This window comes from Dama dama, chromosome 17 (assembly GCF_033118175.1).
Source record: "Dama dama isolate Ldn47 chromosome 17, ASM3311817v1, whole genome shotgun sequence".
NCBI lineage: Eukaryota > Metazoa > Chordata > Mammalia > Artiodactyla > Cervidae > Dama > Dama dama.
This window is the reverse complement of record NC_083697.1, coordinates 52726255-52798343: the sequence shown is the minus strand read 5'-3', so window position 1 is coordinate 52798343 and position 72089 is coordinate 52726255. Positions and strand designations below refer to the sequence as shown.

At 36.7% G+C, this 72089-nt stretch overlaps 1 long non-coding RNA gene across 1 annotated transcript; it reads left to right on the top strand.

The window, feature by feature from the left end:
* The first annotated feature begins 25609 nt into the window (after window positions 1-25609).
* LOC133071924 (uncharacterized) lies at window positions 25610-64245 on the top strand. Its single transcript, XR_009696559.1, has 3 exons — window positions 25610-25695; window positions 55822-56015; window positions 64032-64245. It is a non-coding gene; the product is annotated as an uncharacterized LOC133071924 (long non-coding RNA).
* Window positions 64246-72089: the final 7844 nt, after the last annotated feature.

Below are 72089 nucleotides of genomic sequence, written 5' to 3'. Positions count from 1 at the left end.
TGCCTAGATACTTGATTTATGCATATAAAGAAAAAGAGGCCTTTTAGAGCAGAATTACAGCAAAAATTGATACTGTGCAAAGTTGCACTCAAATGCTGACAATGACATTGCATATCAATTTGAGATATGAATATACAATAAATCCTGATTAACAAATAAAGTAATTTAAATAATTGCATTAATATGATAAGTAATATACAATAATTACACCATGGCTGGCATGTATAATGTTGTTAGGCAAAGTTTAAGTGCCCAATAGATTAAAAACCAAAATATATAGAAAAGTTAACTAGAAAATGAGCAAGATGACACAGGAAGAAGACCCTGAGTTCACCTCCTCCCACAGGCACACCAAAATTACAACTATTTACACAGCAACTATTGATGAAAAATGTGGAAAACTACAGAAAAGATCATGTACAACTAAGATATAAAGAAGGAACTGGCCACTGAAAAGAACTAAATAATGCCATTTGCAGCAACATGAATGGACCTAGCGATTGTCCCAATGAGTGAAGTAAATCAGACAGAGGAGAAATATCACATGACATCCCTTTTATGGGGAATCTAAAAAAAAAAAAAAAGATACAAATGAACTTACAAAACAAAGAGACTCACAGAATTAAGAGAATGAACTTCTGGTTGCCAGAGGAAACAAGCTGGGGAAGGGATAGCTAGGAAGTTTGGGATGGCCATGTGCACACTGCTATGTTTAAAATGGATAACCAGCAAGGACCTATTGTACGGCACATGGAACTTTGCTCAATGTCATGTGGCGGCCTGGACGGGAGGCAAGTTTTGGGGGAGAATGGATACATGTATATGTGTGACTGAGTCTCTTTGCTGTTCACCTAAAACCATCACATTGTTGACTGGCTATACCTCAATACAGAAGAAAAAGTTTAAACCACAGCAGCAACAAAAACATATGCACACAAAAGAAACATGGGAAATCCTTTGCCCACAGTGACAATGAGCAAACGACAGAACCAAGACTGAAATCCAGATCTAGTGCACTTTATCTCTTCTTAAATTAAAAGACATGAAAATGTGTATGAATTAACCTGAGACCTTATAAACAGATCTGGCCAAAAGAAAAAAACAAAAAAAGGAACCAAAGATAGGACAAGTAGGAGGTTAGAGACGCAGTATAGTCGAGACCTATACTACTAGTGGGTGACTCACGAATGAGAGGATAATTATAACTGTGAAGGTTCTCCCCAGGGAGCTGGTGGCCTGAGCCCCACACTGGGTTTCCCATCCCCAGTGTGATGTACAGCCAGTAAATATTAACTCTGCTATATGTTATTTATGAATGTTATTAAAAGAGTAAATCCTGAGTCCTCATCCCAAGAAAACGATTTTCTGTTTCTTTAATTTTGTGAAGGACTGAGGCTGAAGCTGAAACTCCAATACTTTGGCCATCTCATGCGAAGAGTTGACTCATTGGAAAAGACCCTGATGCCGGGAGGGATTGGGGGCAGGAGGAGAAGGGGATGACAGAGGATGAGATGGCTGGATGGCATCACCGACTCAATGGGCATGAGTTTGAGTAAACTCCCAGTGTTGGTGATGGACAGGGAGGCCTGGCGTGCTGCGATTCATGGGGTCGCAGAGTTGGACACGACTGAGCGACTGAACTGAACTGGATTTTGTATCAGTATGAGAAACTTGGGCTTCCCAGGTGGCGCTAGTGGTGAAGAACCTGCTCGCCAATACAAGAGACATAAGAGACGCCGGTTCCATCCCAGGGTTGGGAAGTTCCCCTGGAGGAGAGCATGGCAACCCACTCCAGTATTCTTGCCTGGAGAATTCCACGGAAAAAGGAGCCTGGCAGATTATGGTCCATGGGGGTCACAAAGAGTTGGACACAAGTGAAGTGACGGCACTCAAGCATGAGAAACTTACTGTGATAATCATTTTGTGATATACATAAGACAAATCATTATACTACACACCTTAACTTCATACAGTCCTTTATGTAAATTATATCTCAATAAAACTGGAAGAATAAAAAATATATTTTTGCATTTCTAAAAAAAATTAGCTAGAGAAAATGAAAGTTATAAAAAAAACTCTCTATAGATACTCAAGAACAGAATTAAAAGATATAATTTTATTCTTAGAATTTAGGAATATATATACATACAAATTCTCAGTGCAAAAGATTCTTTAATATTTAGTAGAATGAGTTCAGAATCATGGTTTTGTCAATTGGTGATATCATTTTGGAAATAATATGAACCATAAGTATATTCATATTTTTGACATGATAATTTCAGCCATAAATAAATATAAAAAGCACACTAGTAGATACCAAAGTAGATATAAATGTGGATATGGAATATCTATTTATATAAAAGACTATTTCAAATAGATTGCCTGTGGCATTTTAGGAATATAGACAGAAAAAGGAGAATATGTTGATAAGAGGAAATGCAGAAAATAAAATCTAAAACATTGCTATTTTTACAACTATTTAAGTATTAATAAGAAGACAGCTAGATGGAAAAATTATAAAAAGAGTTGTTCCATTTGACACTTTGATTTTACTTTTCAATTTACTTTTCTTAATGTTTTAATGATCATAGTATGGAGAAACAGGAAACTGAGTTTGCCCTTACTTTCTGTATGACCTTTGATTATGTTTCTTAACTTCTCTGAATTTTGGGTTACACATTTGCAAATTGCAGATAATTAAGTTTTATTAAGGATTACTTGAAATCCTAGTGGTAAGTCTCCTGGACTACAGTTCTGCCACTTCATGAATAATCAGGAAGTATTTTACATGCATTCTTCTTTTGATCCCACTGTGTTTGCTTATTATTTATTTATGCTCACTTATTTATGTTCATATTAAAAAGCAGAGACATTACTTTGCCAACAAAGGTCCATCTGGTCAAGGCTATGGTTTTTCCAGTGGTCATGTATGGATGTGAGAGTTGGACTGTGAAGAAAGCTGAGCGCCGAAAAGACTCTTGAGAGTCTCTTGGACTGCAAGAAGATCCAGCCAGTCCATCCTGAAGGAGATCAGTCCTGGGTGTTCATTGGAAGGACTGATGCTGAAGCTGAAACTCCAATACTTTGGCCACCTCATGCAAAGAGTTGACTCATTGGAAAAGACTCTAATGCTGGGAGGGACTGGGGGCAGGAGGAGAAGGGGACGACAGAGGATGAGATGGCTGGATGGCATCACCGACTCGATGGGCATGAGCTTGAGTAAACTCCAGGAGTTTGTGATGGACAGGGAGGCCTGGCATGCTGCGACTCATGGGGTCGCAAAGAGTTGGCCAAGACTGAGCAACTGAACTGAACTGAACTGAACTAAATGTTCTCTTATCTAGAATGTGAAGAAAATAGACTGGATTTGATGCGCTCCAAAGTGTCTCTCCATCTATGGTTACAGGTTTTATTTCAGTATTTTTTCTAATATGTAGAACATAATGTCCTTAAAAAGCAGGGTGTTTGTGTTTTCTCTAGGATCTCTATAGTATTAAAAAATAATCTCTCAACTGTATTCCAAGGGGACTGTGAGATTTTTCTTCATAAAGTGCCAGAAATAGAAGTGATTGAAAATCCAGCTCTACTATTTGAGAAAAGAAAGAAGCACTGGTGATTTAAATAGTTATTCATAATAAATACCATCCTCTCAAAATAACATTGAGATAATTAAATCACAAAACAGTAAAAATAATTTCATTCATATAATAAGATAAATCAAAGAATGAGTTTATTTATTCATTTAAACAACTTCTGTAAGTCAAACACCAAGCTCATGATAAAATCAAAGATTTTCCTGAATTCAAAAGTAATGTTGTACATTTATAGCTTCTCAAGTGCAAATAGACTTCTGGCTTCTGAATGTCTTCACACTCTCTGCCATTCCTGCAAAGTTGTGTTCTCTCTTGCATGCACCAGTAGTAAATGGCCAGTTTAATGGGTGAAAGCAACAGCTCTGTTAGGAGAAAGGGTTCTCCCTGCCAAGCCACAGTGCTGGTTGATGATCTCTAAGAGAATGCAATTGTGAGATTATCATTCCTATGAAGGTGAGTGCATTTCTTATTACGGATCACTTTTGAATAGTGAAATGCTAATATCACACTTTTATTCTGGTTCATCTTGTAAAAGGTGTGATGACTATCCATTTAAAGTTAATTTTGGCTATTTTTCTTTGCACTTATTTCTCCCCTCAGCCTCGGGAAACTATATATATTCCATCGGTTAATAAATTTGCAGATGACATAAATTTCCCCATGACCTAACTGCATCACATTTTTAACAATATATAAATGCTGTGAAAATATATGCAAATAAAAATGAAAATTGTCAATATTTATAAGTTTTAATACAGATTGTACTGTGAGATCTTCAGAAGAACATACCCCATAAGACTCTGTTCATCCACACAAAAGATTATGTTGAAGTTATAACTTAATTGACAATTATTTTGGTAAATTATGTGCCCCATTTCTTCTTCCATACCAGCCATCTTAGAATCCCTGTGTATTAATTTTCTAGGCCTGACATAGCAAAGTACCACAAATTGAGTGACATAAAAAGACAGAAGTTGATTTTCTCACACGTCTGGAGGCTAGAAGTGAGAAATCAAGGTGTCAGCAGGGTTCATTCTTTCTGAAAGATCTTAGTGAGAGAGTCAACTCCTAGGCAGATTGATAAGAAGCCCAGGGTCCCCAAGGAGAAGAAAGGGGTCTGGGGCTCTCAAAGTGGAGATAGGGGTCTGGAATTCTCAAGGAAGAAGAAAGGACAAATTTTTTTTTTGGTCTACATTCCTTAGTCTTAGTCACATACAACGTTTTTGTTTTTTGTTTTTTTTTTCTTTAAACCTTGAACTGATGATTACCCAGCTCAGTTTAAACTCTGTACTAGGGATTACACAACAACAATGTATCCTGCTTGAGGGCAGTTTCTCCTTCCTGAAAACCTTCTGACTAATCCTGATATCTTGGAATGTATATTATGGGAATGGGTCTGGTAGGATCTTTCTATTGTTAAATTCAAAACTTGTTATCCTAAAATGTAAATTGTGGGAGTGGGTCTGGTAAAATTTTCACAAACTTGAGACTTTCTTTTGATTTACTGTAGTAAATAATGCATCACTTCAATGTCTGCCTCTGTGGCCTTCTCCCTTTGAGTCTTACACCTTCTTCCTCCTGTGTGTTTCTATGTATTCACATAGCAACTTCCTCTTTTATAAGGACACCAGCCCTGGTGGCTCAGATGGTAAAGAATCCACCTGCAATGTGGGAGACCTGGGTTCGATCCCTGGGTTGGGAAGATCACCTGGAGGAAGCCATGGCAACCCACCCCAGTACTCTCGCCTGGAGAATCCCCATGGACAGAAGAGCCTGGGGGGCTACTGTCCGTAGGGTCATGAAGAGTCGGACATGCCTGAGCGACTAAGCACAGCACAGCCATATTGGATCAGGGGCCCATTCCCACTCTAGTACTCTTGCCTGGAAAATTCCATGGATAGAGGAGCCTGGTAGGCTACAGTCCAAGGGGGTCCCAAAGAGTCGGACACAACTAAGCAACTTCACTTTCTTCTCTACAACTGTATTAACTACATATCAAATGAACTTATTTCCAATTAAGGTCAGACTCTCATGTTCTGGTGGTCAGACTTTAAAGTATATTGGCGGAGGCACAATTCAGCCACTAACTCTCTGCTTATAATGCCACTAACACCATTTTAAGAGTGCTAAGTCATTTCAGTTGTGTCAGACTCTTTGTGACCCCATGGACTCTAGCCTGACAGGCTCCTCTGTGCATGGGATTCTGCAGACAAGAATACTGAAGTGGGTTGTCATTTCCTTCTCCAGGGAATCTTCCCCACCCAGGAATCAAACCCGTATCTCCAAAGTCTCCTGCATTGGCAGGCAGATTCTTTACCATGAAAGCCCCCTAGGAAACTCAGTTAAGAAACCTCCCTAAATGGCTCCTCTGAACAATGAACTAGCAGATCTCTCTTCTCACTTTAATCTCAAACCACACAGTATTACCTGTCATGTGACTGCCATTCTGAAGACTTCAAAGTCACAATATTATTATTGCTTTGTGGCATTTATTACATGCTGCTGCTACTGCTAAGTCGCTTCAGTTGTGTCCAACTGTGCGACCCCATAGATGGCAGCCCATCAGGCTCCTCCATCCCTGGGATTCTCCAAGCAAGAACACTGGAGTGGGTATTTATTACATAGAAAACATTTAAAACTATTGGGTCTATTCTAATAGGCCCAAGCACCATATTATCTCACATATTGATTTTATTTCCCATGTGATCAAAGACATTGCATACAAACAAAGAAAGACTCCTAATATTTTACAAAATCATCCATCACACATCAGACTGACATCTTCTCAAATGACTAAGGGAGGCTATGAAGGTCTAATCCCTGACTAATGCCCCTATTTTAAAAATCCCCTGTAGACATCCATTAGCAAATATTTTGAGAGAAACAAGCCAGAGGAGACAGCTCTATCAGTGTCAAAGGGACTGCTTTTAAAAGTGACCTTGCCTATTGAATATCCAGCATGGTAAGAGAGTAGCATTTTTATACACACATAGACTCATTCACTTGCATACACGTCCTCTGGAAAATGCTGTGCAGAAAAGAAAGCTCGAGAGAATGATAACACGTCTGTTAGCAGAAATGAAACTTGTTAAAATGCGACCTAGGACAACCTTCAATCAAATCAGTAGAGCAAAATCCTCTGTGAGCCAACAGAAAGCATAGCGCCAACATCTACAAGACATCACCTGGTTATATACCTCTGTGTGTATTCTTTATAATCCATGCTTAGAATTCTGTACATTTACAAACTTCCAACTTGATTAAGAGCTGAAAAATCTAGAATGATAGTGTAAAGCATACTGATTGCCCCCTCCCCCAAAATTGATTTCATTAAAAGATAAGAATTATGTTGACAGTTAAGTAAAAAAAAAAATCACTTCATATTGTTTCAAAATCAAATGATTTTACCAACTTAATCCTTTTAGTGTACGAATTTTTCATGAAGTTAAACTATGTTTTCCCAGTAGTCATGTATGGATGTGAGAGTTGAACTATAAAGAAAGTTGAGCACTGAAGAATTGATTCTTTTGAACTATGGTGTTGGAGAAGACTCTCGAGAGTCGCTTGGACTGCAAGGACATCCAACCAGTCCATTCTAAGGGAAATCAGTCCTGAATATTCATCGGAAGGACCAATGCCAAAGCTGAAACTCCAATACTTTGGCCACCTGATGTGAAGAACTGACTCCTTGGAAAAGACCCTGATGTTGGGAAAGATTGAAAGTGGGAGGAGAAGGGGACGACAGAGGATGAGATGGTTGGATGAAATCACCAACTCGATGGACATGAGTTTGAGTAAACTCTGGGAGTTGGTGATGGACAGGGAGGCCTGGCGTGCTGCGATTCATGGGGTCACAAAGAGTCGGACAGGACTGAGTGACTGAACTGAACTGAACTGAACTAAAATTATATTTAAGAAAGTAATTATGTAAATCCTACATTAATTTGCTGTCTGTGCTTAGACAATTTCATTCTGCCCATATAAGGCTTGGATGAACTATTTGTAATCAGGCTAATATGGAATAATTGCCTTTTCACATTTTCAATGGATCAAAAGATCAGTATGATCCAGTAATGAAATGCATGTAGCCTTCACATTAGTTCATATAATCCATGCACATTTATGTTTACTAGCCTTGCCAACAATTCAGTTCAACCATTTTTGAACAGGGGTATATTCATATATACCCAGTGCCTTCTATCTATATCTATTTAGTTAGTAGTTATTATGTACATAATAGTGAAAGCTATTTATTTGCCAGGATATTCTCACTTTCAATGGAGCAGCTTCACATCTCCTTTGATTTGTGGCAATTTCAAGAAAGATTGTGTTGGGGGTGAAAAAAGCATCAAACTTCAAAAGAATTTTAAAAGTTTTTATAGATCTTCCTAATTTTTAGCTTAATAGAAAAATGCTGGATTCTTTTATCTGATCAGCATTTAATATAGAACAAAATGTTGTCTTGGTTGAAGTGCATTAAAAAAAATGAAGATTGACATAGATAAATACTTTGAAAATAAAGGAACAGTTACACAGAATTTTTAATAATTGTGAATATTCTTTTTTGATACTGTACCAAGATTGTACAACAATATTTTCTTAAAGTTACTTGCAGTGTAAAACCTGAAGCCATGTTTTAAAAAGTTTCATACTATGTGACATTAAAATCCATTGATTTATCTTCAGCTTAAAATGGATATCTTACCCATGCATGAATTTATAACATCACTCATTTGTCACTGACATATAGATTTTCTAAAAGAAGACATTTTATTACACAATGCAAAAATTATTCATGTCATCATTAACCTCACCAGAAAAGTCTCTACATGTTGGGAAATTGTCAAGCTCAGATAGTTAAATACAGCTTTCAAAATTACAATTCTTGCTTCAAATTTTGAATTTTTATCAATGGCAACTGTGAGATTATATATATATATATTATATATGAATCATATATTCATATATAATATATATATATATATATGAATCTCTACTCCTGATTCCTGATACAGGTTTCCTAAAATCATAGAAAATAGAATGTTAGCAGAATCATTCATTCTAACATTTAATTTTTGACCTTAGTTCCAGGAATAGAGCTACAAAAACCCTTGTCATTTCCTAACTGATAAGAGTACTAGAAGCATTTTTTTTTTCCTACATTTAATCTTTAACCCAGGTTCCTGACACAGGGCTCCTAAGTCCGTTGGAATTTCCTGAGTGGTAGGAGAGTCTTTTGTTCTGACAAGGTGACTCTTGAGTGGTCACCAGAAAGACCAAGCCAGGATTAGAACCTTGGATGTGTTAGCTCCACTCCTCACACCCCAGAAACAGAGGAAGGGCTGGAAATAGAGTTAGTAATTGATCATGAGTACATGATAATGCCTCCATAAAATTCTTAGCAGTGTGGGGTTTGGAGAGTTTCCAGATTGGTAAACGCATGTGTGTACCTACCAAGAGGGTGATGCCCCCTAAATCCATAGGGACAGAAACTCCAGGAGTCAAGACGTTCCCAGCGTTTGACCATTGTATCTCATCATTTAGCTATTCTTTTATATCCTTTATTATGTAATAAGCTGTTAAACATATTTCCCTGAGTTCTGACACAGAATGTGTCAGAACTGAATCCAAGGGAGATGGTGTCATGGGAACCTCTCAAGTTGGACAGAAGTTATTAGTAACCTGGGGACCCACCCTTTGCTATTGGTATCTGGGGGTGGGGGCATTCTTGTGAGACTGAGCCCTCAACCTGTGAAATCTTTTGTTAATACCAGATAGTGTCAAAATTGAGTTAAATTATAAGGCCCCCAGGTGGAGTGACAGAAAGCTGTTCAGTGTGGTTTAAAAACCCACATATCTGGTATCAGAGGTGCTGTGAATGTGGGAAAGTGTGAGAGTCAAGGGGAAACACAGGGAAACTGAGTTTTCCCTTCTCAGCAATGAATATTGTTAGTCTTTTCTTCAAAGTAACAGGCTCATTGTGTTTGTTTACAACATTGGGGTTTGGGGTAGGATACCCTCAAATTTGCCACAAAGGCAAACTGATTATTTAGAATTAGAGCTCCATAAGAAATAACCAATGCATGAGGAATACTCATTCATCTCTCCATTTCCCTGAAAACAGGAAATAAGTCTTTCATGTAAAAGGTACAGTCCCTGCATCTGGAGATAGAAAGACACTCATGTAGACAGAGATGAGGAATTTGTGACAAGAAGATATGTAAACACACCTTGGCACTTAGTTAATTTACTACCCCAATTCTAAACACTGTTTGGATTCTTCACTAATTGTGTATCCCAAACCTGAGTTCTTTTGTCCTGTCAGCTACTCACAAATTTATTATTTCTTTGTCTAAAACATACGGGCTTTCCTGGTGGCTCAGATGGCAAAGAATCTGCCTTCAATGCAGGAGACCCAGGTTCATTCCCCAAGTCGGGGAGATTCCCTGGAGAAGGGAAAGTTTACCCACTTCAATATTCGTGTTTTTTTTTTTTAATAAAATATAAATTTATTTATTTTAATTGGAGGCTAATTACAATATTGTAGTGGTTTTGCCATACGCTGACATGAATCCGCCACAGGTGTATATGTATTCCCCATCCTGAACCCCCCTCACACCTCCCTCCCCATCCCATCCCTCTGGGTCATCCCAGTGCACCAGACCCAAGCACCCTGTTTCATGCATCGAACCTGGACTGGTGATTCATTTCACATATGGTAATATACATGTTTCAGTGCCATTCTCCCAAATCATCCCACCCTAGCCCTCTCCCACAGAGCCCAAAAGTATATGTTCTATACATACGTGTCTCTTTTGCTGTCTTGCATATAGGGTTATCATTACTATCTTTCTAAATTTCATATATATGCATTAGTATGCTGTATTGGTGCTTTGTTTTGTTTTTTCCTGGCTTACTTCACTCTGTATAATAGGCTCCAGTTTCATCTACCTCATTAGAACTGATTCATATGTATTCTTTTTAATAGCTGAGGAATATTCCATTGTGTGTATGTAATATTTTTTCTTGGAGAATCCATGGACAGATGAGCCTAACCATGGGATTGCGAAGAGTCAGACACAACTAAGCAACTTTCACTTTCACTTTGTCTGAAACATGTAAAAGTCATCTGCTTGGGCTACTTCTTCATCCTCATTTCTATGAGACCTCTATGTGCAAAAATTAAAATTTACTGTTTCACCTGTTAATCTGTTTTGTGATAATTTTATTATTAGTCCAGCCACAAGAACTCAAGAGGGGTAGAAGGGGAAAATTTTCTCCTCCCCAACAATGAGATAATACTTGCCAAATGCACAAAGCGAAATAGTCATGTTTTGTCCATCTGCTGTGTTTTCCAAAATGACATTCCTTGAAAAATGTGGCTAGTATGGCTTATATTACAATCACATAGTAATTTTCATTGAACAAACAATGCACTTGGTCAACAGCATAAATGCTTAATATGTACTTCCCACTTCATCACACAGAACGCCCTCAGTTCAGTTCAGTCACTCAGTCCTGTCTGACTCTTTGCAACCTCGTGGGCTGCGGCATGCCAGGCTTCCCTGTCCATAACCAACTCCTGGAGTTTACTCAAACTCCATTGAGTCCGTTGAGTCAGTGATGCTATCCAAGCATCTCATCCTCTGTCATCCCCTTCTCCTCCCACTTTCAATCTTTCCCAGCATCAGGGGCTTTTCCAAGGAGTCAGTTCTGTGAATCAAGTGGCCAAAGTATTGGAGTTTTGGCTTCAGCATCAGTCCTTCCAATGAATATTCAGGCCTGATTTCCTTTAGGGTGGACTAGTTGGATCTCCTTGCAGTCCAAGAGACTCTCAAGAGTCTTCTCCAACACCACAGTTCAAAGCATCAATTCTTTGGCACTCAGCTTTCTTTATACTCCAACTCTCATATCCATACATGACTACTGCAAAAACCATAGCCTTGACTAGATGGACATTTGTTGGCAAAGTAATGTCTCTGCTTTTTAATATGCTGTCTAGGTTGGTCATAGTTTTTCTTCCAAGGAGCAAACATCTTTTAATTTCATGGCTGCAGTCACCATCTGCAAAAAAAAAAAAAAAAAATAAGTCTGTCGCTGTATCTTTTGTTTCCCCTTTTATTTGCCATGAAGTGATGGGACCAGATGCCATGATCTTAGTTTTCTGAATGTTGAGCTTTATACCAGCTTTTTAACTCTCTTCTTTCACGTTCTTCAAGAGGCTCTTCAGTTCTTCTTTGCTTTCTGCCATAAGGGTGATGTCATCTGCATATCTGAGGTTATTGATATTTCTCCCAGCAATCTTGATTCCAGCTTGTGCTTCCTTCAGCCCAGCATTTCTCGTGATGTACTCTGCATATAAGTTAAATAACTAGAGTGACAATATACAGCCTTGACATACTCCTTTCCTGATTTGGAACCAGTATGGTGTTCCATGTTCAGTTCTAACTATTGCTTTTGGATCTGCATACAAGGTTTCTCAAGAGGCAGGTCAGGTTGTCTGATATTGCCATCTCTTTAAGAATTTTCCACAGTTTGTTGTGATCCATACAGTCAAAGGCTTTGGCATAGTTAATAAAGCAGAAATAGAAGTTTTTCTGGAACTCTCTTGCTTTTTCAATGACCCAGTGGATGTTTGCAATTTGATCTCTGGTTCCTCTGCCTTTTCTAAATCCAGCTTGAATGTCTGGAAGTTCACAGTTCACATATTTTTGAAGCCTGGCTTGGAGTATTTTGAGCATTACTTTACTAGTGTGTGAGATGAGTGCAATTGTGCAATAGTTTGAGCATTCTTTGGGATTGCCTTTCTTTGATACTGGAATGAAAACTGACCTTTTCCAGTCCTGTGGCCACTGCTGACTTTTCCAAATTTGCTGGCATATTGAGTGCAGCACTTTCACAGCATTGTCTTTTAGGATTTGAAATAGCTCAACTGGAATTCTATCACCTCACTAGCTTTGTTCATAGTGATGCTTTGAACCTTAGGGGTTGAAGTTTTATAAAACATCTTTTATTGCTTCATAAAGAAAATTCTTAAGTGAAACCAGTGTCAGTGTTTGTGCATGTATGTGTGTGAATGTGTGGGTTTCTGTTTGTTCTTTGCCTGCCAGGATGCATTTTTTGGAAGAATATAGCAGTAAATAGAATAGTGACTACTAGTGGAGTTTAGTGCCACTGCTTTAGCATGTGCTAAGGAAACAAGTCTTATCTACTAATTGCTTGTGTACAAGCAAATATCAACATACTGATAAAGGAAAATAACATTAGTGCAATTATCAGAATAGTTTTGATGTCACCTTCTATATCTTTTAAAGGGGCCTCAGAAGTCCCTAGAGGTCCATGGATCATACTTTGAGAATCACTGATAGACTAGGAGCCCTTAGAGAAGATAAAAGCCACATTTCTGGCTTTTATTTATATATTTGCAACATTAAACTATGATGGTGTGCTGTGCTGTGCTTAGTCACTCAGTTATGTCCAACTCTTTGTAACCTCATGGACTGTAGCCCACCAGGCTCCTCTGTCCATGGGGATACTCCAGGCAAGAATACTGGAGTGGGTTGCCATGTTCCTCCTTCAGGGGATGGTTCCAACCCAGAGATCAAACCCAGGTCTCCCACATTGCAGGTAGACTCTTTACCATCTGAGCTACCATGGAAGCCCAAGAACATTGAAGTGGGTAGCCTATCCCTTCTCCAGGGGATCTTCCCAACCCAGGAATCAAACCGGAGTTTCCTGCATTGTAGGTGGATTATTTACAAGTTGAGTTAACAGGAAAGCCCAATATTAAACCATACTTTATATTAAATCATAATTACTGTTTGTAAAATACATCTCTTGTTTAAATACATTACTTTTTGTTTCAGATAATTTTAACTGTATTATTTACCCCATTCAATGTTTTCCAAATTCTAGTAAGAAAAGGCAGAAATTAAAAGTTTTTTACTAGATGTTCCATGATATAAAACACTTAGAAAATCTTTTGCTTGACAAGATTCAGTTTTGTATATTCTTTTTTGCCCATTATAATGATCACTATGTACTGCTGACAATTTGAAACTTCAGCTTTTCACTCTTGGCCTTATTAACTGCAGAAATTCTCATTATGATTTTAACCCATGGAAGATCAGAGACAAATTTTTCTTGACAGCTTGAACATTTATTAAAAAACTGTATGGCCATTTTATAACCTGAATTGTCAGAAGACTTCTTTCCAAAATTTTAAATTAAATTGAAATTTCAAGTAGATATAACCTTAGTCCTTAATGAATATTATTTCAGGAGCAAATGTAGGCCTACAGAAAAGTCAATTTGTCTCCAAGAATTGAATAAATTTGAAGATAGTCTTAGAAAACTATTCTTAGATGATGATGTCAAATTATATTCACAAAAAATTATTTATAAAATACAAGGAAAATGTACAAGTAAGCATATATATATGTATGTGTATTATATTTTTACACATATACATATATATACATGTATACCTGTTTATCTGTCTCTATCTATATCTATCTCTCTGTCTATACTCATTCTTTATTGGCTATTCCATCCATTTCATCATCAGAGTCTGTCTTTCATTTGACATAAACTCTTTTCTGGAACCAATTTTTAAATTAGTCTTAGTTGAAGTAGAATTTGTTATCACCATAAATTAGATCTGTATCTTTTGATTAACTCTAATTTTAGTATACTTATTAGATTAAAAATTTGATAGTGATATTGTACAAACTAATAAAATTCTGTAATCAATTCATTAATTCAGATATGTGTTTCAGACACTGTTTTTCACACTTGGAAGAAAGGATTTTGAAGACTGACATGGTTCCTTTCTTTCCCATCTTCCATTAATTTAGGGGAGAAAGCAGAAGTTAGTAACTATGTAAACCCATGAACAACATATAATTTCATAAGTATAAATATTTTCAAGAAAATAGAACTGAGGGCTGGAAAATAAAACTGAAAGCTGAGTGGGTCTAATTTAAATGGTGAAACAAAGCACCTCGTCAATATTACAAACTGAAATTGGGATGATGAGAAGTTGTCTTTACGGAGATCAAGAAGGGAGAGTTTGAGGCTGCAGTTTGTGTGATTCTTAGTAAAACCAGAACAGAGAAGTGGTCATTTCATAGGACAACGTGGTCATTTTTACTCTGATGTAAGATGAATAAGCAAAATGGAAGGGCTCAGATTCTACTTAAGAAGGCTTTAGTGGAGGATGAAGTTACAAGGCTTGAGAGAAAATACAAAATCCTTTCAAGTTCACATGGGAATGGATGTAAAGAAATATGGAGCAAACTGGAGAATGTGGTATCAAGAAACTTAAGATAATTATGCTAGAGCATGTTTTATGCTTATAAGAGATGTGGTAGACTAAAAATAGCTCCCCAAAGATGTCTACATCTGTGATGGTCAATTTTACGTGTACCTAACTGGACAGGGGTCCTCAGGTATTTGTATAAACATTATTCTGGGTGTATCTGAGTGTATTTCTGGATGACATTAACAAGCAAAGCAGATTGTCCTCCCCGTTTGGGGAGATCCTCATCCTATTTGCTGAAGGCCAGAAGACAATGAAAGACTGATTAAGGGAAGATTCCCTCTCCCTGTCTTACTGCCTTTGAGTTGGGACACTGGTCTTCTCCTGCCTTGAGATTCATATTCAGGCTGGATCTTATCATCTACTGGCCTGGTTTCAGGCCTTCAGACACTGAAACTCTGCCACTGACTTTCCTCAGGCTCCAGTGTGCTAGACCTTGGGACTTCTCGGTCTTGATAGTTCCATGAGGCAGCTCCTTCTATTTGCTGTTTTGTTCTGTCACTAAGTCCAGCCGGACTCTTTGCAAACCCCTGGACTATAGCCCACCAGACTCTGATGTTCCTGCGATTCTCCAGGCAAGAATACTAGAGTGGGTTGTCATTTCCTCCTCCAGGGGATCTTTCCAACCCAAGGATAGAATCTGTGTCTCTTGTCTCCTGAACTGGCAGGTGAGCTTTTTGCCACTAGCACCACCTGGGAAGCCCAATACAACACCGGTGTTGATGCTCAGTTCCTCAGTCATGTCCCACTCTTTGCAACCTCATGGACTGCCGCATGCCCAGATTTCCCTGTCCTTCACTATCACCTGGAGTTTGCTCAAACTCATATCCATTAAGTCAGTGATGCCATCCAACCATCTCATCTGTCACCCACTTCTCCTCCTGCCTTCAATCTTTCCCAGCATCAGGGTCTTTTCCAATGAGTCAGCTCTTTGCATCAGGTGGCCAAAGTATTGGAGTTTCAATTTCAGCATCTGTCCTTCCAATGAATATTCGGGGTTGATTTCCTTTAGGACCAAGTTGTTTGATCTCCTTGTTGTCCAGGGACTCTCAAGAGTCTTCTCCAGGACCACGGTTCTAAATGATCCATTCTTTGGCGCTCAACCTTCTTTATGGTCCATGACTACTGGAAAAACCATAGCTTTAACTGCATAGACTTTTGTCAGCAATGTGATGTCTCTGCTTTCTACTATGCTGCCTAGGTTTGTCATAAATTTTCTTCCAAGGTACAAGTGTCTTTTAATTTCATGGCTGCAGTCACCCTAGAACCCTGTAAATGTGTTACTTAAATGACAAAAAGGACTTTGCCATAGTGATTTAATTACAGTTCTTGGGAGATAAGTCTGGATTATCTTGGTGGGCCCAATATAATCACAAGGGTCCTTGTAAGGGGGAAGGAGTCAGTGCTACAGACTGAATGTGCTTCCCAGAGATTCATACATCTTGTGTATATTACACTCAAATGGAGAAGGAATATCAAGAATAACTTACTAAAATTATGGAAAGGAGATGCTTTACAGAACAGATTTGAATCTCTGCAGTGTCTGGAAGGACAAGAAAGGAGGGAGCTAAATAGGCCTGAAATAAGAAAGTTCCATATAATTACTATCTTTATATGACTATTCAAATGTTTGTACCATAGGATTTCAGGACTACTAATCCTATAAGTTATATTCACCATTTAGTTATTTATAAAATATTATAGCATGGCTTTTTTCTAGACATTTTCAAAACAGTTTTAGCCTTAAAGACATAATTTTCTTCCTGATTTTCCTAATTTTCTAGTTGAAGTAAACTTCTTTCTAAAATAATTTGCAGCTTTATTTCAGTTATTAATTTCACTTTAACTTCTTGAGTGTTCACTTTGTTCCACCAAGATAAAGAGAAAAATATGAGAAAATTTAAGAGTTTGAGTTATAATTCATTGTATTTATAATTTCTCCTTTTGATTTGTAGCATTTTCTAATCTATGAAAGGGTATCCTACTTCATAATAAAATTGCCTTGGGTCAACAATTCAAAACCAAAAATATTCAGAATAAAGCACACAGAGAGGCAGCAATTAAAATGGCATAGTAATAAAGTATCATATTGTGATGCCTTCTTTTAAAGTAAAAAGACCACACATCATATTTCATTATTAATTTTACATGAAAAGATTCATAAATCCTTTCTGTTTGCTGTATGCCTGCAGTGGAACTTCTGCATAGTAGAAAATAACTTGTGCCTGAATAGATATAATTCATTCAACAGCAGTTTCTTTTGTTGCTATTGTTGAGGGTTTAAAAAAAAAAACTTGTAATTTTTTAATTAGAAAAAGAAAACATTTGTAACAACTCATGAAATATAACTATTTATAAGTTATATCAATAGTCTTACCTTCTCCTCTCCTTTTCTCTCCCTCTCCACTGAAGTATACTAAGCAATGTTAGCAGTTTGCTTTTCCCCTTTCAAACTTATTTTTTTTAACCTTGTTTAGAGACAGAGATACACGTGCCGAGTTGCTTCCATTGTGTCTGACTCTGTGACCTCTATGGATTGCAGCCCGCCACACTCCTCTGTCCCTAGGATTCTCCAGGTAAGAATACTGGAATGGGTTTCCATGCCCTCCTCCAGGGGATCTTCCCCATAGAGATACACACATATGGTTTATTTTCCTTTTTTTAAATATGTTTTTATTTTTCAAAAACAGATTTACACGGGTGTTAAGACTTCAGTTGTGTCTGACTCTTTGTGACCCTAAGGACTGTAGCCCACCAGGCTCCCATGTCCATGGGATTCTTCAGGCAAGAATACCGGAGTGGGTTGCATGTGCTCCTCCAGGGGACCTTCCCAGCTCAGGGATGGAACCTGTATCTCGTGTCTCCTGCGTTGGCAGGCGGGTTCCTTACCGCTAGTGCCACCTGGGAAGCCCCAAATACAGAATTATTCATTGCTAAATAATGTGTTACAGATGTATTTCTAGGTCAATGCATAAATAACAAGCTAACTTATTTAACTGCTTCATTTTCTAGCTACAAATATAGCATACCTTAATTAACAATTCCATATCATTTGACATTCAGGTTATTGCCAGTTACATAACAATCTTCCATAAATATCATTATCTATCAGTGTTATTGCTTATTTTGTAGCAAGATTTACTCCTATTGAGTACTGCAATGTTCTTTGCCCCAAATTTGATCAAAAATGTACTTTTACCAACGATGCATAACTGTGTTCTTCCCTCACACACCTAAAAGAAGTGAATGCTACCAATGTTTAAAATAGTCACTAATAAAAGAGGTTTAAGAAAAAAGCGTAGTTTTTGCTGTTTTAAATTTTCATTTCTCTAATAACAAGGGCTTTTGACCTGCTTTCTAATATAATTTTTTTAATATTTTTAAATTTTTGTGAGTTAACTACTAATTTGCAGACTGTTTTTTTTTTTATTGGTATCTGTATTTTTAATACATTTTTAAAAATTTTCTTTATGCTTGTGAATTTAACTCCTGGCTTATTATATCTATACTTCACTTTGTTTTGTATATGAATAATTTAATTTATATAATTTTATGACTATTTACCTTGATGTTTTCTAATATTGTATTTTCATAACTCAAGAATATACCATTTTTCTTATTTTTCTGTTACCTGTAAATTTTTCCAACATTAGCTATGAAAAAAAATGTACATTTTAAATTTAAAAATGATAATACAATGATTCCTTTTTATACAAAAGGCCTACATATATTAACTGTTAATATTTTACTATTTTTTAATCTATGCATCTTTAGTTTATTTGTTGGACCATTTAAAAATGTTACATAATTCTTGACACTTTACCCTGAAATACTTTACATGCATCTCCTAAAAATTAGAAAAATTTTTGTGGTTTCATTCAATCAATTCTTCCATTTCACAAAGGACATCAGCATTTTTCCCTAATGCTATTTACTATAAATCTATATTAAATTTTCTCCTTTTACTCTGGAAATTCATCATTAACTGCCCCTCCCACTTCCCCCCGCTGAAGCATAATTCAGCTGTTTGTGATGTTAAATTTGATCGCTTTATTTTTGAGAAAATGGCAATCAGATCTTGCCCACTTATTTTTCCCCTTTGTAATTCTCAGATAATCTCCAGAGTGGCTTTGGCACTGTTTTAATTTGTATACTCTGAAACACTTTAATTGTTGGCTTTAGCATCCGTTTCTCTCTCTGTCTTTCATACATACACACATACCACACAAAGGACTCATGGGTTTTGTTTGTTTACTATCAGTTACAGAAATGATAGTAACAGATTACTAATGTTGTTATTTAAATAATCCAGCTTGAGCCCATAGGAGGCCCTTTAGGCTTGACTTTGTTTTTTGGCATGTCTTCTTTGTTAGTTTTTGAATTCTTTGTTTTCTGATATAAGACATCCCAGTGTTACATAACACTTCTCCTTTCCTGATCCAGGAAGTAGTCATTTCTCCAAGAAGCCCTGATTCTTTTTAGTGAGGAATGATTCTTGGAAATGAAGATATCCATCCTTCTGAGTCATTCATACTATCCTACTTCTGTTGCTGATTTTTTTTTTTTTTTTTTCCCCTTTACCACTAATTTTCTAAGGGATATTTCATGTTACCTATATTCCTCTGGTGGAGCTTTTCCAACACAACCATAACTGGTCCTTGCATTTTTCAAGCCTCTTTCTTTCAAATTTCTGGAGTCTAGGAGCCTGATTCAATGACATTGTAGTTTCAGTATTTCCTACCTTGACTGATACCTTTCTTTTCTTTTGTAACTAACCTGATTTGCTTTGCTGGTTCTATGTATGCACTGGAGTTAACATGGCTGATCTCAGAAGGTCCACTTATGTGAAAAATAACTTGTTGAGAAATTATTGTCTCCAAATTATCGTTGTTGTGGGTTATGGGTGATTTTGCTTGCTCTCCTTGCCAATCTGTTGCTACACTCATTAATTTTGATTTTATAGCTTTTTAAATTAAAAAATAATTTTTATGAAATTATTTAAGGTTCTTAATTTTCCTCCAAATGAAGTTTTGCTCTGTTGTATACTTTTGCATGATATCTTCCTTTGTTAAATTCAAAACAGCATGTGATTTTAGTTTCCATTTATTTATTTTTTTAATCTAGGTTAAATTTTTAAGTGTTACTTTCATATATTTGCATATGGTTGTAAGATGTGGTCTATACAATGTTAAAAAAAGTTTTCATGACTATTTGAGCATTATACTAAAAAAATCTTCTTTTTAAGATATATTTAGCTTTCTTGAAATGCCAAACCTGAAATAGATTAATTCAACTCCTCACCCTAATTGAGATTTTAATGGTATCATTGTATAATTAGGTGTTTAAAATATATACAACGTATAGCACTGTGATCCAACATTCTCTTCTTACCTATCTAATATGTCGCCCCTATGGGTAAATATTATTTTTAAAAAGCTTTAGGATGAGGAAACAATAGAAAATTAAAATTAAGGGATATTACAAAATAATTGTTTATTATCCTTCAAAATGTCAAGGTTGAATTTCCCAGAGAAAGCCTGAGGAACTGGTCCAGATGAAAGGAGACTAAAAACAGATGACAACTGAGTGTACTGTAAGACCCTGAATTAAACCTTGGACAATGATAAGCAACAGGTATAAAGGACATTATTGACATCGCTGGCTTCCCTGATGGCTCAGGGGTAATGAATATGCATGCCAATGCAAGAAATGCTGGTTCAATCCCTGGGTCAGGAAGATTCCCTGAAGAAAGAAAATGGCAACCCACTCCAGTATTCTTGCCTTGAAAATTCCATAGACAGAGGATCCTGGTGGTTAGAGTCCATGGGGTTGCAAGAGAGTTGGCAAGACTTAGGTACTAAGCAACCACAATTGGCATAGCTGCTGCTGCTGCTGCTAAGTCACTTCAGTTGTGGCCGACTCTGTGCAACCCCATAGAAGGCAGCCCACCAGGCTCTTCTGTCCCTGGAACTCTCCAGGCAAGAATACTGGAGTGGGTTGCCATTTCCTTCTCCTTGGCATAGCTAAAGAATTTTGAATATAAATATATTGAGAGAGAATAATGAAGCAAAACAATGCGGAGGAAAAATGTGAACAATGATCAAATTTGAGTGGAGAAGAATTCCTTTTACTATTTTTGCATCTTCAGTATAAAGTTTGAATTACATCAGAATTAAAAATTGAAGGACTTCTCAAAAGAAAAGGTGTCAGGATTTGGAAAAATCACAAATAAATCAGGGCTCCCCTGTTAGCTCACCTGGTAAAGAATCCACCTGCAATGCAGGAGACACGGTTCAATTTCTGATTTGGGAGAGTCCCCTGGAGAAGGGATAGGTAGCCACTCCAGTATTCTTGGGCTTCTTTGGTGGCTCAGACAGTAAAGGGTCTGCCTGCAATGCGAGAGACCTGGGTTCGATCCCTGGATTAGGGAGATCCCCTGGAGCAGATCATGGCAACCCATTCCTGTCTTCTTGCCTGAAGAATCCCCATGGACAGAGGAGCTTGGAGAGCTACAGTCCATGGGGTCACAGAGAGTCCGATACAACTATGCAACTAAGTACAACACTAATAAGTCAACCATCTACATTTATTAAACTACTCATGGAGTACTCATAACAAATAGCAAACTAATCAAAGCAAAGAGATTAAAAGCAAAGTTCTATTAAATATAAATAAGATCGTGATTACACACCTGGTTCTATAGATTGATCCTATATAAGTGAAAGATGTGTTAATTTATGTGTACATCTTTATCTCTAGGCATTACAAGAAGCCTTCCAGAACCAGCTGTGACCAAAAAGTCTCTTGTTCAGTAAGAAAGAATAAGGTAGAAAGACAGACTGAGAGCTATAGAGACATAGAAGAAAAATCAGAGATAGAACTCTCCTCACTCAAATTTTTAAGCTTGTTCTTTCCATCTGATTTGATCATTTTAGATCACATGCCTATCTCAGGATATGTCATGTATTGCTCTTCTACCTATTTAGTAAAGAAAACTGTAATTCGAGAGAATAAAGAATCATTTTTGGATGAAAATTATGAGGCAGTTTTATGTATTTAACATCATTTGCACTATAGTTACATGTAAGAAAGTTACATGTAAGAAAATAATGACTCTAACAAGTATAAAAAAATTGCAAATGGAATTATGGATATAGCCAGATTGTGTTTGTGTGTGTTTGGATTTTTTATTTTTGATACAATTAAACCAAGCAAGATGGAGGAGCAAGGAAGTAGATCAATTGTAACTGTTGAAGGAAATTTTGATAGCATTGTAAGAAGATAAAATATTATATGAAGTATAAATGGAGGCTATTTCTGATCCATGAGCTGAAGGATTACATGATCTTCATGTTAGACATAGAAGATCTCTTTGTCCCATTATCTCTTTCATTTAAATAAGCCAAATTCTAAAAAGAGAACATCTGCCCCTTTCAAACTGCCAAAATTATATTCCTGAGATAATTTCCTTATGCATAAATTTGCATAAATTTTTGCTAAAGATTAAATTACTATTAAAAGCCAAACTTCTATCTATGCGAAAACATTTTCCAATTGTGGAAACCAGTGAAAAATTAGACAAATTATACCCTATATGATTCAGCAGAATAAAGTTATCAATTCTCCCAATTGACCTATACATTTAATGCAACTCCTATCAAAGTAGCAGCAAGGTTTTGTTAAGACACAGACAAGTTCATTCTAAAATTTATATGGAATTGCATACAGCCTAGAATAGATAACACAATCTTGAAAGAGGAGAATAAAATGGGAGTAATCATCCTAAGAATTAAGTCCTACTACATAGCTAATCAAGACAAGGTAGTATTAGCACAAGAGACCTATATATATATATAAATGGAAAAGAATAGAAAACTCCAAAATAGGCCCATACAAACATGCTCTACTGATTTTTTACATAGTTACAAAAGCAATTTAATGGGGAAAGCATAGTATTTTTAAAAAATGATGATGGAGAAATAAAGCATCTATTAGGAAAACAAAATAATATAAATCTGACCTCACGTATCATACAAAAATTAACTTCAAATTGGTCACAGCCTTAAACATAAGGCTACTGCATTTTTGGTAAATTACATAGGAGAAAACTGTCAGAATCTAGAATTGAGAAAACAGTTCTTAAACTTGTCATCAAATGCATGATCCATAAAAAGGAAACTTTGATAAATTGGACTTTATCAAAATAAAATTAATTTGCTCTACAAAAGATCCTGATAAGAGTATTAAAAATAAAGTTAAAGACTAGGATAGTATACTTGAAAACCACATTTCCAACAAAGGATCAGGATCTGGAATATATACTTTTAAACATTCAAAATCCAACCATAGAAAAATAAATCAGTATAATTAGAAAATGGGTCACAGGCATAAACTGAAATTTTGCTGAAGAGAATAAACATACAACAAATAAATACATGAAAAAATGTTCAGTACCATAGGCTATTATGGAACTATAAATTATAGGACAATGAGATATCACTACATATCTAGTAGAATGAATGAAAAAAAAACAGTGACAACATCAAATACTGGTGATGTAGAGAAATATCATCACTTACCCATGTTGGTGTGAATGTAGTATCATACAGCCACTCTGGGAAACAGTCTAGTTGTTTCTTATAATGTTAAACCTGCAATTACCACACAATCTAGAAGTTGCAATCTTGAGCATTCATGCCAGAATAGTGAAAAATTAGGTTTACTTAAATGCTCACAGCATCTTTATTTCAAATAGCCACAATCTGGACACAACACAAAGTTCATTTGATAGGTGACTGGCTAAACAAAGTATGGTATGTCCATTCCATAGACTATTACTCAACAATTATAAGTAATGAATTAATGATATACAAATAACACAGGTAAATCTCAAAGAGACTCTGTTCAGTGAAAATGACAAAACCAACAGTGGTGTTTCTGAAAATGGCAGAGTAGAGAATTCCACAAAGCAACAAATAAGCTGACCTGAGAACTTTCATGGTCAAATCAATAAAGCAAACATGTCTATATCCACCTAAGACTAAGAAAAACAGTTAAAGCAAGCAATAAATTAAAAATCCTGGGGAAAAAAAGAATGAGCAGGAGATATTTGGAAGGATATGCATGAAGTGAAAGATAAGGCAGAACTGTAAACTGCTTGGATGAGATGTGAGTTAGCATCCCAACCCAGAGGCCATCCACACAGACTGCGAAAGGCTTTTTATTTTGTTTTTGGCTTGTTATTTTGGTTATGTTATTTTGTTTTTTGCATCAGTTGTTTAAAGAAATCTTTGGCAAATCACTGGATGATCACCAGTGTATTAGGATAGAGATATCAGTGATCACATATGACAGAGAATATAGGTTTCACAAAATAATAGCTAAAAAATTAAACATCAGCCCAGTTTTTCTCGTTCCAATCTTCCCCTTGGGAACTTCAATTTAACATGTATTAATACACATGAAGTTGTTTCTCAGCTTATTCTCTATTTTTTAAGTCTCTTTACTCTTTGTTTTGTTTTGGATAATTTCTATTGTTATATTTTTAAAATTCAAACCTCCTCCTCATCTCATCCAAACAAAACAATTTTTAAAATTCAGGCATTTTCCTCTCTAGAAGTTCAGTTTGTTTTTGGATTTGTTTTCATCTCTCTACTTAACATGCTTAATCTTTGCTCTTTTTCCTTGGTATATGGCTTCAAGTTATAATTAATATTTTAACATGCTTTCCTGCTAACTCTATCATATATTTAATTTCTGGGTATATTTCTATTCCTCTGTTTTTCTCCTTATTATGGCTTATATTTTTGTTTTATTATATGCCTGTTTATTATTGATATTTACAATCATCATGAATTTTACTATGTTAGTAACAGGATACTTTTGTATTCTCACTCATTCATTGAGTTTTCCTCTATCGTGCTCTTAGTACATATTTGAACAGTTTTGAACAGTGTGTTTGCTCATTTTGAGACTTGCTTTTAAACTTTAAGTATGACCAGAACAGAGCATAGTTCTTGGGCTGATTTTATCACACTACTGAGACAATACTCTTTTGACAATTCTACTCAATGGCCCATGAATTTATGACATTTTCAACCCTGGCTAATAGTAACATCAATTATTCTCAGCCCTACACAAGCTCCAGGATTATATCTGCTGCTCCATTTTAGTAGATTCTGCATGGCATTGGGTAGTTAGTTTCTTTTCACACATGCACTCACAGGTACTGAGTTAACACCTGAAGTGGACTCTACAGATTTTATTATTTTTTTTCTTTGCAGCTGTCTCCTGTAAATTATACCTGCCTTGCCTTCCCTAGACTTCCATATGCAAATCCTCATCACGGGGAACCTTTCAGGCTGTAACTCCATTCTTTTCTGGGCCACTGCCAAGGAACATCTCTCCAAATAGTAAGTTCAGGCAATTCTAGGGGTTGCCTCATTTCTTCCTCATGTCTAAGTTGTCACTGTTCTACACAGTTTTAATAGGCAAAAAAAAAAAAAAAATTCTATTTTATATGAAGAATTGGTATTGTTTCAGGCAGGAAGTTAGTTTTGTCCTTGTTGCATGAATTTTCCTGAGAGAAGAGGTCACTTGCAAAAGTTATGTTGCAGTGTTGGAACGAAGATCTGAGAGAAGAAACTTCAGCCAGGAAAAATGTTCAGTTAGATTTGGAATTTATATGTTAGAAGAAATAAACAATAGTGTGACTGGAGAATATTAAGCAATGGATGAGAAAAGAATGAGATAAAATTAAGCAGACACGGTACCAAAAATAGGGTAAGTAATGTGGGCCAGTGTATAATTAAAATTATGTTGTAGATTTCCTATGAGTAAACTCTAGAGCACTTATGACTGTCCAGAGAGAGGGTAGAGTGATTAGTTTATGGATTTTCTGGTTTGTTATTTTCAAGAATGTGCTATAATATCTTCTATCTGTAGTCTACTTGATAATGTGCCAAATGTAATTATAAATGCACCATCAATAGTTTTAATAGAAATTATGGAAATATAATTTTATCAGAATTTCTGTTATCATAGAGCACACACTTCTAGAAGTGCTATGAAAAATGTATATTTCTCATATATGCAAAAATCTTGATAGATAATTTTTCATAATTTGATGACAATTTGAAATGGTTTCATGACAATATCAATTACTATGGGCTGAATTTTGTGCCCCAAAATTCATACATTGTAGTTTAACCCTCAGTGTGACTATATTTGAACATAGGACCTTTAAGAGAAAATTGAGATTAAATGAGTTCATAAGGGTGGGCTGATAATCCAATTGGACAGGTTTTTTAAATAAGAAAAGGAAGAGACACAAGAAATGTGTGCACACAGAGAAAATGCCACATGAGGACACAGCAAGAAGGAAGTCAACTGTGAAGCAAGGAGAATCCTCAGGAGAAACCAATAACTTTATCTTGGACTTCCTGGATTCCAAAACCGTGAGAAGATAAATTTCTGTTGTTTCAGCCACCCTATCTGGAGTATTTTGTATGACTGAACTAGCAGTCTAATTAGCAGACTAATATACTAATAGTGAGTTGTGAAGCTCAAAAATCTTTTTAAAAAGACAAATATGGTCAACCTAGATAATGGAAAGACTGAATACATTTTCTATGATGGTTACAAAAAATGATAATATAAAATCTTTGTAATGTGACATGAAGTCAAAAAATATAGAAAAAAGGTGTTGTGGAGGTATATGAGACTGCCATTTAATTAAAATTTTATTTTTCTGTATTCTGTAATGATTATTATGCTTGCAGAGCTTAAAATATGCACATTTTACTTTTTGTTCTTATTCCAAAATATTCTCATAATTATTATCATTTTAAATTTTGATTTATTTTTCTTAATGTTGTAAGGTTCATATTTCATATAAGCCGAATCTACCTCTGGCTGTGAAGTCAGAGTGACCTGAATCTGAATATTCAGCATTCTCTGTGTCATCAATTTTTGTTCTGGATCCATTCAATTTCTTATCTCGTATTTATGTGAAGACAGTTTGAAACACAATTTAGTTTTCTAGAATTTAATGGCAAATCCATAGCAACTTTATCCATGCAATTGCTGTTACAAACTCTCTACTATGTTATTTTCCCCAATTTCACTCTATTTCCTTTACTTCTAAGAGCATTTGTAGGTCTAAATTTTTTTCTAAACTCGTTGTTTCTTGTATTTCAATCTTTTTGATGCTTCTGTCCACTTTAGACTTTTTCTCCTTTTTTTCCCCTTCATGGGTTCACTTTCAGTTGCCATCATTTCTCATGCTCTCTCTACGTATATAGTTTTAGATGAATTGGAAAGTAGCAAAGGTGTAAAAGAAAGTGGCATAAAAATGATTGGAAAACTAGAAAAGATAATGGAAGGAGACATTTTGAAATTAAATGCAAACAGTGGTTCAGAGAGTACAAACAAAAGCAGGTGGTAAGAGAACATTCTCCAACAACTAAAACCAGAAGGGATACTAAAAGGTCAGTGCATGGAGTGTACAACCAGGTTAGCAAACATCCCTCTCTCCCTCCATCAGAGAAGTAAATAGAAAAGTCACAGGAGACTTGATCAATAAAGGAACACTAAATAAAATTGCTACTGGGAAGCCAAAAACCCAAGGTTTCCACCAAAAGATAATTTGAAGTTGAAAAATTTCATGAAGGCACCTGAAGCTATATCCTCTAAAATTTCTGAAGAAATAAATGCTCACATTGGCCCAAGATATTGCTAAGAAATCAAGCTCTCTGCCACAATACATATAAATTTATTTTTTTAATGTTCTTTACTAGCTGTGTATATAACCTGTTAAATTTAGTTAACATCTCTTGGCCTGTTTCCCATTAATCAGTAACAAAACATCTCTCACTAGGTCATCATACAAATTAACTACATGAAGATTGCTAAGACAAGTGAACATAGCAATCCCTTAACAAATTGCAAGTTGCATCTGATGAATCTGGATATTCAAATTAAGCCTGTTTGCATTTTTGATAAGCAAGAAGAAAACATAATCTGAACACAGGTTTTAATTTTTATTTGGAAAGTGTGTACAATTATAGATGGACTGTCTATACTGGGAAGCAATATTCTTTGGTTCTTACAAGACTCAGGATTTCCATGGGCAAAATTGAATTAGAGAAATGAACAAGTTCTGGGTAAAATCCAAGCACCTATTCATTTTGGGTACTTCAGAATAAGAAAAGGATCGACCTGAACTGTTGTTATTTTTCCTAGGGGGATTACATTCAGTCAACTCTAGAGGGCAAGAGGAACAACTCTGATTAATGAAAGGTACCAACTGCTTAGTCAGGACCTTTAGTTTTTATCAAACACTTATAGCTCATCCTCTATCAAACCTTTTATCAGAGCTTATACTAAACTGCTGCATTCCAATATATCAAATTTATTTTGTCTCCTCTCTTTCGTATACTTGCTGTATAATAACAAGAGAGAGAATAGGGGTTCCTGGCTTATATAATCTTAAATGGGACTTGATGTCTCTGGATAAATGGGAGTCTTCTCTGGTTCATGGAACTTAGAGGTCTTCACATCGACATTCAGCATCATCCAGAGAGCAGTGCTCTATCCAGGTCAGACTGTCTGCAGAAAAGTTGTCTGCAAAACCAGCCTTAGATAGTAGATGTATCAAGTTATTGACTTTTCTTTCACTAAACACTTGATGAATATTTCTTTAGCAGCACCCTATTAGGTCATGAAGGATATAAAAGGCATACACGATATACCACTCAAAGGATTTATGGCATCTTTGTATAGATAAGGATAACAGGAAGCTTTTATTGAGAAGAACTGTGAGTGAATTGACAAAAAAAAAAAAATAGAGAAATCACATATAGGAAATTTAATATCCAAATCAGTCCTATAGACCAGTGGTCCTCAAACCTAAGTGTGCATCAGAATCATCTGGAAGGGTTGGTAGGTGTCTGATTCTCATAATTCTAACATTTTTGCCATATTTAGGTATGCTTTTAATGTTTGCTTTGTCTCTTCAAACATTTTTTGCTGTTTAGTATACTTTGTGATTTTTCTTTTAAAGTTGGACAGGCACTAGTTAAAAAGAAATTTTTCAAGAAGACCCTTAGTAACTGGATGGTAAGAGGGGATGCCGGAGAGTATTCTGCAGCCCCATGATTAAGTCTCAGTATTTTAGAGTGATTATGGTCTCTGAACTGTGAACTTCACATGAGCTTCTCAATTTTCCACCACCACCAATGACCTTAACTCAGACAGGTTGGCTGGGGTAAGCTGGAATTTGATATAATATGTTACATCCTTACCTTCTTACCCCGCTTTTGTACATCTCTGTCTAACTTCTTACAAACCAGCCTCACACAAATAATGCCAATTACCTAAACACATCCTGTACTTCTAGCACTTTTCGCTTTTCTTGTTTCCAGCTGGTTCAGTTCCAATGAGTCAAGTTAGAAGAGAGTGGAGTGAATAACAATCACTGTGAAATTCAGGCTTATGTAGAGACATATGCAAAGAGAAATGAGAAAGATCCTGAGATTAAAACACCAGGTTATATTAAAAATGAGGAAGCAGAAAAGAAATTGTAAACATTTTTGAAATATTATAAACATTGAATATGTGTTCTGGTGGGGGGTTAGTGAATATTAACTCATTTACTTTTCAGATGTGGAAACTGAATTTTGGAGAGCCTACACAGATTTAATGAACATCAAAGTCTAATTAGAAATAAAATCAAGGGCAAAACATTTCTTTTTACTTTCTGCCTATCATGCACTCCTCTATATCACTCACCCTTGACATGTACAGCTAAAGTAGTTTTCCATTTTTTGGATGGTGTTGTAATGATTAAAAGAAAAGATAATGGCAATAAAAGAATGTAATCCTTAAAAAAAAGAATGTAATCCTGTCTAAACCTGTGAATGATAATAACAATTATTTCCCATGTGGTATATTTCTCATGATACCTATGGCTCATGGTTACTTATCCTTCAAGGTCTACCTGAAGAATCCTCTATAAAGTTTCTTCTAATCAATGCAAAATTATGCATTTTTCCTTTCAAAATTCTGTACTTCTGCTGTTATAGCACTTAAAATTTTCTGCCATATATTGTCTCTTGATTGTTGTCTAATTACTACAATCTACAAATTGGTATTTACCAAACAGTTGTAATGATTCCAGGTACCACCTTAAGACAAAATGTGCTGATTTTGGAAATGCAAACATCTATGAATTTGAATGATAGTAATCCAAGGGAACTGTGGAGAATAACTGGACTTGAGTTTGTTAGCTTAATTAGGCATTGCCTCTAAGATTTCCTTACTAAATATTGGATATAACAGGTTTTAATTTAAAGCCAAAATAGGAAAATGGGAAATTAAATATAATTTTGGATTTCTGTCTTTATATAATCCATTTGAGAGATCATTCAAATAAAACATCATTTTTAATGTGTGGTGAGATAAGGATGTATACAGCAAAATATAAACTCTTATTATGTTTACCATTTGTGGAATTTAAGCATATAAAACCCTAATGATGAATGCAAAATGAGATTCAACATATACTACTCTGTGTAATACAGACTTCAAAAATGATATAAATATTCAGAGTTAAATGGTTTATTAACATTTGGAGTGGTCAGAGATGAAATATATCTTATTCTAGATAGTAACATTTTAACAAGATTTTATCAATCATTCTCAACTTTCAGGCAAGGAATAATAGATTTAAGTTGTATTCAAAATAATTAACTTTTTTCAAGATTGACTAAATCTGGAACACTCAAGAAAACAGTCTGTCAGAGTCTTTCAAAAAGTTAAAAATGAATTGTTTCATATTTTAGGCTATTGATGTTTTTATCTATCTGGAGGAAGTTAGACCAGATTTAATACATTCCCTTATCATTCTATGATATTGTGAATAAATTTGTATATAATTAATTAAAGTTATATGAATAATATAACTCTATATGTTAGAATGGAAGACATTACTGGGACCTCCTGCTAAAGAAAGAAAAAAGTGTAGAGGATCTAGAAAATAAACAGGTATTTTTTACCTTACAGAGAGCAAATGCAAAGCATGAGGCAGTAAGTATAGAATTACATTAAGTCCCAAATCCACTACTTAGAAGCCAGAAATGTTTACTTAAGTCCTTGGAATTTTATTACTTCATATATAACATGGAAATAATGATAATAACTGTTTACACTTTTTCATGGATCATTCAGTTCAGTTCAGTTCAGTCGCTCAGTCATGTCAGAATCTTTGTGACCCCATGAATCGCAGCACGCCAGGCCTCCCTCCCATCACCAACTCCCGGAGGTTACTCAAACTCATGTCCATCGAGTCGGTGATGCCATCAAGCCATCTCATCCTCTGTCATCCCCTTCTCCTCCTGCCCCCAATCCCTCCCAGCATCAGGGTCTTTTCCAATGAGTCAACTTTTTGCATGAGCTGGCCAAAGTATTGGAGCTTCAGCTTCAGCATCAGTCCTTCCAATGAACACCCAGGACTGATCTCCTTTAGGATGGACTGGTTGGATCTCCTTGCAGTCCAAGGGACCCTCAAGAGTCTTCTCCAACACCACAGTTCAAAAGCATCAGTTCTTTGGCGCTCAGCTTTCTTCACAGTCCAACTCTCACATCCATACATGACTACTGGAAAAACCACAGCCTTGACTAGATGGACCTTTGTTGGCAAAGTAAATGTCTCTGCTTTTTAATATGCTATCTAGGTTGGTCATAACTTTCCTTCCAAGGAGTAAGCATCTTTTAATTTCATGGCTGCAATCACCATCTGCAGTGATTTTGGAGCCCCCAAAAATAAAGTCTGTCACTGTTTCCACTGTTTCCCCATCTATTTCCCATGAAGTGATGAGACCAGATGCCATGATCTTAGTTTTCTGAATGTTGAGCTCTAAGCCAACTTTTTTACTCTCCTCTTTCACTTTCAAGAGGCTTTTTAGTTCCTCTTCACTTTCTGCCATAAGGGTGGTGTCATCTGCATATCTGAGGTTATTGATATTTCCTCCGGCAATCTTGATTCCAGCTTGTGCTTCTTCCAGCCCAGCGTTTCTCATGATGCACCCTGAATATAAGTTAAATAAGCAGGGTGACAAAAACAGCTTTGACGTACTCTTTTTCCTATTTGGAACCAGTCTGTTGTTCCATGTCCAGTTCTAACTGTTGCTTCCTGAAATGCATATAGGTCTCTAAGGATCAATTACATAATGATTTTAAAAATATTTCATAAATCATAGAAAAATTTACATTAGCAAATGTTTATTGTTAAATGAAAATTAATTTCAATAAATCCTAAAGAAACCATTTATACTTTGCTTATTGCTATATATTTAGCTTCTTTCACTCAGCCAGATATACAGTAGATGCTAGATAAAAATATCTTAAGTAAGTTGGAAACCTTATCTGATTACATTTCTCTAATGAAACTTGTGATGAGTAGTTTAAATTAGTGATAAAATCTGAAGAATATAGTTCATGAAAGTCCATTAGTGAGCTATACTTCAATCAAAACAAAGTAATCATTTTTCCTGAAAATCCTATTTTCTACTAGAATTTCATCTCTTTTTTAAACCTTAGCCATTGTTTGATCTCCATATTTGGAACAAAATATATACCCCCACACATGCTTAGCATAAATAGAATCAGATTTTTTTGATTTCTCCAAATATGAAAATAATAAGGCATAACAATTAACCATGCTATTGCTACTTCTATTAATCATTTTAAATATACTACATGGTTTTTAAGAGTTTACTTTTACCTAATGTAGAAACTGTTCATCTATATGTACTTTTATTCATTATTGTTGTAGGACACGTCTCAGTTTAGGATTTTAGGTACAGTGCTAAGCAATTTGTTTTGTGATTGACCAAGGAGATACTATAATTCACTACATAAGAAACATATCATCCTATTTTCTTAGACCATGTAAACAATGCAAAAGACCCTTCTTTTATCTGAATATCAATTTTCCTCTAAAGTATTTTGGGACAGAAAGCAGTGTAGAAGAATACCTTTAGAAATGCTTCCTCTATGACAATGATATGAAAGGTAGCCATTAGGTAGCATCAGAAGTATCAGCAATAGTAATATATTATCTTACTTTTATTGACTCTGTCATTAGCACTTAGTCTATTGCCTTAGTGAGGAGCTATACATAGAAGATATTACATCATTTATTTTATGCAACTCTGAGAGGTTTTTTTAATATACATATTCATTTAATTTTTGCTTAAACCGATTTATTTTCCATATGTTCTCAATAGTTTTTCACAAAAAACTGCAAATGCAATTATCAAGGAGATAAAGTATGGATTATTTATAGTTATATTTTAAACATGAAGGTATGAGATTCATATCAAGAATAAATATGTGTGAGGTCAGTGGGTGGCCGTATTGCAGTGGCTTTTGCTCCATGAAGAGAATTAAACTTTTAAGTAAAAAAATGATATAATGGTTAAGATTTCTGAAAGGTTTCTGTCTGAGCTAGACATTCCATTCATTCCCCAAAAGTGATATGTCATTTATCTTCACAAATCTGCATTTTCCCAAAGAGCTAAAGCTCCAGTGGCAGAGGGTGAACCCACCCTGCATGTGTCACTTGACCATCATTGAAATGTTGAATGAGTTAGACCCGTCCATATTTAGAATCCTTATTCCTGGTACTCAGACATGATAATTTTTCTTTCCCAATGAGATAGTGTCTGGCCTTTTGACTCATCCCAGTATGATGCCAAGTCAGACTGATGCAGGACTTTTAAAGTCCAAGCGGTTAGGCCTCTTAGATTTAAGGCAAATAATCTACTGTCAGATTTATAGAAAGAGAGATCTTTAAGGCTATGTAACAAAGAGAGCACTCCCTGAAAAGTCAAAAAAAATGAAACCCTTAAGTCACCTTTGTCATTCTTGTTTGAATCACAATGAAGGTCTTTGATTCTCACAAAAATGCAGGAAAATTGCATTTATTTGAAATTTCAGATCTCAGCTTCACAAACCTCTATGATAGAATGCAGGTTGTTCCAAAAAGTCAGTATTAAATGGATTCTCTATATAAAATATCTAATATAATCCCAAGTACTTTAAATTTTTCAAATTAACCATGTCTATTCAATGTGGAGATGGAGATATGTGTGTGTATGCGTATATGTGCTTGTGTAAATACAAAAATCTAATAGCATATTATCAAAAAATTGATTACACTTAAAAAAATATGTAGGATTCACCTTACAAAATCTCTAGTACAAAAAGAGCAAGTCTACTATCCAAAAATGTGGAAGGCAAGAAAAAGAAACAAATTAGAAATGGAAAAAAAGAGTTTAGATCACTGCTATTTTCTTATATTTTCTAATGATAGGAATATTGAAAGTATTCAGCAGACTTTGCCCATGTTTTATTATCTTGAGTGTGTATATGTATTTTCCTTTTCTCAGTTTTAAGTCACCAAGGAAAATATCTACTGAATATAAATCATAAAATACAGAACAGGAACTATGTTAGTAAACTGTTTCTATAGTCTGTCTGACTACGAAAATTTCTGTGTGTGTGAGTGTGTGTATGTGTGTGTATGTGCGTGCATACACACATGTTCATGTGCACACATGATCTGCTTACATTCTGCTTAGCTTAATTCACGATTTTTGGTCAAAGAGGCTGTTAGCATATTTAATCTTTATTATCATTATTTCGCTTGAAGACCTTGTTTAATTGTTTGCTTGATTGACATCTCTTCCTAAAACAGAAAGAGGTAAGCTGAGTCCCCAGTGTCTTTTCTCCAGAGCAGACTGTGCTTCAGGGCTGACCTCACTACTGCACACAGAAACTACAGATTCGTGATGGGACCAAAGTACATTTGGTAAAATGATCCTTTCTCTCAGTCTACATTCAAATGCCAAGAGTTTGCTGAGAGCTAAGGGGGCAACGTTAACTCAGCCAATAGCAGAAAACCAGGAGTTTCTAGCACAGTATTCAGACACAGTTCACTTTGCTGCAAATGAGCTAGACGGTTTATTCTCCAACATGAATACTCTGATATCCAAGCTCAGATGAAGTCAGGGTGACAGGCTGAAGCTCTCTTCTAGCCATGAATGACCATGGGAGTTGGTGTGATGTGGTCATCCCAGGTGTTGTTAGAGGTAAAGAACCTAACTGCTAATGCAGGAAACCTAAAAGAAGCAGAATCAATTCCTGGGTCAGGAAGATCTGGAGGAGGACATGGCAACCCACCCCAGTATTCTTGCTTGGAGAATCCCACGGACAGAGAAGCCTGGTGGGCTACAGCCCATAGGGTCTCAAAGAGTCAGACATGACCGAGGCAACTTAGCACACACGCACCTGTCTTGGGTTACACACTTTTCCTGACTAGGTACATGTGTTGGTTTTCTTATATAAATGACCCAGAAATTTCAGCAGAAATGTCTGTTACGAGGATGATGAACAGAATCTTTGAGAAAGGAAAATATAGAAGGCCATAGTCCTTCTTCCAGCAACCTTTCCTAAAGTGCCTGGCTCCTGTGCACACATCCAGGTCGGTCCCCTTCATATGAGAACTTTTCTTAAAGTAAATTATAACCTCCACCACAGGAAATCTTCCCTTTGTCCTCTCATTCTCCTTGCAACTCAGAACCCGCTTGTACGTCACGCACTGCAGTCCTGGATCATTATGAAAAACAGAAAACACTGTTTTCTCTATTTTCTACCCAGAGACCATCTCATTTTACTACAGTTTCAAAGGAAATCTTGTAAATGTAGCTGGGGAAATAAATGAACAAAACATAACACGTAACCAACCATTCTCTACTTATTGATTAAACATGTAATCAGTTCCTTGTTTTTCAAAGACCATCACTATTTTTGATTCTCAAAATTTCTCTACAAAAGAAAAAAAGATCACACAATTCCTTTGGTTTCACTTGTATAATTAAGAGATCACCAATATATGAATACAATACGTAAGTTTTCTTCTCACACCTCTTGGCCTGCTTATTTAATCATAATATGGGTTTGTACTAATTTAAAGGGTAGGTTTAAAAACTGAAAAAATCATTCTAAATTTAATTATTTTAGTAAATAGTTTAGTTTTGAAATCATAAGAAACATATTAAAAATATTAGAGCAAATAGCTTTCAGAAGGTCATTGTTTTCATTACAGCCAGAAATCACCCTATATATTACAGATATTATTTAATATTGTCCTTGCTGATTAGCAGCTAAGAGTCTCTAATCACTATTATGCTATCCATTCCAGGATGGGGTTTATAAAATAATAAGATAGTAGTAAAATTAGATGTAATATTAATATGATCCTATCTGGTTCACATACATTCCTGGTAGTGTGACTTTCAATTACAGAAATGGCCCCTTTAAAGACAAGAAAAAGAGGGGGAAATGTATATGTGTGTGTGTGTGTGTGTGTGTGTGTACATATATATGTGTGTGTATGTAATATATATTATATACACATCATCCATTTCAGTGTATCTTTTTCTCCACCACTGACAAAAATATATACTTAGGCAAATACATATGGCCAGATTCACTATTTTTCTTTTCTTGTTAGCTTCCCATCAGAATGTTTTTTACCTGTAAACTTATTAAAAACTTTACATTTAGAAAACATAATTTTTAAGTTGCTGAAAATAAATAGAAATATAGACATATGATTCTGTCATCATTAAAAGTATTTAAAAACAATGAAAACATGTTTTAATGATTATATACATTTTTATGATTACAAACATTTAAGTTATTTTTGTAAATTTTTTTTTGTAAATTTTTTAAATGTTGTACTCTGCTCTTCATGCTGTGTCGAAGAAAATGCCAGGCTTAAAAAAGGCATTCAGCAACTATTTATTTGAACAAATAAATTATGAAAGATGGAAGAGTGACCAAACAATGCAAGATATGGTTAATTCTAGGGAGGAATGGAGTGAGGTAATAATATGATGAAAAGGCACCCAGCTGACCTTTCCTCCTGTATCTATAGGTTTTATTTTAATTAGTACACACAGATATATATTATATAATCTAAAACAATAATATTAGAGGACTTGCTCTATAGTATTTTTTATGTTTCAAATATTTATTTTAAATTTAAAAATAATTTATAATAAAATAAAATTATTCAAGTAGACAAATATTTAAAGAATAAAAAGAAATTGAAAGAGAAAACAGATTTCACTATTCTATAAAAACCTAGAACATGTTATAAATTGAAGAGGGCTGGCTTAAGAAGTAGTGATGTTTTTCTGTTTTTTAAACAGAGGCTTAAAGGAGCCTATTTTGTACCAGGTAGGGCTTATTTACCAGGTGATAGATGAAGGAACATATACCTATATCTTTTCCCAAGTGTATAATTCAGTGAGTTTTTTCAAATCCATCTAATGTATTTTTCTGTGTGCTATGCTCCTAGAAAATAGTATATTGAGAGTTAATGAATAGAAACCAACCCTTTTCCTTAAAGTAGATTTTTTTTTCTATACAAGAAAGATAATTCCATCATACAAAAGAAAATATTCAAATTAAAATGTCTCTAACATATACCTCTGTGTGTGTGATTGTGTGTGTGTCTGTGTGTGTGTGTGTGTTCTCTCTCTTAAAAATCTTTCCCAAAACTGTGAGAATCCAGCCAGTGTATACTTGGTTCATCCAACAATTTTTCTTTAGTCTAAAGCGGAATCATAGCAGTGCTGTTTTGGTAATAAATATACTCAGCTTCCTTAAGTGTCATTTAAAAATCTTTTGCAACAATAAACACATTTTAAAAATGTTCTATGGCATATTCTATTTCAGAGTAAAACCTTTTCTTATTTATAGCATATTTAATTTTACACAGCAACAACTTTCTTCTTAATTTTTAAATATAGTCATATTATGTATTTTTCTATTAGCTTGTAATTTAGATTATGAAAAATAAGTGGGTTTGTTTGCACCTCAGAGCAAATTGGAATCAAAACAAATTACATGATCTGAGATTTCTTTTTTTAATTTTTAATTAATGTCACTGAAGTACTTGATCCTGACATTTAAGTACTTCATTTAGCTAATGATTCACTCAACATATTAACAGTAAAGACTGGAAGCACAGAATACAAGTAAAGATTTGTATTTGTTTATACATATAAAAAGCCAATAATTAAATCAATTATTAATCTAAAATTTCATTCAGAATTCAAAAATGAAAAAATCTGGTTTAATAAGTAGATTAGTTTAAGAATAAAGTTATAAAATACCATGGCTAAAAACATTTTAAAAGAGGAAACATTAGATTGCCCATTTATCTCTAGGACCCTTTTGGATTTTAGGTGTTTACATTATTTGTATTTAATGTCTTTGAAGTTCTATAAAAATACCATTTATCCATACTACATCCAAGGAGGATGGTGGAAATAGTTATTTAGTTAATTACAGGATGAATTCACAGTTTATTTCTCTCAACACTGATGGGCATCTGTTGAACATCAGATCATGTGCCAGATGCTAGAGTGACAATGAAAAAAAAATCTTACTCATTGGTCTTTGGTGGAATTTGATGTGACATAAAAGACAGAGATTTAGAAAAATTATTTCAATGCAATATGGCAGAAGCTGTGAGAATTTATGCACACAATGCTATAAACGTGAAGAAAAGCGTGCTTTAGACAAGGAACATCGGATCTCAGTACGGTGATCCTTCCTGCCTAGGTGTTAACAAAGAGCTTTGGTTGAAAATGATTGTGTGGTTTTGTCAGATTTCTACTCAGTTCTACCACACAGTCAGCCAAAGCCTTAGGCAGAAGTTTACTCTTCTTCTTCTATTATGTATAACTTCACTGCTTACTGGTTTCTCTCTGCTGAAAAGAAAATCTCTTTATACATAAGTTCTTCATATCTCATTTGTTGTCCAGACACACTGCTCTGTTCAGATTCTTTCCTCTCTTGGAGGCCTTTTCCTCTCTTAGAGGCCTCTTCACCCCAGTGATTCATGAGTAAACTATTCCTCTGCCCCTTAACATTTCTATGGCCTTCATTAAAACATTCACCATTTTCACTAATCTATAATGTTTCTAATCACCCTGAGCAGGAAATCACTTTTTAACCCATTTCACCTTCTGTGCCATGAAGATACGGTCAGATATCTCAGAAATTACATTTTTGAGACAGAAGCTATAATTTTATTTGTGCTTAATATGTGATTTAGAATAAATACAATGACAAAACAGCTTTGGGAATGCTAGATCATCCACGTATTTGCATGGTAATAACTACACTACATATTTCTCTCTTTCCCCCCTGTGATTTATGGCATTTTTAATTTTGATATGTGAAAATTTAACATTATAAATGTAATCTCTTGTCATTATGAGACTGTTGGTTGCTTTTGTGAAATTTCTGGGTTAATAAATTAATTTATGTACCACCTTAGTGACTAAACAACAACATAAACCTGCTGTTAAGTCCCTAAACTGAGTCTGACTCTTTGTAACCCAGTGGACTATAACCAGTCCATTCTTCTGTTCCTGGGACTTCCCAGGCAAGAATACTGGAGTGAGTTGCCATTTCCTTCTCTAGGGGGATCTTCCTGACCCAGGGATTGAACCTGCTTATCTTGGCAGGCAGTTCTTTACCAGCGAGGCACCTCAGTTTAGTTCAGTTCAGTTCAGTAGCTCAGTCATATCTGACTCTTTGTGACCCATGGACTGCAGCATGCCGGGCCTCCCTGTCCATCACCAACTCCCAGAGCTTACTCAATTCATGTCCATTGAGTTGGTGGTGCCATCCAACTGTCTCATTCTCTGTCGTCCCCTTCTTCTCCTGCCTTCAATCTTTCCCAGCATCAGGGTCTTTTCCAATGAGTCAGTTCTTCACATCAGGTGGCCAAAGTATTGGAGTTTCAGCTTCAACATCAGTCCTTCCAATGAATATTCAGGACTGATTTCCTTTAGGATGGACTCTTTGGATCTCCTTGCTGTTGGAGTTTTCGCGAACATGACAGTTCAAAAGCATCAATTCTTCTTTGGCACTCGGCTTTCTTTATAGTCCAATGCTCACATCCATACATGACTATTGGAAAAACCATAGCTCTGACTAGACGGACCTTTGTTAGCAAAGTAATGTCTCTGCTTTTAAATAAGCTGTCTAGGTAGAGCATAACTTTTCTTCCAAGGAGTAAGGGTCCTTTGATTTCATGACTGCAATAACCTTCTGCAGTGATTTTGGAGCCCCCCAATATAAAGTCTGTCACTGTTCCACTGTTTCCACATCTATTTGCCATGAAGTGATGGGACCAGATACCATGATCTTAGTTTTCTGATTGTTGAATTTTAAGCAAACTTTTCACTCTCCTCTTTCACTTTCATCAAGAGGCTTTTTAGTTCTTCTTCACTTTCTGCCATAAGGGTGGTGTCATCTGCATATCTGAGGTTATTGATATTTCTCCCGGCAATCTTGATTCTAGCTTGCCCTTCATCCAGTCCAGCATTTCTCATGATGTACTCTGCATATAAATTAAATAAGCAGGGTGACAATATACAGCCTTGACATACTCCTTTCCTGATTCGGAACCAGTCTGTCGTTCCATGTCCAGTTCTAACTGTTGCTTCCTGACCTGCATACAGATTTCTCAGGAGGCAGCTCAGGTGGTCTGGTATTCCCATCTCTTTAAGAATTTTCCACAGTTTGTTGTGATCCACACAGCCAAAGGCTTTGGCATAGTCAATAAAGCAGAAGCAGATGTTTTTCTGGAACTCTCTATTGAGGCATCTAGGAAACCAATAAATTAGGTTGGTAGAGAGAGAGAGAGCAGTTTTAAATTCACAGGAAAATAACTGAGGGGAAGATATAAACATTTCCCATATAACACCTGCCCCACAGATGCATAGCTTACCCCTCTCTAGAGTGGCACATTTGTTACAATTGATGAGCCGACATTGGTATATCATAATCACCTCAAGTCCATAGTTTCCCTTAGGGTCCCATTGCTTTTCCACTTTGCAATAATATTAATTTTCAAGTGTATGCAAAGCAAAAGCATGCAGACCTACTGTACCTTACATAGAAATTTATCTTCACTTCAATATGCTGTCAACTTTTCTAAGTCTAGACACAAATATTCAGAATGTATATGGAGCTTAAAGACTAACATTTATCATTTATTTTATTTTAAGCACATAAAACAAGCATAAATATTATTGAAGAATTAGTAAGCTCCTAATTGTCATTTTTATGGGGTTTAGCCATAATGAATTTTCCATTACTCAATATTTCATTAAAATGTCTAATTTAAATGATCTACAGACTCTAATTAGGTTCCAGGGAAACAACAATCATGCTGTTCCTAGCAACAACAAAGGAAAGTGGAATGGGTAAAAAGCTGGAGCCCATGTTATAGCTTCCTTAGATATAATGATCCATTTTAACTGAGAAGGAGAATATTACTATACTCAGGATGCTGTAACAAAGTACAAAAGACTTAGTGGCTTCAGCAGGAGGAACTATTTTTCTGGAGGCTGGAAATCCAAAATCATGGTCCTTGGAGAATTGGTGTCCAGTGAGACCTCTCTCCTTGGATTGTAGATGTCTGCCTTTTTGCTGTGATCCCACATGGCCTTCCTCTGTGCTTGTGTGGAGAGAGAGAGATGTCTGGTGTCTCTTCCTCTTCTTTTAAGGATACTAGTTCAATTCAATTAGGGTTCCATCCTTATGACTTTATTTAACCTTAGTTACCTGTCTAAAGGCACTATCATCAAATATCATACTGGGGTTGTAGGTTCAACTTACAAATATTAGAGAGAGGCATAGTTCATTCCATAACAAACGAACTAAGTGAAGCTTAGTTCAAAGTGAACTTTGAACTATCAAAGTGAAGCTTTGATCTCATGTAGTATTCTTGAATATATTTTAGAAACACTTGCATTATAATTTAAAGCACAAACTTAAAATACATTACAGGTTGCACTAGATATAAGTCGTCTACACATTAATGTACTGTTAATATACCTACCTTACTATTTGTACTGTATTCACTGATGTAATAGTCCATCAGCAAGAAACCGCTGCTCTTCTATTGTCCTTTAAAGGGTTGCAGCCATGATTCCTATTTAGAGGAGCCATGATAAAAGTCTGTAGATTAGATGGTGAATATAATTAGAATATGACTGAACCTCTTTAAATAACCTATTTTTATATACGCCTGCTTAAGATAATGTTGCACTATGGTGGACTCTACAAATTACAGATCTAATTACAATGTATTGGGCACTGTAATGGATAAGTAACTCATTTATCCAGTACTCCTTTTATTCAAGGAGCCATATATCTTCCAGTCAACAGAATTCCTGTTCATTCAATGGGAACGATGTCAGCCTATTCCTTTCCCATTTCTTGTATAACCTCCTTGGCATTAACATTAACCAGATATGCACCATCTCCATTATACTTCTTTTCCATTATAAGTCACTTGTTCACGTATCAGTACCCATTAATTTCAGTGCCTTCTTGAAATTCGAGTAATGATGTCAGCTGGACTTGCTTATGTATCTGTGTTTAGCTGATTAACTATATAATCTAGTGTGACACATTTACAGGTGTGCTGGCAGACTGTCACTTGGGGTCACAGGAGCAATTGGGTCACCACAGACTCTTGTTATCCTGAAGATTAGTCAAGCCTTGTTCACATGGCAGCATAGGGCAAATCCTGAAATGCAAGTACTTTCTAAGTCTCAGTATCATATTGTCTCTTGCCCATTAGCCAAATCAAATAATATGGTGAACCCTAAGTCACCATGGGAAGAGCTGACTCATTGGAAAAGACCCTGATGCTGGGAGAGATTGGGGGCAGAAGGAGAAGGGGACGACAGAGGATGAGATGGTTGGATGACATCACCGACTCGATGGGCATGAGTTTGAGTAAACTCCAAGAGTTGGTGATGGACAGGGAGGCCTGGCGTGCTGCGATTCATGGGGTCACAAAGAGTTGGACACGACTGAGTGACTGAACTGAACTGAACCGAACTGAAGTCACAATGGGAAGGGACTACCAAGATGTGGACAAAAAGAGATATGAACAACATGGGACATTATGGCAGTAATACACCACGGCAGAGAAAATGTCAGGATTATTTTGGCGCCTTTGGTCAAAATAGAGGGTACATGTTTGAGGAAGCTTAGAAATTGGATTAAGAAATGTAAGAATTTTTATCTGATATCAACTGCAAGTTAGGGGGTTTCCACAACCACCCTGAGACTCATTAATGTGCTAGAATGATTCATAGAACTCATGGAAAGCTGTTATACCCATGGTTATGGTTTATTACTCTTAAAGGACACAAATTTATATTCACCAGGAGAAGAACTGCATACAGCATAGTCCAGGAAAATTCCAGCTATGAAACATCAAGTTTCACTCTGTGGAGCTGAGTACAGTATTACTTTCCTTTTAAGGATGTGTATGCTGCAGGAGAAGATAGTGTATTAAAAAGCAGAGACATCACTTTGTCAACAAAGGTCAGTATAGTCAAACTATGGTCTTTCAATAGTTATGTATGGATGTGAAAGTTGAACCATAAAGAAAGCTGAGCACCAAAGTATTGATGCTTTTGAAATGTGGTTCTGGAGGAAACTCTTGAGAGTCCCTTTGACTGCAAGGAGATCAAACCAGTCAATCCTAAAGGAATATTCATTGCAAGTACTGGTACTGAAGTTGAAGCTCCAATACTTTGGCCATTTGATGCAAAGAACCAGCTCATTGGGAAAGACCCTGATGCTGGGAAAGATTCAAGGCAGGAAGAGAAGGGGGCAACAGAGGATGAGATGGTTGGATGGCATCACTGATTCAATGAACATGAATTTGGGCTTCATTGCATAAGCATGGTTGACTGATCACATAACTGATCTCAGACTCTAGCCCTTCAAGACTTCAAGGAAATATCACATTACCCAAAGTCCCCACACTAAATCACTCTTACACTCTTATACTCTTATCCCCAGGCAAACAGAGACACTCCATCAATCGATGTACATTGGCTTTAATCTCTGTAGAACCCTAAATAATACAGTAACTGTAATAATTTTAAGGAGATCACTCTGGAAATAAAGTGGATATTATTGTATTAAGGCAGGCAGGATAATGGGACCCCAAAGATATTCCTGTCCTAATCCCACAAACCCGTGAATATGGCAAAAGGAGCTTTGCAGATATCATAGAGTTTAGGAATCTTTAAGTGAGAATACCCTGGATACCTGGGTGAACCCAAGTTAGTCATATTAGATCATATTAATCTCTATTTAAAAGTAGAGAGTCTTGCCTGACTGAGGAGGTAATCCAAAGTGAGTGAGATCTGATCCTCTATCACTGGCTTTGAAAACAGAGAAAGAAGGATGTGAATCTGGGAATGTGGCAGCCTCTGGTATTTGGAAACAACTCTTAGTTTACAGCTAGCAAGAAAATGGGGACATTAGTCCTACAACTACAAGGAACTAGATTCTGCTAACAACCCAAATGGACAGAAAATAGATTCTTCATTTAGTCTCCAAAAAAGAAGCACAGCCCTACTAACATTTTATTTTAGCCTTTTTATACACATGTTCTACTTCTACAGACATAAGTTTTCTTTCTTTTTTTTTTCTAAATAGTATGTTGTTTTAAATGACTAAGCTTGTGGCTATTTATTATGGCAACAATTGAAAACCTAATGAAGGAGTAAATATCCACTTTCATCTTAGAAGTCAATTTCTAAAATTAAATGTAAGTATGTGAGGCATAATAAATAATAGAAAGGTCTTTTTTTACCTTTTCTTGGCCCAGAGTAACTAAAACCTTTTAAATTTCCTGACAGATAGGAACATCTTTTGTTACTCATAAGAATTCTTTTCTGAACACACCAAAATCTATACCTATTTAATAAGCCTATATACCTATATAATAAGCTAACCTATTTTGGGGTGCCTAAATTGCTTCAGGATGGGGCTGGTCTCCAGAATGACCAAGTGATTAGATGGTTGGAAATTTCAGCCCCATCTTAGGCTCTGGGAGGGAGAGAGATATGGCTATAAATTAAGACTCATGTAAACTCTTGAACAAGGAGTTTGATGAACTATCATACTGGTGAATTGTATCCACATGCTGGGAGGGGGTGCATCCAACTTCTATTTACTTCTCCCTATGTATAATATCACTTTATCTTGTTAACATCTGTATTCTTCATAATACTCTTTGTATAAACTGGTAAATGTAAGTAATGTTTCTCTGAGTTCTGTGAGTTGCTTGTGAAAATTAATTGCACCTAAGAGGGGATCACAGAGATTTCTGATTTATAGCCAGCTGTTCAGAAGCATATGTGACAATATGGACTTGTGATTGATAACACAGAGAGTGTGAGTGGGGCTGGGGAAATCTTTGGGGTGGTGCCCCTAATCTGTGGGTTCTAATGAAAATTCTTGGATAGATAGTGTCAGAATTGAGTTCGCTTATAGTATGCATTATCTCCTGAGATTGGATAATTGCTTAGAGGTGTTGGAAAACACATAGAATTTCATAGATATTTATAAGCAACACACCTGGAGACCTTCCAAAGTCTTCTAATTTATATATACCAAAGCAACGTATTAGTTTCCACATACAAAAGCTCAGAAAATATATGCTGAAATATGTTGAATACAAGAGCGGAAAGTGAAAGTGAAAGTCACTCAGTCATGACCAACTCTCTGTGTTCCCATGGACTATAGGAATTCTCTAGGCCAGAATACTGGAGGGGGGAGCCTTTCCCTTCTCCAGGGGATCTTCCCAACCCAGGGATCAAACCCAGGTCTCACACATTGCAGGCGGGTTCTTTATCAGCTGAGACACAAGGGAAGCCCACAAGAGCAGAAGAGGCCATTAAAGAGAAGTTTCAATGCAGAAGGTGGAAAGATGTTTCAGCTCCTCTGGGAGCTGAGATATCCACTCTCCCCCAGTAATCTCCGTTCACCCAGATTGCATCTCACTCCACATCAAGTGCTGATGCATCTTCTAAACCAGCTGCATAAACCCATTATTTGTCCCTGTGATTGTTTCAGGGATGGCACTAACCTAGAATTAATCTAATCTCTCTGTGCATTTCTCCATCTAAAGGGGTTGGTTCCCAGGGTATCCAACTTGGAACATTAATCTTGATGTCCAGGCTTTATATCTGATTGTTGAAGTAAGGTAAGCTCTTTGTTCTTCTAGACAGTTTGTTGTACAAATGTGTGGATTGGAGCAGGTGAAATCATTTTACTGCCCCAGGAAAAGCTACCTGACTCTGAAACATTTATATAAAAAAAAGGCAGCAGAGAGGACACAGAGTGCAGAGAGAACTAAACAAAGCAATGCATTAACAAAAATTCTTAAGAATGCATGATAGTCTGAAATTGCTTCCTTTTATTATTCAAGCTGGTTTCATTGAGTTTTCAATTATTCCGAACAGCCAACAATTAAACTTTCTTATTAGCCATTTCATAAAACTTTAGGGTTACTCCTTAAGAGCTGGACTTAACACATAAGAAATTTACAAATGTGAAGAATTTATTGTAAAATGGTAGTCATAGAAATAATTAGGAAAATGATAAAGTTAATTCTAGTAATTAAAAGGCTACCCATCTGTATACTATGCTTTTCCTCAAGTAGCATCTCATTCAGGAAACCGTTTCTGACTTTTTAGGCTACACCGGAGTCTTGTCCCACACTTTCTTAGTAATCTGTGTGTATTTTTATCATGTAATTTAAAGTAAATTGGAAGTCTGTTTTGATATAGCAACCTCTTGCTTTTGAATAAGCTGAACTACATTAAGATATCAAGCACCTATTAGTGTCTGACAAGTAAAGGTGTTTAACAATATTGGTTGAATTGAACTACCACAAAAAGGTGAGTATGACCCATTTTCTACTTGTATTAAGCTAATGATCTCATATATAGATCTATAGAAACAAATCTATAAGGCATTTTGCCAAGTCCCTGCAGGTTGCCTTGGCTCTCCTGAGTTGGAAAGATGCTAAGATATTTATCTATGGGTTTGTTAAGGTTTATTTCAAGAGACTGTTAATGTGGTTGCTTTCACATTGAGTGTTTTACCACTATTCAAGATTCTTTTAATTCGGCCAGATTATTTATAGCATGTCATCAAGAGACCTCAAAGACATCATTGCCCAAAGTACTTACAGATACTTCCCACTTGGAAGAGAATCTCTAAGTCCACTTCAGTTCTATTTTACTTATTCAAAAAAGCTCACAGCTACAAAGGTTTTGTATTAAAGAAGAATTAGATAAAAGGAGAAGGAAATTATGTATCAAGTGACCTAAATTAGACAATAGAATGGCTTTTTCTTAGAGTTCATTTGCTTTTATTCTATTATCACTATCACTTCATCTTTTATTTCAAACAAATTAGCCAACTGACAAGTGAAAAGTCCAGATTATTACTGAAAGGAGCGCCATTCAAATAGAGAAAGGGAGAGTTATACTTAATACTTCTTTCAGCCTAAAATGTCAGAAATTCCAAGTTTGTAGTTCAAATGAGATATAATAGCTCTCTATAGCAAAACATTAAAGCTAATATCTTAGTTTGTTAAAAATGACATTATCACATAGGTCTATGCTAAACTAGTAAGGAGATTTAGAAAACCTGAACAATACAGAGCTAGGATTTCAGAATTTTATAATAGAACTAAGACTTCAGATGTCCAGATCAAGATAGAAAACAGAAATGGTTAGAAATCCCTTTTATATTTAATACAATTTATAAAATACATTTCTGAAATTTTTCTGAAAAACACCCTCTTAGATTACATATATATTACTAGTGCTTTTTAGTCTTCTTTGTATACTTTTTGTTGTTTAGTCTCTAAGTTGTGTCTGACACTTTGTGACCCATGGATTGCAGCATGACAGTCTTACCTGTCCTTTATCATCTCCTGGAGGTTGCTCAAACTCATGTCCATTGAGTTGGTTTTGCCATCCAACCATCTCATCTTCTGTCCTTCCCCTATGTTTTAGTTTTTATAACTTCTTGGGGCTTTTTTTGTAATAGGAGAATGAACTGTTATATCCTGTTTTGTTTATATTGAGGAATTATATTTGCATTGGGTTTATTTATATATTTTATAAAATTCAATAACCTATCTGGCTAATACATAATGGGTTATTTCCATTCATATATAAAACTATTTTTAATTGTGAAAGTAAAACTTAAAAGCAAAATAAAATATAGTCACTGAGTTAAATATTTTGAGTCCAAGCATGAAAAGGAAAGAGGGAACATCCCTAAACAAATTTATCTCCATTTACCTTAATTATGCCTCTATAACTATTCTAATATTTCCTGTTTTCTGAAGTAAATTTCCTCATGTTTAAACAAAGGCTTACATTTTCCAAAGCCAGCTTTCTCTCTCCTTTCTGCTATCTATAAAAATATAATGCCAAAGGGATGCTATATAATTTACAATATGAAACATGGCAGTGATAAACCTGGAAGTCAGACCCAAAGGTCTGACATAGAGGGTAAGGTTTTAAACGGCATGAAGTGGCATGGAATAACCCAATGCATCTTTATCAAATCTGGATTAAAATCACTACAATAAATGTTGAGCCAATAATTTGCAACCAACATTTAATTTTAAAAAATTACCTTCATTTTTATTTTTTCATTTTAACATCTTCAATGGAATATAAATCCAGCACTATTTGCTAATGAGCAAATCTGTGTTAATTAAATTAGTTAACTTTTTCACAAGGGTACACATAAAACTACTTTTTAGGAAAAGTGTTTTCCAAATTATAATCTATTATACTCACTATTGGATCAATCAGTTTCTACTATAAGTTTTTAAAATTATTTCATTCCTTTGATTTTATCTGACCTGACCAATCTAGACAAAATATCCTCTAACTTAACTTGGCCAAATTTTAGTCAGTCTTCTTTTTTCCCCACAGGTCCTTAGACCTTGGCTCACCTTTGAATTTAAGAAAGTACTCCAATTTGTAACAGTTCCTCCTTAAAGGGGGTCTCCTGAGAACTGACTGCCCTCAGGGAAAAACATTATTGGGTCAACAATCAGATCCTACCATCTGTTCATCCCCCTCTCCAACACCCATTTCTTTCAAGCCTAATTTACTCCTCTCTGGACAAGAGTCCTTTCTGCCTAGCCTTTGAGACAAAGGTAGACCTTACCCTCAGAGTGTTCTCCCTATTGCAAAAGTCTATTTGAGTAAAATCTCTCGTTACCTACATCCATATTTCTTTTTTACTTGAGTCTCCAAGGTATTTCTTCATCAGTTCCATGCCACAGTGCAGAAATGAGGCATTAGTTTCCTGGAATAACAAATGAACATGTCAGCATCTTTTTTTTTTTTTTTTTTTTAAGAGTACTTTGTGCCAGGTTCTTAAACATAAACTGTTTCAATAGGACTATCTTAGCTTTAAGATGTATCCATCTTTATTAGCCCTTTTTTATACATCAGAAAACCGATGGGTTTAGTTAGATGGGAGTTCTAATGTTCAGTTAGATGGGAGTTCTAACATTTTGTATTTAGCCATTACACCATACTTTCTCATGATTTTCCCCAAAATAATCTATTCATTCTTTCTCTTGCTTCCAATTGTGCTATGCAGAAGAGAAATACTCTCATGTTATCCCTCAAAACACTATTGTGATGGGCTTCTTCTAAAATTCTGTTTCAATTTTGAATTTGAAAATTGAACTTTCAACTCAGTTTTTAAAGTAATAGCATTTTAGCTTACCTTATATACTTGATGTTAAACTGCTTTAAAATAGTTCACAAATCAAGCAAATCTGTATGTATATTTATGCAAAATAAAAAGCAAATATGTTTACCTAGTGCTTTCATAAAAATCTGGTTACTTTAAGATAGAAATGATGATATTAAGATCCTGCTCATTTATTATGATTTATCCCTGGATCCAATGTTGAGAAATATTAACCTAATAATTTTAAGTTTGAAGTTATAAATATAATTTTTCCTTCTCCTACAAAATTTTATTAGGTTAAAAAAAGTCAGAATAGTAAATAATATAACAATTTAGATACCAGATGATAATATTAGAATTACTAGCATATATTTTTAATAGTTCAGATCTTTTATACAAATGAACTTACTTATTAATACAAAAAAGTAGAGTTACAAATATATAAAGCAAACCTATGTTTATGCAAAAATAGGAGAGGAGAGATAAATCAGGAGAATGTGTGCATGCTCAGTTGCTCAGTGATGTCCAACTCTTTGCAACACTATGGACTGTAGCGTGCTAGACTCCTTTGTCCTTGCAATTATCCCAGCAAGAATACTGGAATGGGTTGTGATTTCCTCCTCCAGGGCATATTTCTGACCCAGGGACTAAACCCACATCCTGCATGACAGGTAGATTCTTTACCACTGAGTCACCTGGGGATAGATAACTAATAAGGACCTATCGAATAACACAGGGAACTCTACCCAATATCTATAATGACCTATATGGGAAAAGAATCTAAAAAAGAGTAGATACATGTATATGTATAACTGATTCATTTTGTTGTACACCTGAAACTAATACAACACTGTAAATCAACTATACTCCAATGAAATTTTGTTTAAAAGTTTAGATATTTTTTTAAAATAGAATATTATAGGTAAACCAGAGGTCTTTGTTTGTCGCATCAGGCCACTTCCCCTCCATTCAGACTGAGCTTATTTTCATAAAATTGGCTTTTGTAATCAATTAAAAAAAAAGACTTTATGCATGTCATTTCTTTGTACACTTAGAAAATTATATCTAAGCTCTCTTACTGTAACTTCTTTTTCCACTCAACATTGTGTTTTGGCAATTTGCCTTGAAACATAAACTTGATAATATTGAATGCTGTGTGTATGGTGCAAATTGCTTTGAGAACCCCATGAACAGTATGAAAAGGCAAAAAGATATGATGCTGAAAGATGAACGCTCCAGGTTGGTAGTTGTCCAGTATACTACTAGGGAAGAGTGGAGAAATAACTCCAGAAAGAATGAAAGGTGGAGCCAAAGAGAAAACACTTCCCTGTTGTGGATGTGACTGGTGATATAAGTAAAGTCTGTAAAGAGCAATATTGCGTAGGAACCTGGGATGTTAGGTGCATGAATCAAGGGAAATTGGAAGTGGTCAAACAGGAGATGGCAAGAGTAAACATCGACATTTTAGAAATCAGTGAACTAAAATGGACTGGAATGGGCAAATTTAATTCAGATGACCATTAGTAGTAGTAGATGACTACTACTGTGGGCAAGAATCCCTTAGAAGAAATGGAGTAGCCCTCACAGTCAACAGGAGAGTCCAAAATGCAGTACTTGGGTGCAATCTCAAAAATGACAGTATGATCTCTGTTCATTTCCAAGAAAACCCATACAATATCACAGTAATCCAAGACTACACCCAATAAGTGATGCTGAAAAAGCTGAAATTGAATGGCTCTATGAAGAACTATAAGACCTTCTAAAACTAACACGAAAAAAGGAGATCCTTTTCATCATAGGGGACTGAAATGCAAAAGTAGGAAGTCAAGAAATACCTGGAGTAACAGGCAAATTTGGCCTTGGAGTACAAAATTAAGCAGGGCAAATGCTAACAGAGTTGTGCCAAGAGAACTCAATGGGCATAGCAAACACCTTCTTCCAACAACACAAGAGAAGACTCTACACATGGACATCATCAGATGGTCAATACTGAAATCAGATTTGATTATATTCTTTGCAGCTGAAGATTGAGAAACTCTATACAGTCAGCAAAAAAAAACTGCAAGCTGACTATTGCTCAGATCATGATCCCCTTATTGCCAAATTCAGACTTCAAGAGAAGAAAGTAGGGAAAACCAGTAGACCATCCAGGTATGACCTAAATCAAATCCCTTACAATTTTACAGAAGAAGTGACAAACAGATTCAAGGGATTAAATCTGATAGACAGAGTGCCTGAAGAACTATGGATGGAGGTTCGTGAGATTGTACAAGAAGCAGTGATCAAGACCATCCCCAAGAAAAAGAAATGTAAAAAGGCAAAATGGTTGTCTGAGGAGGCCTTACAAATAGTTGAGAAAAGAGAAGCTAAAGGCAAAGGAGTAATGGAAAGATATATCCATTTGAATGAAGAGTTCCAAAGAAAAGCAAGGAGAGATAAGAAAGACTTCCTCAGTGATCAGTGCAAAGAAATAGAGGAAAACAATGGAATGGAAATGACTAAGATCTCTTCAAGAATATTAGAGACACCAAAAGAACATTTCATGCAATGATGGGCACAATAAAGGACAGAAATGGTATGGAACTAACAGAAGAAGAAGATATTAAGAAGAGGTGCCAAGAATACACAAAAGAAGTATACAAAAAAGATCTTTATGACCTAAGTAAGCACTATGGTATGATCACTCACCTAGGGCCAGACATCCCGGAATGTGAAGTCAAGTGAGCCTTAGGAAGCATCACTATGAACAAAGCTAGTGGAGATGATGGAATTCCAGTTGAGCTATTTCAAATCTTAAAAGATGATGCTGTTAAAGTGTTGCACTCAATATGCCAGCAAATATGGAAAACACATCAGTGGCCACAGGACTGGAAAAGGTCAGTTTTCACTCCAATCCCAAAGGAGGGCAATGACAAAGAATGTTCAAACTACTGCACAATTGCTCTCATCTCACATGGCAGCAAAGTAATGCTCAAAATTCTCCAACCCAGGCTTCAACAGTATATGAACTGTGAAATTCCAGATGTTCAGGCTGGTTTTAGAAAAAACCGGAGTTCAAATCGCCAATATCTGTTGAATCATCAAACAAGCAAGAGAATTCCAGAAAAACATCTACTTCTGCTTTGTTGACTACACCAAAGCCATTAATCATGTCAATCACAACAAACTGTGGAAAAACTCTTTGAGACGGGAATACCAGACCTCCTTACCTGCCTCCTGAGAAATCTATATGCAGGTCAAGAAGCAACATTTAGAACTGTATATGGAAAAACAGACTGCTTCCAAATTGGGAAAGGAGTACTTCTAGGTTGTCTGCTATCACCCTGCTTATTTAACATATAACCAGAGTACATCATGCAAAATGCTGATCTGAATGAAGCACAACCTGGAATCAAAATTGCTTGGTGAAATATCAATAACCTCAGAAACGCAGATGACACCACTCTTATGGCAGAAAGTGAAGAGAAACTAATGGGCCTCTTGATGAAAGTGAAAGAGGAGAGTGAAAAAGTTGGCTTAAAGCTCAACATTCAGAAAACTAAGATCATGGCATCCGGTCCCATCACTTCATGGCAAATAGATGCAGGAACAAAGGAAACAGTGACAGACTTTATTTTCTTGGGCCCCAAAATTATTGCAGAAGGTGACTGCAACCATGAAATCAAAAAACCCTTGTTCCTTGGAAGAAAATCTATGACCAACCTAGACAGCATATTAAAAAGCAGAGACATTACTTTGCCAACAAAGGTCCGTCTAGTCAAAGCTGTGGTTTTTCCAGTAGTCATGTATGGATGTGAGAGTTGGACTATAAAGCAAGCTGAGTGCCGAAGAACTGATGCTTTTGAACTGTGGTGTTGGAGAAGACTCTTGAGAGTCCCTTGAACTTCAAGGAGATCTAACCAGTCAATCCTAAAGGAAATCAATCCTGAATATTCATTGGAAGGACTGATTCTGAAACTGAAGCTCCAATACTTTGGCCACCTGATGCGAAGAGCTGAATCATTGGAAAAGACCCTGATGCTGGGAAAGACTGAAGGTAGGAGGAGAAGGTGGTGACAGAGGATGAGATGGTTGAATGGCATCACTGATTTGACAGATAAGATTTTGAGCAAGCTCCGGGAGTTGGTGATGGACAGGGAAGCCTGGTGTGCTGCAGTCCATGAGGTCGCAAAGAGTTGGACACGACTGAATGACTAAACTGAAATATCTATTACCATATTGGTGAATATTTTTCCTCAATTTTTTGCTATTGAAAGCAATGTAGCAATGAATTTCATTAAACCTATATTCTGTTGAAATTATGCAAAGCTTTTCTATTATATTCCTAAAATAAAATTTCTATTATAGGGTATTAATACGTTTAATAGAGTCCCTCTAATACTCTATGTTTATTTCCCAAATCCAAGTGTACCTTCGAATGTGATCTTATTTGGATATTGGGTCTTCAGAGGGAAATAAAATTAACAGGAGTTCATTAGTGTAGACTCTAATCCCAAAGAACTGGTGTTCTTATGAAAAGGGGAAATCTAGATATAGATACAGACAAGGGCTGCCATTCCCTTCTCCAGGAGAACTTCCCAACACAGGGACTGAACCTGGGTCTCCGACATTGCAAGCAGATTCTTTACCACTGGAGACACCAGGAATACCCCAAATTGTCAGCAAACCACTAGAAGCTAGGTAAGAGGCATGGAACAGAGAACAATGAGCCAGTAATTTCTATTTAAGCCACCCAGTTTGCATTGCTTCATTATGGCAGTCCTAAATAATAGACAAGGTATGTGTTTTTTTCAACTTTATTTAGGCATTACTAAATATCCTTTTCTTTTCCAGGGGGATGGTCTTGATTCCTGTCTCCTGTACAATGTCATGAACCTCCGTCCATAGTTCATCAGGCTCTCTGTCTATCAGATCTAGTCCCTTAAATCTATTTCTCACTTCCACTGTATAATCATAAGGGATTTGATTTAGGTCATATCTGAATGGTCTAGTGGTTTTCCCTACTTTCTTCAGTTTAAGTCTAAATTTGGCAATAAGGAGTTCATGATCTGAGCCACAGTCAGCTCCTGGTCTTGTTTTTGCTGACTGTATAGAGCTTATCCATCTTTGGCTGCAAAGAATATAATCAATCTGATTTCAGTGATGACCATCTGGTGATGTCCATGTGTAGAGTCTTCTCTTGTGTTGTTGGAAGAGGGTGTTGGCTATGACCAGTGTGTTCTCTTGGCAAAACTCTATTAGCCTTTGCCCTGCTTCATTCCATACTCCAAGGCCAAATTTGCCTGTTACTCCAGGTATTTCTTGACTTCCTTCTTTTGCATTCCAGCCCTCTATAATGGAAAGGACATTTTTTGGTGGTGTTAGTTCTCATGGGCAATAGAAGGGGAGACAGTGGAAACAGTGTCAGACTTTATTTTGGGGGCTCCAAAATCACTGCAGATTGTGATTGCAGCCATGAAATTAAAAGACGCTTACTCCTTGGAAGGAAAGTTAGGACCAACCTAGACAGCATATTAAAAAGCATTAGTTTGCCAACAAAGGTCCATCTGGTCAAGGCTATGGTTTTTCCAGTGGTCATGTATGGATGTGAGAGTTGGACTGTGAAGAAAGCTGAGTGCTAAAAAATTGATGCTTTTGAACTGTGTTGTTGGAGAAGACTCTTGAGAGTCCCTTGGACTGCAAGGAGATCCAACCAGTCCATCCTAAAGGAGATCGGTCCTGGGTGTTCATTAGAAGGACTGATGCTGAAGCTAAAACTCCAATCCTTTGGCCACCTCATGCGAAGAGTTGACTCATTGGAAAGGACCCTGATGCTGGGAGGGATTGGGGGCAGGAGGAGAAGGGGATGACAGAGGATGAGATGGCTTGATGGCATCACCGACTCGATGGACATGAGTTTGAGTAAACTCCAGGAGTTGGTGATAGACAGGGAGGCCTGGCCTGTTGCAATTCATGGGGTCGCAAAGAGTCGGACACGACTGAGCAACTGAACTGAACTGAAATATCCTTTAAATTGATTTTTATCTCTGCAAGCAGTGTTCTTCTCTTTTTTCAATATCAATTTGGGACAACTTAAAAAAATAAAGAAATCACTAGACCTAGAAAAATCTCATCTAATAGATAATTTTAAATAATAAAGTTGGTAATGAATGGGTGCTTTTCTTTTTTTTTCCTCTTTCCCTTTCTCTTTAGTACTGCATATATCAAGCAGATGAAAGAATCATTGTTTTATCCCTTATGCTGGTCACTGTCTTCCTTTCCTCTGAGCAAGGATCCTGGTGACATTTTCCTTTCTTGCACGTGTGCGTGTTAAGGTGTTTCAGTCATGTTGGACTCTGCAACCCTATGGACTGCAGCCTGCAGGGTCCTCTGCCCAAGGGATCCAGGTAAGAATACTGGAGTGGGTTGCTGTGCCCTCCTCCAGGGGATCTTCTAGACCCAGGAATCAAACCTGCATCTCTTATGTCTTCTGTATTGGCGAGCAGGTTCTTCATCACTAGGGCCACTTGGGAAGTCCCATATATGATCTTAAATTTGGAGGCGTGCCTTGTCAGACAAGGCTGTCCATATCCTAATCTCCAGAACATAAGGATACGTTAGGTTACTTTGCAAGTGATAAATTAACACTGCGATTGGTATTAGGTGTCGTAATCATTTGACCCTAAAATATAAAATTTAGTTTGGATTATTTTGGCCCACTGTAATCACAAGATTTTTAAAAGTGAAAAAGGGAGGCAGAAGAAAACTCAGTGGGAGATGTGACCATAGAAGAAAGTCACAGAAAGACAGAATGTTGCTGACTTATGAAGATAGAGGAAAGAGGGCACAAAAGAAGGAATGAATTTGTCCTCCAGTAATTGGAAAAGACAAGGGAATATACTCTTCCTTAGCATGTCTAAAAGAGCACATAGCCTTTTTGGACCTTGATTTTAGCTAAGTGAGAACTTTGTCAGACTTCTGTCCAACAGAGCTGTAACATAATATATTTGTGTTGCTTTATACTACCACCTGACATGCCTTTTGAGAAATCTATGCAGATCAGGAAGCAACAGTTAGAACTGGACATGGAACAACAGACTGGTTCCAAATAGGAAAAGGAGTACGTCAAGCCTCTATATTGTCACCCTGCTTATTTAACTTATATGCAGAGTACCTCTTGAGAAACTCTGGACTGGAGGAAGCACAAGCTGGAATCAAGATTGCTGGGAGAAATATCAATAACCTCAGATATGCAGATGACACCATCCTTATGGCAGAAAGTGAAGAACTAAAGAGCCTCTTGAAGAAAGTGAAAGAGGAGAGTGAAAAAGTTGGCTTAAAACTCAACATTCAGAAAACTAAGATCACTTCATGGCAAATAGATGGGGAAACAATGGAAACAGTGACAGACTTTATTTTTCTGGGCTCCAAAATCACTGAAGATGGTGATTGCAGCCATGAAATTAAGAGATGCTTACTCCTTGGAAGGAAAGTTATGACCAACCTAGACAGCATATTAAAAAGCAGAGACATCACTTTGCCAACAAAGGTCCATCTAGTCAAGGCTATGGTTTTTCCAGTAGTCATGTATGGATATGAGAGTTGGACTATAAAGAAAGCTGAGCACTGAAGAATTGATGCTTTGAATTGTGGTGTTGGAGAAGACTCTTGAGAGTCCCTTGGACTACAAGGAGATCCAACCAGTCCATCCTAAAGGAGATCAGTCCTGGTGTTCATTAGAAGGACTGATGTTGAAGCTGAAACTCCAATACTTCAGCCACCTGATGGGAAGAGCTGACCCATTTGAAAAGACCCTGATGCTGGGAAAGATTGAGGGCAGGAAGAGAAGGGGACAACAGAGGATGAGATGGTTGGATGGCATCACCAACTTGATGGATGTGGGTTTGGGTGGACTCCAGGAGTTGGTGATGGACAGGGAGGCCTGGCATGCTGTGGTTCATGAGGTCGCAAAGAGTCAGACATGACTAAGTGAATGAACTGAACTGAACTGATACTACTTTTGGAAGCAAAGCTATGACAAATCAAGACAGTGTATTTAAAAGCAGAGACATCACTTTACCAGCAAAGGTCTATATAGTCAAAGCTATGGTTTTTCCAGTAGTCATGTATGGATGTGAGACTTGGACCATAAAGAAGGCTGAGCACTGAAGTGTTGATGCTTTTGAATTGTGGTGCTGGAGAAGACTCTTGAGAGTTTCTTGGACTGCAAGGAGATCAAATTAGTCAGTCCTAAAGGAAATCAACTCAATATTCTTTGGAAAGGCTGATGCTGAAACTCCAAATCTTTGGCCACCTGATGGGAAAAGCCAACTTACTGGAAAAGTCCCTGATGCTGGGAAAGATTGAAAGCAAGAGGAGAGGGGGGTGGGATGAGATGGTTAGATAGCATCACTGACTCAATTCACATAAATGAGCAGACTCCTGGAGATAGTGGAAACAGAGGAGCCTGGAGCACTGCAGGGCATATTGTCAGAAATAGTTGGACACAACTGTGACTAAAAGGCAGCAACAACATGCCACTATTGGCAATAATTTACTTCAACCTTAATAAGTTAAAAATACAGTACTCAACACTGTTTCTTTTCATTTGTAAATGACAAAAATCCATTTCTGCCTAGCTTAAATGAAAAGTCATTTATTATCCCACATCAAGTTTAGAAAAGTGACATGGCATAACTGGACTATAGACCCAAATGCCTTAGGCTTTCTCCATCTCTGTCTTGTTTTTCTTCCTTCTCTTCCCCCACATACATTTAAGTAGATTCAGGTGGTGCTAGTGGTAAAGAATCTGCCTGCTAATGCAGGAGATGCAAGAGCCTTGGGTTCTCTTCCTGGGTCAGGAAGACCCTCTGGAGTCAGAAATTGCAACCCAATCCAGTATTCTTGTCTGGAAAATACCTTGGACACAGGAGGCTGGTGGGCTATAATCCATGGGGTTGCAAAGACTTGGACATGATTGAATGACTGAGCACCAATGCACCACTCCATAACCCAGCGAACAAGGTCAGAGGCATAGGGTGTTGGATTAAAGCAAACAAGGGCAAAAGGGCTAGGTGGTACTGGCATCTTGACTCTTTGGGAAACCATGTACATTAACTAAAGAAGCTATAATATGCAGTTTGAAAGACTTTTAATGTGTTTCTCTAGTAAATTAAAGTGGTTTTGCAATAACATACTTTCAGACTGAGATTCACAGAAAATGCCCATTCTTCTTTGGCATAAAAAGACTAATGTAGATTTAAAATGGTAAAAGGAATTATATGAGCATAGATATAGTTTTCACAAGATTCTTGAATCTTTATGCTGAAGTAACCTCTGAGAAAAGGATAATTGTCAACCAGAAGAATGCAGACTCCCTTAAAGCAAAGAAAACTCACTTTCTAGCCCAAATCGGATGTAATCCACAGAGAAAAAGAGTGCATGGAGAAAATGGTATGCTTTTTTTGGGAAATAAACAATTGTCCTATTTTGTCATTTTCAATAAATGAATAGATAGAATCTGTTTAAACATAATGTGGTTCCAGTCTTCTAGACAATAGCATACGGAACATTTAATAATAAGATGATATAAATAAGGCAAAGTGGTTCTCAGCTGGCCATATGGTTTTATTTTCTGTGAAAGCATAATTTTTCTCAGAGCTATGTTATTCCTTTTAGATTTCAGTATACTTTATTTCATTTGTTAATACTATTTAACACTTCTCCAGAATATTTATATAATTGGAAAGGCATTCCAATGATTTTATTCAAACATTCTGATAATAAATATATCAGTGAGAATTAAGAAGATGTCAAGAGACTGAAAACATGTGGGTGTGTTTATTCAAAGTTCCTGTGAAGCTGAGTTAATGTAAGTGAAGAGTAGCTACACAAGAAAGATGATCATTGCAGATGCCTGAAAGTTGAACAAAGGAGACACACACAGCTTGCCAGTTCATTCTGAGTCAAAAGATGGTCTCTTCCCTCTCCACTCCCTGAAAATGTTCAAAGTCTGTTCAAAGGATACACAAATGTGTAGAAAAAAGGCTTATAATCAGTGTTTTCAGCAATGGTTTTATAGACTCCAATGTAAAAACTGAGATATAACTGACATATCATACTGTATAAGTTTAAGGTGTACAATTTGATATGGTTCAACCCTCATCCCATTGATAATAAGGGCCACCTGCTCTTTGATATTTATGTATTTATTTTTGACTGTGCTGGGTCTTCGCTGCTTTGCATGGGCTTTCTCTAGTTGCAGCAAGCAGGGGCTGCTCTTTATGGTGCCCAGACTTCTCATTACGGTGGCTTCTCTTGTCATGGAGCACAGACTCTAGGGAGCGCAGGCTTCAGTAGTCACAGCATACAGGCTTCGCAGTTGGGCCACACAGGCTCAGCTGCTCCACAGCGTGTGAGCTGTTCCCAGAACGGGGATTGAACCCATGTCCCCTATCTTGGCAAGCTGATTCTTCTCCACTGTGCCACCAGAGGAGTCTGCGCTTTGATATTTTTTACTTTCAAGTGATACATACTCTTTACTAGGGTGGTAAATGTGCTATTTTTACTAGGTAGCTATGAAAGGATTTGCTTTAAAGAAAATCATTGGCACATGGGGTTGAAAGAAAAGAATGACTTTCTTTTCTGGAAAGTGAATAATTTTCAATCTTGTGGTGACATAAAATTCTCATTTGATAGATTCTGAAGTTATGAAAAATGGAAATATGGGGGGAAAACCTCAAGATATGTTATTAATTTTAAAAAATCAATGTTGTACAGAAAATGCTACTAATTGTGCAGGAAAAAAATAAAAGTTTCTAAAAGTAAGGAAATTTCTGGAAGCTTACATAATAATTTGTGTCACTCAGCATCCAAACAAGAAACAACATACTCAAGTTAAGGTAATTTGAAGAAGGTTTATTTACAAAGAAATTAATTACAAGCAAGTGGATAGTTACAGAAAGCTGAAAGAAAGGGACTCCATGGCACTCTTCTCTGTGGATTGCATCAGATTTCGGCTAGGAAGTGAGTTTTCTTTGCTCTAGAGGAGTCTGCCTTCTTTTGGTTGACTGCCACAGGAATGTTATCACCTCCAGGTTGAAGGGATAAGGGGAAAGAGAGGCTTCCAAATGCCAAAAGGAATCTTAAAAATCAGGGCAGAAATAAATGCAAAAGAAACTAAAGAGACCATAGCAAAAATCAACAAAGCTAAAAGCTGGTTTTTTGAAAAAATAAACAAAATTGACAAACCATTAGCAAGACTCATTAAGAAACAAAGAGAGAAAAACCAAATTAACAAAATTAGAAATGAAAATGGAGAGATCACAACAGACAACACTGAAATACAAAGGATCATAAGAGACTACTACCAGCAGCTCTATGCCAATAAAATGGACAACTTGGATGAAATGGACAAATTCTTAGAAAAGTATAACTTTCCAAAACTGAACCAGGAAGAAATAGAAGATCTTAACAGACCCATCACAAGCAAGGAAATCGAAACTGTCATCAAAAATCTTCCAGCAAACAAAAGCCCAGGACCAGATGGCTTCACAGCTGAATTCTACCAAAAATTTAGAGAAGAGCTAACACCTATCTTACTCAAACTCTTCCAGAAAATTGCAGAAGAAGGTAAGCTTCCAAACTCATTCTATGAGGCCACCATCACCCTAATTCCAAAACCAGACAAAGATGCCACAAAAAAAGAAAACTACAGGCCAATATCACTGATGAACATAGATGCAAAAATCCTTAACAAAATTCTAGCAAACAGAATCCAACAACATATTAAAAAAATCATACACCATGACCAAGTGGGCTTTATCCCAGGAATGCAAGGATTCTTTAATATCCGCAAATCAATCAATGTAATACACCACATTAACAAATTGAAAGATAAAAACCATATGATTATCTCAATAGATGCAGAGAAAGCCTTTGACAAAATTCAACACTCATTTATGATTAAAACTCTCCAAAAAGCGGGAATAGAAGGAACATACCTCAACATAATAAAAGCTATATATGACAAACCCACAGCAAGCATCACCCTCAATGGTGAAAAATTGAAGGCATTTCCCCTGAAATCAGGAACAAGACAAGGGTGCCCACTCTCACCACTACTATTCAACATAGTGTTGGAAGTGCTGGCCACAGCAATCAGAGCAGAAAAAGAAGTAAAAGGAATCCAGATAGGAAAAGAAGAAGTAAAACTCTCACTGTTTGCAGATGACATGATCCTCTACATAGAAAACCCTAAAGATTCTACCAGAAAATTACTAGAGCTAATCAATGAATATAGTAAAGTTGCAGGATATAAAATTAACACACAGAAATCCCTTGCATTCCTATATACTAACAATGAAAAAACAGACAGAGAAATTAAGGAAACAATACCATTCACCATTGCAACAAAAAGAATAAAATACTTAGGAGTATATCTACCTAAAGAAACAAAGGACCTATACATAGAAAACTATAAAACACTGATGAAAGAAATCAAAGAGGACACAAACAGATGGAGAAACATACCGTGTTCATGGATTGGAAGAATTAATATTGTCAAAATGGCTATTCTACCCAAAGCAGTCTATAGATTCAATGCAATCCCTATCAAGCTACCAACGGTATTTTTCACAGAACTAGACCAAAGAATTTCACAATTTGTATGGAAATACAAAAAACCTCGAATAGCCAAAGTAATCTTGAGAAAGAAGAATGGAACTGGAGGAATCAACCTGCCTGACTTCAGACTCTACTACAAAGCCACAGTCATCAAGACAGTATGGTACTGGCACAAAGACAGAAATATAGATCAATGGAACAGAATAGAAAGCCCAGAGATAAATCCACGAACCTATGGACACCTTATCTTTGACAAAGGAGGCAAGGATATACAATGGAAAAAAGACAACCTCTTTAACAAGTGGTGCTGGGAAAACTGGTCAACCACTTGTAAAAGAATGAAACTAGAACACTTTCTAACACCATACACAAAAATAAACTCAAAATGGATTAAAGATCTAAATGTAAGACCAGAAACTATAAAACTCCTAGAGGAGAACATAGGCAAAACACTCTCCGACATAAATCAAAGCAAGATCCTCTATGACCCACCTCCCAGAATATTGGAAATAAAAGCAAAACTAAACAAATGGGACCTAATGAAACTTAAAAGCTTTTGCACTACAAAGGAAACTATAAGTAAGGTGAAAAGACAGCCCTCAGATTGGGAGAAAATAATAGCAAATGAAGAAACAGACAAAGGACTAATCTCAAAAATATACAAGCAACTCCTGCAGCTCAATTCCAGAAAAATAAATGACCCAATCAAAAAATGGGCCAAAGAACTAAACAGACATTTCTCCAAGGAAGACATACAGATGGCTAACAAACACATGAAAAGATGCTCAACATCACTCATTATTAGAGAAATGCAAATCAAAACCACAATGAGGTACCATTACACGCCAGTCAGGATGGCTGCTATCCAAAAGTCTACAAGCAATAAATGCTGGAGAGGGTGTGGAGAAAAGGGAACCCTCTTACACTGTTGGTGGGAATGCAAACTAGTACAGCCGCTATGGAAAACAGTGTGGAGATTTCTTAAAAAACTGGACATAGAACTGCCATATGACCCAGCAATCCCACTTCTGGGCATACACACTGAGGAAACCAGATCTGAAAGAGACACGTGCACCCCAATGTTCATCGCAGCACTGTTTATAATAGCCAGGACATGGAAGCAACCTAGATGCCCATCAGCAGATGAATGGATAAGGAAGCTGTGGTACATATACACCATGGAATATTACTCAGCCATTAAAAAGAATTCATTTGAACCAGTCCTAATGAGATGGATGAAGCTGGAGCCCCTTATACAGAGTGAAGTAAGCCAGAAAGATAAAGAACATTACAGCATACTGACACATGTATATGGAATTTAGAAAGGTGATAACGATAACCCTATATGCAGAACAGAAAAAGAGACACAGAAATACAGAACAGACTTTTGAACTTTGTGGGAGAATGTGAGGGTGGGATATTTTCAAAAGAACAGCATGTATACTATCTATGGTGAAACAGATCACCAGCCCAGGTGGGATGCACGAGACAAGTGCTCCGGCCTGGTGCACTGGGAAGACCCAGAGGAATCGGGTGGAGAGGGAGGTGGGAGGGGGGATCGGGATGGGGAATACATGTAAATCCATGGCTGATTCATATCAATGTATGACAAAACCCACTGGAAAAAAAAAATAATAATAATAAAAATTAAAAAAAAAAAAAAAAATGCCAAAAGGAGGTAGAATCTTCTAGAACAAGCTGTCTTTTTAAGGGCATAGGCAATCTAAGTTGCTCTCATTGTGAGATAGCAAGTTGAATAAGGATCTTGACTTCACTCTCCTTTCTCCCTTCTCCAACAGGGCCCAACACACCTACCCCAACAAAACCCGTCCTTAAAGCCTGAGAGGAAGGAAGAAGTAGAAAGCAGGTCTGGAGAAGCATGGAAGAAATCTACTATAGGACTACCAACTTTGCTTCACTAAGTGTATTGTAGTGTGAATAGCTTTTCCCTCTACTGTTGTATTTCTTGGTCACTTACTAAAACTTGCCCATAACAAGTGTTTGCAGTAGAGAATTAACCACACCAACAGAGTAAACAATTTCTTTTAGGAAGCACTTCAGTTTGTATTCCTTGAAATTAGTTTCTCATTAATAAGAAGTCTGGAATTGCAGCAAATAGATGACACATTTCAATTTTCTAAGGATATGCATGATCAAAATGATTTAAAAGTATTGACACATTCACATTATCTTCAGGGAAAGCAGAGCAATTGCTCTTGTTAAGAAAATCAAATTGGCTTACCAATCTATTACATTTGTGGCAACGGTTCCCTTAGAAGTAGTCAGTATAGTGGTTATCAAATTGGTTATCCCCAGTTAGAGAAAAATGCTTCTTGTGTGCTAAATTATCAAAGCAGAATCTCAACCTAGTTCTGCTGATAGTACCAGACTACTAAGAGTTTTAAAAGAGGTAAATTTGATTTCAAATCTCACCTCTGTTACTTTAATTTTGGCAAGTCACTTAACATCTCTAAACCTAATTTTAAAAATAGAGATTACAATTAAACTACTTTCTCACAAAGGTTGAAATGCTAATACAGTAGTACAGTATCTGAGAAAGTAAGTGATGGAAGCTACATCTTATTTCATGAGCAGTGCAGTTTTAGTTCCTATCCATCTGTCTGTCTGTCTTTCTCATATACACATAGACATGTGTGAATTTTCACAGCCTAATCTTACAGTTGTTGTCTGGTATATTTTGCCTTCTGCCAGAGTAGAAGCTGACTCTACTGGTCTTTCTTATGAAGCACAGCAAGTGCAATACTTTGTTCATTGAATTGGACTTCTGAAAATATCTCGGCAATTGCCACCAAAAATTTGGAAATCAAATGCTTTGTTTCCTTGAATAATGTCTGAGACATCGATTTTTCCACTTTTGCATTGTAATTTTTCCTTGTCTTTCTTCTGTTCTGCAGATAGCAGGGCTCTGAGCTGCTTTTTTTTTTTTTTTTTTTTTTGGTGGTGGGTGTGTGGTCGGGGAGGAGTCGTACTGCTAGGCATTCGGCTTCCCAGGTGGCATTATTGGTAAAGAACCCCACTTGCCACTTCAGGAGCTGTAAGGGATGTGGGTTCAATCCCTGGGTCAAGAAGGTCTCTTGGAGAAGAGAATGGCAATCCACTCCAGTACTCTTGCCTAGAGAATCCCATGGAGAGAGGAGCCTGGAGCCCTACAGTCCATACGGTTGCAAAGAGCTGGACATGAGTGAAGCTACTTAGCACACATGCACTCTGGGCAGATGGGATCTTAGTTCCTTAACCAGGAATAGAACTCATACACCCTGCAGTGGGAGTGAGCCCGGGAAGTCCCAAGCGGACTTTTCTTAAGAGGCATTTCTGGCAGGAAGGAAAAGCAGTGGTCTGCATGACATTCGTCTTACTTGGTATTTGTTTCCCAAAACCAAAGTCCACTGACGCGATCAGTCTAGGTTCCCTAGAGGAAGAAGGCATAAAGAAACATAAACTGAAAGAAAGGATTTCTTTCAGAATAAAGGCAAAATCAGGAGATTGGAGAAAGCCAGTTAGGTTGTAGTTCCATAGTGAGGACAATCAATGAGGCCTCTTAACCTGATGTGTAGAGATTTTCCAAGAAAATATCAAGAATTTCTAGTGTAAAAGTGGTGCAGTTCCAGCCTGGGCAAAGGTGTATGAGTTAGAGAAGCAGTGGGAAATCTTGTGAAAGGAACCTGCAGTTTTCTTAGAGGGAAGCAGTGCACTCTGATGGCCAAGCACAGGAGATCTCCCAGGATTTTTTTTTTTGCTGCTGCCTATGTCCAAATTCTCCTCTTTCACTTTCATCAAGAGGCTCTTTAGTTCCTCTTCACTTTCTGCCATAAGGGTGGTGTCACCTGCATATCTGAGGTTATTGATATTTCTCCCAGCAATCTTGATTCCAGTTTGTGCTTCCTCCAGCCCAGCGCTTCTCATGATGTACTCTGCATATAAATTAAATAAGCAGGGTGACAACATACAGCCTTGACGTACTCCTTTTCCTATTTGGAACCAGTCTGTTGTTCCATGTCCAGTTCAAACTGTTGCTTCCTGACCTGCATACAGGTTTCTCAAGAGGCAGGTCAGGTGGTCTGGTACTCCCATCTCTTTAAGAATTTTCCACAGTTTATTGTGATCCACACAGTCAAAGGCTTTGGCATAGTCAATAAAGCAGAAATAGATGCATTCCTGGAACACTCTTGCTTTTTCAATGATCCAATGGATGTTGGCAATTTGATCTCTGGTTCCTCTACCTTTACTAAAACCAGCTTGAACATCTGGAAGTTCATGGTTCATGTATTGCTGAAGCCTGGATTGGAGAATTTTGAGCATTACTTTACTAGCGTGTGAGATGACTACAAATGTGCAGTAGTTTGAACATTCTTTGGCATTGCCTTTCTTTGGGATTGGAATGAAAACTAACCTTTTCCAGTCCTGTGGCCACTGCTGAGTTTTCCAAATTTGCTCACATATTGAGTGTAGCACTTTCACAGCATCATCTTTTAGGATTTGAAATAGCTCAACTGGAATTCCATCACCTCCACTAGCTTTGTTCGTAGTGATGTTTCCTAAGGCCCACCTGACTTCACATTCCAGGATGTCTTGATGAAAGTGAAAGAGGAAAGTGAAAAAGTTGGCTTAAAGCTCAACATTCAGAAAACTAAGATCATGACATCCAGTCCCATCACTTCATGGCAAATAGATTGGGAAATAGTGGAAGCAATGGCTAACTTTATTTTTCTGGGCTCCAAAATCACTGCAGATGGTGACTGCAGCCATGAAATTAAAAGATGCTTACTCCTTGGAAGGAAAGTTATGACCAACCTAGACAGCATATTAAAAAGTAGAGACATCACTTTGTCAACAAAGGTCCATCTAGTCAAGGCTATGGGTTTCCCAGTAGTCATGTATGGATGTTGGATAGTTGGACTATAAAGAAAGTTGAATGCCAAAGAATTGATGCTTTTGAACTGTGGTGTTGGAGAAGACTCTTGAGAGTCCCTTGGGCTGCACGGAGATCCAACCAGTCCATCCTAAAGGAGATCAGTCCTGGGTGTTCACTGGAAGGACTGATACTGAAGCTGAAACTCCAGTACTTTGGCCACCTGATGCGGAGAGCAGACTCATTGAAAAAGACCCTGATTCTGGGAAAGATTGAGGAAAGGAGGAGAAGGGGATGACAGAGGATGAGATGGTTGGATGGCATCACCGACTCAATGAACATGGGTTTGGGTGGACTCCAGAAGTTGGTGATGGACAGGGAGGCTTAGCGTGCTGTGGCTCATAGGGTCGCAAAGAGTAGGACACGACTGAGTGACTTAACTGAACTGAACTGATGTCCAGATTTCTCATGTTTCTTGGTGGCCCAGTCAGTAAAGAATTTACCTGCCAATCCAGGACATCCTGGTTCAGTCCCTGAGTTGGGAAGATCTTCTGGAGAAGGAAATGGCAATCCACTCCAGTATTTCTGCCTGGGAAATTCCATGGACATAGGGGTCACAAAAGAGTCAGACATGACTTAGAGGCTAAAAGCAACAAGAGTCATGGCCAAAGTTGGATTTTCTACCTGTCAATTAGGAAGGGGAAAACAGTTAAAATTGGATTGTTTTTAAAATAATTAGTTTGAACTAGAGATATCACCTACTTGTGGAAAGTGAGCCTTATCTCATACATTTATATCAAAAAGAGAGTCTGTGTTTTTTGACTTCAGGGTTTTAGGCTGTGAGAGTATACTGATAAGAAAAACAGTAGTTAAGTCAAGAGCTTTATGTCCTGCTGTTCTTTGCAGGGAAATACTGCCAATGGAGTTCTTCAGGCTTTGGAGACACTGACCTGCAAATGTACCTTAGCAAGCCTGTGCTGAATTTTAGATGTGGCACTCAGGTGCATTTGTTCAAGTTAGATAAACATACCTCATGACACTAATGGGTGATTTTCTTCTAGTGTACCTTTATATCCTCTTCCCATTTCTTTTTGAAAAAACAGAGCTTTTTGAGGTATAGTTTACATACAACATGCTACGCATTTAGATAAGACTCTTTTTTTTTTTTTTTTATTAGTTGGAGGCTAATTACTTTACAACATTTCAGTGGGTTTTGTTATACATTGATATGAATCAGCCATAGATTTACACGTATTCCCCATCCCGATCCCCCCTCCCACTTCTCTCTCCACCCGATTCCTCTGGGTCTTCCCAGTGCACCAGGCCCGAGCACTTGTCTCATGCATCCCACCTGGGCTGGTGATCTGTTTCACCATAGATAATATACATGCTGTTCTTTCAAAACATCCCACCCTCACCTTCTCCCACAGAGTTCACATGCTATGCATTTAAAGGTACAGTTTGATAAGGTTAAACATAGAAACACACACATGAACCCAACATGAAACTCAGGATAATGAACATATCTATTACTTCCAAAAGGTTCCTCATTCCCCTTTGTGAGGCCTCGCTCCTGTCCTGCCTACCCATTTATCTTCCTATCTGTATTCCGCTCCCCTGGTAATGATCTGCTTTCAGCCATAATAAATTAGTTTGCATTTTCTAGGATTTTATATAAATGTAGCTATTCAATATATACTCTTTTTTTTTTTTGTTGGCCTTCTTTCACTCACCATAATGATTTTGAAATATATCTATTTTGTTGTATATAGCAATAATGAAATTTTTATTAAAAATAAAGATGCCACGGAAGTTTGTATGCAAGCTGTATATATACATGTTTTAACTTTCCTAGAAGTAGAGATGGCTGCAATATATGGTGAGTATAGGCTTACCACTTTAAGAAACTGCAAAAAATTTTCTTCAAAATATTGGAAAATCACCAATAGCTGGTATGGGTATTATTTTTCTTGTTGTAATTTTAGCCATCCTAATAGGTGTGTAGGTTTGTCTTGTTGTGCATTTTCATGATGACTAATGGTGTTGCAAATCTTCTCATAGGCTTGCCTGCCATCCATATTTTTTTTTTTTGGTAAAGGATTCATTTCTTTTCCCATTTTAAAAATAACTTTTTTTCTTTTCTGTTACTGTGTATTGTTAGTTCTTTATCTATAAAGATTATAAGGCCTTTATCAGAGATATGATACACAAATGCTTTCTTTTTTATTTTTTAATTTATTTTTTTTATTGAAGGATAATTGCTTTACAGAATTTTGTTGTTTTCTATCACACCTCAACATGAATCAGTCATAGGTACACACATATCCCCACCCATTGGAACCTCCCTCCTATTTCCCACCTCCTCCCCTTGGCTATCTATTTTACATATGGTAATATAAGCTTCCATGCTACTCTTTCCATACATCTCACCCTCTCCTCCCCTCTCCCCATGTCCATAAGTCTATTCTTTATGTCTGTTTCTCCATTGCTGCCCTGAAATAAATTCTTCAGTACCATTTTCTAGATTCCATATATATCTGTTAGAATATGATATTTATCTTTCTCTTTCTGATTTACTTCACTCTGTATAATAGGTTGTAGGTTCATCTACCTCATCAGAACTGACTCAAATGCATTTCTTTTTATGGTTGAGCTAATACTCCACTGTGTATATGTATCACAACTTCTTTATACTTTCATCTGTTCATGACATCTAGGTTACTTCCATGTTCTAGCTATTGTAAATAGTGCTGCAATGAACAATGGGATACATGTCTCTTTTCAATTTGTTTTCCTCGAGGTAGGAAAGTTATGACCAACCTAGATAGCATATTAAAAAACAGAGACATTACGTTGCCAACAAAGGTCCGTCTGGTCAAGGCTATGGTTTTTCCAGTGGTCATGTATGGATGTGAGAGTTGGACTGTGAAGAAAGCTGAGCGCCAAAAATGTGAAGCTTTTGAACTGCGGTGTTGGAGAAGACTCTTGAGAGTCCCTTGGACTGCAAGGAGATCCAACCAGTCTATCCTAAAGGAAATCAGTCCTGGGTGTTCATTGGAAGGACTGATGCTGAAGCTGAAACTCCAATCCTTTGGCCACCTCATGTGAAGAGTTAACTCGGAAAAGACCTTGATGCTGGGAGGACTTGGGGGCAGGAGGAGAAGGGGACAACAGAGGATGAGATGGCTGGATGGCATCACCGACTCGATGGGCATGAGTTTGAGTAAACTCCTGGAGTTGGTGATGGACAGGGAGGCCTGGCATGCTGTGATTCATGGGGTCGCAAAGAGTTGAACACTAATGAGAGACTGAACTAACTAACTAATACTCCTAGGAGTGGGATTTCTATGTCATATGGTGGTTTTATTCCTAGTTTTCTAAGGAATCTCCATACCATTTTCTACTGTTTCCCCATCTATTTGCCATAAAGTGATGGGACCAGATGCCATGATATTAGTTTTCTGAATGTTGAGCTTTAAGCCAACTTTTTTACTCGTCTCTTTCACTTTCATCAAGAGACTTTTTAGTTCCTCTTCACTTTCTGCCATAAGGGTGGTGTCATCTGCATATCTGAGGTTATTTACATTTCTCCCAGCAATCTTGATTCCAGCTTGTGCTTCCTCCACCCAGCATTTCTCATGATGTACTCTGCATATAAGTTAAATAAGTGGTGATTGCAGCCATGAAATTAAAAGATGCTTACTCCTTGGAAGGAAAGTTATGACCAACCTAGACAGAATGTTAAAAAGCAGAGACATCACTTTGCCATAAAGGTTAGTCTAGTCAAGGCTATGGTTTTTCCAGTGGTCATGTATGGATGTGAGAGTTAGACTATAAAGAAAGCTGAGCACTAAAGAATAGATGCTTTTGAACTGTGGTGTTGGAGAAGACTCTTGAGAGTTCCTTGGACTGCAAGGAGGTCCAGTCAGTCCATCCTAAAGGAAATCAGTCCTGGGTATTCATTTTAGGACTGATGTTGAAGCTGAAATCCAATACTTTGGCCACCTGATGTGAAGAGCAGACTCATTGGAAAAGACCCTGATGCTGGGAAAGATTGAGGGCAGGAGGAGAAAGGGATGACAGAGGATAAGATGGTTTGATGGCATCACTGACACAATGGACATGGGTTTGGGTGGACTCCGGGAATTTGTGATGGACAGCAAGGCCTGGCATGCTGTGATTCATGGGGTCGCAAAGGGTTGGACATGACTGAGCAACTGAACTGAACTGATCTGATTCCATTTTCCATAGGGGCTGTATCAATTTACATTCCCACCAGCAGTGCAAGAGCATTCCCTTTTCTCTACGCCCTCTCCAGCATTTACTGTACCTAGAATTTTTGATGATGGCCATTCTGACTGGTGTGAGGTGATATCTCATTGTAGTTTTGATTTGCATTTCTCTAATAAGCTATGTTGAGCATCTTTTCATGCATTTGTTAGCCATCTGTATGTCTTCTATGGAGAAATGTCTGTTTAGGTCTTTTTTTCACTTTTTGGTAGGGTTTTTTTTTTTTTTTTTTTTTTTCTTTTTCTGGCATTTGGTTGTATGGCTGCTTATATATTTTGGGAATTAATCCTTTGTCAGTTGTTTTAGTTGCTATTATTTGCTCCCATTCTGAGGTTGTCTTTTTACCTTGCTTATAGTTTCCTTTGCTGTGTAAAAGCTTTTAAGTTTAATCAGGTCCCACTTGTTTACTTTTCCTTTTATTTCCATTATTCTAGGAGTTGGGTCATAGAGGACCTTGCTTTGTATTATTCCATTGCATTTTCTGTCTATGTTTTCCTCTAAGAGTTTAATGGTTTCTGGTCTTACATTTAGGTCCTTAATCCATTTTGAAAGTATCATTGTGTATGGTGTTAGAAAGTGTTATAATTTCATTCTTTTACATGTAGCTGTCCAGTTTTCCCAGAACCATTTACTGAAGAGGCTATCTTTGCTCCATTGTATATTCTTGCCTCCTTTGTTAAAAATAAGGTACCCATAG